This window comes from Solanum pennellii, chromosome 1, assembly GCF_001406875.1.
Source record: "Solanum pennellii chromosome 1, SPENNV200".
NCBI classification, from domain to species: Eukaryota; Viridiplantae; Streptophyta; class Magnoliopsida; order Solanales; family Solanaceae; genus Solanum; species Solanum pennellii.
This window is the reverse complement of record NC_028637.1, coordinates 8,222,145-8,294,233: the sequence shown is the minus strand read 5'-3', so window position 1 is coordinate 8,294,233 and position 72,089 is coordinate 8,222,145. Positions and strand designations below refer to the sequence as shown.

The 72,089-nt window shown below is 34.1% G+C and overlaps 1 pseudogene; it reads left to right on the top strand.

The window, feature by feature from the left end:
* The first annotated feature begins 16,082 nt into the window (after positions 1-16,082).
* LOC107009095 lies at positions 16,083-51,161 on the top strand (annotated as a pseudogene).
* Positions 51,162-72,089: the final 20,928 nt, after the last annotated feature.

Genomic DNA, 72,089 nt, shown 5'->3' with positions numbered 1-72,089 from the left:
CTTCATTTTTCTCCCTGATGCTCATGTGTTCATGAATTAGCCCAAAGGCTCCTCTTCATACCTTTTGAAGATTATAGTTCGTAAATTTTGTTCATGTCATGAGGTTACAAATCATGTATCATATATTTGCATTAATGAGAGATATATATGTCATATCATAATATTATAGTCAAGAAAATATACGATAGCATCATAAGATTTATATTTGGAGAATTTCTTTGTTCATCATTCAAGGGTTCAGAACATAGAACTTTCAAGAGTTCATCAAGAAAATATCAAGAAACTATGAAGAAGTTACAAAAAGAATTATTAAGAAATCATTAGACTTAGTTTTAAAGATTAAAACCATTTAGATTCTTTTATGGAGGATTTTGATGGAAAAGTATATGCACAATAGAAGCATATCAGAATCTTTACTGCTTACATGAATAAATAGATAACCAATACCGTTTTAGCTAGAACACAAAAATATACTGAAATTTAATTCGATAAATACCTTTGGAAGCATGAATAAATATCTTGAAGCGAATCCCCAAGTTAGACAGACCTTCAAGCGAATCTACAAGATAGCTACTGTCTTCTACAGTGATCCGAAGTTCACATTCAAACTCTCTCAATACTTGGGTGGACAAGTATGATAGAAAACTAATCATCTTTCTAGGGTTAGAAGAATCCCTGATTATAGAGCTTTCTTCCCAATCCAAAGAGGAGAACAAAATCCACATTATTTTTCTTCAACCGAAAATTTACACATTAGTTTTCTTATATAAGAAAACTCACGCTCATCTCCCATTTCCCCTTTAGAAATAGGATATCTGAGTTCTAGTTAAATATGGGCACTATAGGGACCCCATAATTAATTACCGAGGCTTCCTATGATGAAAATAATTCCAAATAATTAATTTGAATTATTCTTACCATGATAAATTATAACTCATTCCACTAGAAATTTGTAGTTGCACTCCTCTATTTATACTTCAAAATTCCCCATTAGAAACTTATGTAATTTCATATAGATTACATATAATAATCAATTAAATTATTGACGAATTGAATTTAATGATTAATTTCCTTTAGAGAACTGCTTAACTTATATCATGTGTTGGATTCATAAATCCACTTGCAAGGTTTGACACGATGAAAACTTATAAGTTTCTCAAAAAAGGCATATCAATCAATCTCTATAACGAGACATAGATTCCATCAACTAACTTATTACTTCACCAATATATATTATTATCATCCAACTTACCAAGCTTATTGATCTATCTCAGAATCTCACCTTTTAATAAATCAAAACGATAATTACTATATACAGATCATAATAGTTATATCAAGATTAAGAATATAAGTACATTTAATAGTTTAGAGAATATATTTTTGTCTGTCAGTCTAAAACAACTATAGGTACCGTTCAACATATACAAAATGCACTAGCACAAGAAGTTGAAACTATATCATTCTCATAATCAAGATGAATCATATATTTATATAAAAGAGAACTCTAGGTCTGTCTATGTGGCGCAACCACAAAGCAGGATTTTCTTTTAACTTATTTATTTCAAAATTTAGCCTTCCCTTTCATGAAAAATTGCGACTTTTACAAAAAGTTGTGACTGTTAATGAAAAGTTATGATTTTTACAAAGAGCTGCAACTTTTACGAAGAGTTGTAACTTTTACGAAGAGTGCGACTTTTATGAAGAGTTGTAACTTTAATGAAGAGTTGCGACTTTCATGAAGAGTTGCAACTCATATAAAAAAATTGCGACTTTTAATGAAGATTGTGACTTTTCCAAAGAGTCGTGACCTTCCCGATAATACACAACAAGAATAAATTCACACAACCCGTTGCTGTCTATAATTAGAGGGATTTTCTCTCATTTTAACACAACAAAAATTCTGAACTTCTTATTCTTATTCTTTTCCATAAATAAATATTTTTGCACTTTGCTGCTGTTAAATGACTCACTCACACCTTTTTTTTGTATCAGCACACTAGCGAATAAAATCGTTTTGCCTTGAGAGGATCTATTCCTTTATAATTTCCTTAAGGGGACAATGTTCATTCAATGGGCTCGACTTTTTCCTCTATGTTTAATTTTATTATTAAAGATCCTGGTATGTCTTTTACAATTATTAATTTATTTTTATTATATTAAATTTTATTTTTGAGTACATGTTTTATACTTTATTGTTTATGTTTATGCTTTTGATTATTATGTTAAAGTAAAAATATGTTAATCAAGTGTTAAATGTTATCATTAGACTATTGGTTTCATGTAGATTAGAATCCTTAAACATGTAAAATAAGTAACTTTGATATTTATAGAGTTTTCAATGGTTAAAGATACTGGTGTCACGACCAGAGTCTAGACCCCAGACGAGACCGGCCTTGTTGACCTCTCAGAGGTCGCAGACTAGCCTACTTACGTCATTTTTACTTCGTTTAGGTTAATTTTAGCGGAAAATTTGAAACTTTTTGTTTCTTAACTACATACTAATCATTCTATTAGATTCATAATTGTTCACCATCGTTCACCATAAACCATCTAACATTAAGATCATCAAATGAAAGAAATAGTTTAGTATACCATTAAATGTATACTTGCCAAAATGGCACCAATACAATGTCTGAACAAAAGCGGAAAGAAACGCAAGTGGAACATACTCCACTAGATCAATCCTATAACTAAGCTAGAATATAATGGGCAAGCATCCTCGAAAACGTGAGGGCCTACCAAGTCTGAATGAATGCTCCACGTCCGGATAGTTTCAGTGTCAACTCTAGCTCTAGCGTCCAAATGTGCCTGCACCTAAAATTATAGAGTTGTATAAGGTTAGTACATACTTGTACTAAGTATGGATATATGCAAGCACACACCAAGGACATGCATGAGTAAGAATAGCTCTTTCCTAACAACATGATTATGGAAAGTCAAGTCAGTGGACTTGCCAAATTAGGATTAGAAAAGTTAGTGAGCTTTCCAAATTTGGAGTAGGAAAGTGATTGAGCTTTCCGAAATTGGATTAGGAAAGTCATGCCATGAGAGTAACATGCATCATCATACTTATCATGTTGCACACAACACATAACATCTTGCACATAGCACATAACATATTGCATATAGCACATAGCATTTTGCATATCATTCGTTCATATGCCATGAGACCTTGGAATCATGGACTTGACAACAAGACTTCCCAAAAATGAGGACTTAGACTTCTTTAGCAAACACAGAGTCTACTTCATTCATTCATACTTACTTCATTTCATTTCATTCATAGGCTAGTATAAACACCAGCTATACCTAGTATGTAGTTTAAGACTTTCATCGGGTTCGTTGTGCAATGATCAAAAATGAACTAAAGTCATTACTTAAGTCTAGCTCACCTCTTGATTATCCTATTCTAACACCTTTGGTATCATTCATTTCATTATGTGCATTATTTGAGGCTGGCCTCATTCATTCATGGGGAACTTTAACTTTAACCGACATAGATCATGTGAGCATCATGAAATCCAGTGTCTCCCCCATACCAAAAAGAGGTGGAATCACTGGCCAAAGTGACCAAAAACATGCTAGCATACATGGGAATTGAACCCCGCCAGATCCCTATATTGGCAGTATAGGTTCGAAGACTAGGAGATATAAGGAGATCCATACCCGGCATGTCGGACAGTCTCATGTCATGAGAGTTACGTGAACCTCCGCCCATCCCGAAAGAAGGCATCACCGCTCATATCTAGTGTATCGGTGCTCAGTATAAAGTTCCATTACATTCAACTCATACGTCATGGAAGCTAGCTTCTAGTATGAGGACATCATAGCTCAATAGATGATTTCTCATCTCATCATTAGTATTAAGTGTGTTAATCTCAATACTTTCATTAGAGTGTTCATAGAGGCTGGTCTCTTCATTAACTTTACACTCTCATAGGTGAGTACATTTTGGTAACATTTACTTAGGCTCATTTGAGATTGCTCTCATCTTTTACATTAGCCTCATATCATGTTGTCACCATATTCATTAACATTAGCACATTTGCTCTTCATAATTACTCACCCCATTTTACGTGAATGTTTACATCATATGCCAATGCACTTGGCCATTTAGTGTGTTTCACACTCTAACTTAACCCTTCTAGGGTTTCATCATTTCATTGTTCATTTCATCATTTCTTTGTTCATTTCATCATATGCCAATGCACTTGGCCATTTAGGGTGTTTCACACTCTTACTTAACCATTCTAGGGTTTCATCATTTCATTGTTCATTTCATCATTACTTTGTTCATTTCATCATTTCATTGTTCCTTTCATCATTTCATTGTTCATTTCATCATATGTCAATGCACTAGGCCATTTAGTGTGTTTCACACTCTTACTTAACCATTCTAGGGTTTCATCATTTCATTGTTCATTTCATCATTTCTTTGTTCATTTCATCATATGCCAATGCACTTGGCCATTTAGGGGGTTTCACACTCTAACTTAACCCTTCTAGGGTTTCATCATTTCATTGTTCATTTCATCATTTCTTTGTTCATTTCATCATATGCCAATGCACTTGGCCATTTAGGGGGTTTCACACTCTAACTTAACCCTTCTAGGGTTTCATCATTTCATTGTTCATTTCATCATTTCTTTGTTCATTTCATCATATGCCAATGCACTTGGCCATTTAGGGGGTTTCACACTCTAACTTAACCCTTCTAGGGTTTCATCATTTCATTGTTCATTTCATCATTTCTTTGTTCATTTCATCATATGCCAATGCACTTGGCCATTTAGGGGGTTTCACACTCTAACTTAACCCTTCTAGGGTTTCATCATTTCATTGTTCATTTCATCATTTCTTTGTTCATTTCATCATATGCCAATGCACTTGGCCATTTAGGGGGTTTCACACTCTAACTTAACCCTTCTAGGGTTTCATCATTTCATTGTTCATTTCATCATTTCTTTGTTCATTTCATCATATGCCAATGCACTTGGCCATTTAGGGGGTTTCACACTCTAACTTAACCCTTCTAGGGTTTCATCATTTCATTGTTCATTTCATCATTTCTTTGTTCATTTCATCATATGCCAATGCACTTGGCCATTTAGGGGGTTTCACACTCTAACTTAACCCTTCTAGGGTTTCATCATTTCATTGTTCATTTCATCATTTCTTTGTTCATTTCATCATATGCCAATGCACTTGGCCATTTAGGGGGTTTCACACTCTAACTTAACCCTTCTAGGGTTTCATCATTTCATTGTTCATTTCATCATTTCTTTGTTCATTTCATCATATGCCAATGCACTTGGCCATTTAGGGGGTTTCACACTCTAACTTAACCCTTCTAGGGTTTCATCATTTCATTGTTCATTTCATCATTTCTTTGTTCATTTCATCATATGCCAATGCACTTGGCCATTTAGGGGGTTTCACACTCTAACTTAACCCTTCTAGGGTTTCATCATTTCATTGTTCATTTCATCATTTCTTTGTTCATTTCATCATATGCCAATGCACTTGGCCATTTAGGGGGTTTCACACTCTAACTTAACCCTTCTAGGGTTTCATCATTTCATTGTTCATTTCATCATTTCTTTGTTCATTTCATCATATGCCAATGCACTTGGCCATTTAGGGGGTTTCACACTCTAACTTAACCCTTCTAGGGTTTCATCATTTCATTGTTCATTTCATCATTTCTTTGTTCATTTCATCATATGCCAATGCACTTGGCCATTTAGGGGGTTTCACACTCTAACTTAACCCTTCTAGGGTTTCATCATTTCATTGTTCATTTCATCATTTCTTTGTTCATTTCATCATATGCCAATGCACTTGGCCATTTAGGGGGTTTCACACTCTAACTTAACCCTTCTAGGGTTTCATCATTTCATTGTTCATTTCATCATTTCTTTGTTCATTTCATCATATGCCAATGCACTTGGCCATTTAGGGGGTTTCACACTCTAACTTAACCCTTCTAGGGTTTCATCATTTCATTGTTCATTTCATCATTTCTTTGTTCATTTCATCATATGCCAATGCACTTGGCCATTTAGGGGGTTTCACACTCTAACTTAACCCTTCTAGGGTTTCATCATTTCATTGTTCATTTCATCATTTCTTTGTTCATTTCATCATATGCCAATGCACTTGGCCATTTAGGGTGTTTCACACTCTTACTTAACCATTCTAGGGTTTCATCATTTCATTGTTCATTTCATCATTACTTTGTTCATTTCATCATTTCATTGTTCCTTTCATCATTTCATTGTTCATTTCATCATATGTCAATGCACTAGGCCATTTAGTGTGTTTCACACTCTTACTTAACCCTTCTAGGGTTTCATCATTTCATTGCATACATCTTAGATTCACTTATTTTTAGACGTATGCTAGACTTATGGGTATGCATACAAGCCATAAGGCTTCATTCATAGTTCGTTTAAGTGATTCATTTCTTCCTAAGATTATATGTTACAAGACTTATATATCTTGTATGTATGCCAAGATCTCGATTTCGATTTAAGTAGGCATCATTATTCTTGAATATTTAATTCACGTATGACTTATGTATCAATACGGAATTTGGGAAAGGAAACCCGGTTTCAAATCCCTTGGACAACACTTACATTTTTTTTCATTTACTTTATTTGATCCATACGGCTTGGGGACCCAAGTTCGTGCCCCAGTGCCTTCATTTTATTTTTCCCTGCCTTAATTTTTTCGCTTAATAGAACTAAGAGGATGTGGGATCGAACCCCCACAACCTCATTTACTTTTTATTTTCATTAATTTTAAATTTCTCTCCTTTGACCTAGGGGTTGTGGGTTCAAACCCCCACAGCCCCTCTTTAATTTCTTTTAATTTTCTCCTTGAATCTGCCTAGGAGGTCGTGGGTTCGATTTCCACGCCTTACATCTCTTTTCTTTCATTTTCTTAACTCTCCTTCACTGCCTAGAGGTCGTGGGTTCGAATCTCACGCCTCACATTTCTCTTCTTTCATTTTCTTTACTCTCCTTCACTGCCTACAGGTCGTGGGTTCAATTCCCACGCCTCACATTTCTGTTTCTTTCATTCATAGTTTTGTTATAGTGAGGTCTTGGGTTCAATCCCAACTGACCTCACATATTTTAAACATTATTTTCAAACTCCCCTAAACTTCAACATTAGCCGAAATTAAACCACCAACATGCTGGAAATTTTAATCACATTTGCAGCCTACTTTCTTCAACATTTATACGTAATTTCATAGGGTAATTAGTAGATCATTTAATACGTTCTTAGGTGCATGTTTCATGGAATCATTTAGCCAAGAGATTATCACTCAAATCAGCCACATTTCAACTAATATGAACATCACAAATTACATAATCATTTGTACATGAAATACAACCACAACATCACATTTTATAGCCTTAACCCGAGGCACATGGATACGGTTCACATTGCACACACACGTACACATAATTTTGGAAAAACATAAACATAAGTCACATAATTCTGAACATACTATAAACACATAATCATCACAAAAACACGTTTCATCCCTAGTTTTATACCAGCAAACATAACCAACATATGATTCAATGGGAGCTAGTGACATGGACATGCAACGGGTAATAACCCTAGTTTTCGGACTGTATAATTTGAACCTTAAAGGGTCTCTAGGGAAAGGACCAAGAGAGAAGAGAACCCATACCTTTTTGATGTTAAACCCTCGACTTGCAGCCTAAAAACTTCACCCAAGATCACATCCATATCCCCTCAAAGTCAACACCAACTCGACGGACAAACTTCTTTTTGCCTACGTGATTGATTTCATTTGTTTTCTTATATAAATTAATTACATTAATTTACCAACTTAAATTAAAAATAATTTAATTCATTGCTTCCACCTAGGTTCGAACCCGGGTGGAGCAAGACTTTACTTCAAGAGCCAAATTTTCGGCCCTCTCTCTCCAAAATGCCCCTCCACCTTATTAATTAAATAATTAATTATATATTTAGGGTAATTACGATACTACCCTTATCCTGGAAAAAGATCATTTTACCCCTAGACCTTTCAGACCTAATATTTCCCCTTTTTAAATCCGCTAAAGACTCATTCAAATAAATATTCATATTCGAGATCCCTACATGGTTAGACCCAACCTTTTCTAGCTGCACTAACTCCCCAAGTTAGTTGGCTTGGATGTAGCAAGGGTTCAGAGGTCTGGTTCTACGCGCATCAATCCGTGTGAACCCGGTCTAATTGTACCTCTTTTAAGAACTTTGTTCAGTTTTGATTCATGAGGGTACGCTGAACAATTCAGCCCCATAATCAATTCAAATTCTTGTAAGCCAAAACATGCATGCTTATCGTTCACACAAAACCATATTCATGCAATTTTTTTGTCATTTGTTACACGTCGCAGCAACATGTAATTGATAATTTGTCCATTAAACTTATAATAATTCAGAATGTGCCTCAAATGTCCAAAGCAGGTACCCTTAAATTCATTATAAATTTTTTCTTGAATCTAAATTTTCTGAAACTCGCAATAAGTTGTAATCCTTGATCTTACAGAGATCTTTGTTGGATACGATCTTAATTCATCTAACCACGTCCCTAGGTCATAAAACTCACCTGAGATATCTCTTGAATAAATTGTCAAGGATAGAGGATCATCCTCATCTCGACTAGTGTCTCTATTACTCTCCTCGCTATCACTTTCTCCTTCACTACTCTCAACATTATCATTAGCAGCATCAACACTACTGACTTGATAGTTACCAATCTCCTCCATTGTTTCAGAAATTGAATCAAGCTCGGATTCTTCGACTAGAATTTTTTTCTTTTTACAAGTTTTCAGAACTTCTTCAGTCTTACGTTTCTTACTTCTTAGAGCAACATAAGAAGCAGATGGTTTAGTACTTCCACCTCTAGTTTAAGTCATTCTTTATAATCTAAAAATAAAACATATTTATCGACCACTAGTTTTTAACATAAGAAGAGTAAATATCCAATAAAACATGCAATATAAATAACAAATTCAACAGAAGCCAACAATAACATTGACAGAAAATGACACTAAAGTCGATCAAAGTTTAGTGAAAAAATCAAAATCAATAGGCGAGATAAACATAAGTTTTTTAAAAAAAAAACAACCAAATTGAGATCCCAATCAAATACGGTCAGATATACATATCCAAACGAAAACCTCATGAAATACGGCGAAAAATAAAGAAAAATAGTTTAGAACAAAGAGTCAATAAATCATTACACTACTATAACCAAATAAACACGGCTAAAAATTAACGAAGAATACCATTAAACAAGAATCGACTTACCAAAGATTAAAGCTTTGAATTTGGAGTGAGAAAAACAGATAACGGTTTGAGGAAGATTATAAGCGAGAAACGTGATTTGAGAAAGATGATAAGTGAGAAGCATTTGAAGGGTTTGTTTAAGTTAAAGTATATGTGGAAGAGTAGTGTATGATTATACTGGAAGAGGAGTGTATGGGGAAGATGAAATGAAAGTGGGATGAGACGTTGCACTTGGAGAAGAAGAAACGTAGTGAGAGGCGCCTCAATTGTAGTGAAGTAATTATATTTTATCAGAATATAATATTTTAAAAAATTATTGACATTATTATAGATTTTGTAGCGTTATATCATTTTCTCAAGTTTTAAAAACAACAAATCAGTCATTGACCCCACATTCACAAATATACCTCAAGTTTTAAAAATGCCAAAAAGACCCATGACCCCACACTTTTTTCTTTTTAAAAAGTTGAACCCTAAAAAATAATGCAAAAAGAAAATAAGTGGGTATAGAGTAAATTAAGTTTTAAATGTGTCCTCAATTCCAATTCTTCTCGAGAGACTTGCTCATTCAGAAGGTATACTAGAGTTAGTGGTGCTGGTTGGTCCTCATTCCAGTTTCTTCTGACATATGCTCTTCTAGAAGACATTTATTCTGTAAAGCTCATAGAGAACATATTAAAAGGATATTATATAGAGTTAACTCTATCACACGACTATCAATATGTAAGAAGAAGTGAAGTACTTTAAAACATTTCATAGCCTCTCTTTGTAGATGTGACTCTTTGAAAAACCTCTACTAAAATCTGTTTCTAGGATAGACCCCTAGCTAACTCTAATTTTCTGAAAAACGAAAATAAAAATAACTGAAATAAACATAAGAGGGTCGTCCTCGAAGGGTGAGGACTCACCAATATTTTTGTTGTGCTGACTGAAAATTATGCTAGCCACGAGCTGGATATTGAGCATATGAACCTACCTTATGAAATAATATGCTCGACGTGTTGAATTTGAAATGTTGTTCTGAATAACATGAATTATGCAATGAACAAGTGGTAAATATGTAACCGATACATTCTGAAAAAAGATAACTGTCAAAAACACACATAAACTATACATTTTTTTGAGTTTCATACCTAAACTATTGAGAATGTGAGTTTCATACCTAAACTATCAGTTTTAAGTTTAAAAAACAGACCACTTTCTTTTATATCACTCTCATCACGGTGTGTGTAATACACTCTCTCTTTTATTATTTTAAAAAATTGTCACATCACACTTCACATGGACAAAATATTCAAACTTTACAAAAAAATAAATAAATTATTAGTATTAGTTAAAATTAAAAATTAAAAAATTTGTATCCACAAAATAATATTTCTTTTATGAAATAAAGTGCAAAAAAATATTTCTCTTACCCCACTTTATCACTTTCTCTCACTGCTCCCACCCTCACCCCGAACATGTTTTTTTATCTTTTTTGTTTAAATTTCTTTTATAAAAGTATTTATTGTTTTTACTCATCTCTACCCGCCCTACTTAACCCACCGATTCCCAAAAAAAATTCTCATTTTGTGTACGATATATACATATCAAAAATATTTTTTATTTGCCGCCACAAGATTTTATTTATTTATTTATTTATGTTGTATTCGTACACTAGTAGAAAAAAATTCTAAAATTATATGTACATACATATTTAACACTAGATGAGAAAAATATGGAGAAAAAAATTAGGAGCAGAGGGTAAAATAGGACGCGGTCAAATTTTTACTTTTTTAAAAATAAAATAATATCAATTTTTTTTGGGATGGAGTTGGGAGGGGGGGTACATGGAGGAGGTGGTGGTGTGGGTAAAGATATAATTTAAATTATTTTTTTTTACAAAAAAATATATAATTTTTAGATTTTTTATGGATAGTAATATTTTAATCTTTTAATTTTTTTATTAATGTTAGTAGTTTATTATTTAATTTTTGTTAAGATGGAATATTTTATTTATGTTAAATGTCATGTATCAAGGTTTTTTTAAATAAAAGAGAGAGTGAATTACACTCACCACTAAGGTGTGTTTCTCAAACTAAAGAATAATAGTTTAGGTACGAAACTCACACTTTCAATAGTTTATGTATGAAACTAAAAAAAAGTGAATAGTTTATGTGTGTTTTTGGCACTTATCTCTCTGAAAACTACAATAGTAATAAGGTTTAAGTTATTTACAACGACTCAAAGTTGTCCCCATGATTCAGTTGAACATCTCAATTTAGGTTTGTACCTATTGAACACCTATCTTATTCAAAATATGTACCTATTAAGTATTTTTTGATTATATGACATCAAAGGTGTATTACACCCTTCAGAGGCGCGTGAAAAGTTGAAAATGACACTTGTATGCATTAAAGGTGTACCTATTAAGTACTTTCATTCTTAGATGGCACTAGTACAAGCCATTCACATATTGTCATGTCAACATTTTAAAAGTTGAGCAAAAATCTAAAAAAAAAATCAAAAGAAAATCATTACTTAAAAATTATAACCTGAAATAAAGTCTATAAATAATATTTTTGGAATTTGTCTTTACATTTCATTTGAAGAGTTGAATTTCATTTTTTATAATAAATAAATTTATGAATAATTTAACGTAAATATATTATAAACTAAAAGCATAGTGAAATTTATATAATACTAGAGTAACATTATAATATTATGCAAATAAAATTGTGTATTAAAACTTAGCTATTTAACAAAAATATTTAATAAGTGAATAATAAATTATTTATACTTTTAAAAATAAACTAAAGAAATAAACTTAAACAAATAGAAAAAAAACAGACGGAAACGAAATTAGAAAAAGGAAATCAAACAGAAAGAAAAACTACTTTGGATAAAGGTCTACAAAGATGAAGAACAATTTTACGCTTGAAGCCGTTGTAGCTCGCCAGAATCACGAGTTGGGGCCTGTGAGCCTAAAACCCATCAGCTTTACTGGCTTTTTAATTTGATTCTAATAAATTCTTGGGTCTATTTTGGACCCTTTGATTAAAAAAATAAAATACAATATAATATTAATTGTATGCAAATTTATTGTTACGATTCTCTTTTACTCTTTTAAGACGTTATTAAATTTATTATTATAACATTAATTCAAAGGTGTATTACACCCTTGAGAGGTGCGTGAAAAGTTGAAATGGCACAAGATGCATCAAAGGTGTACCTATTAAGTACTTTCATTCTTACATGACACTAGTACAAGTCATTCACATATTGATAAAAAGTTGAGAAAAAATCATGAAAAAAAAAATCTATAGCAAGTTTTCGAAATGTTTATAAATATACTAATTATATAAAATATCACATAAATATTACTTTAAAATTATTTTTAAAAAATGAGAAAAATAATTAAACGTAACTTTAAGTATTTCAAACTTTATAAAAATTAAAAATTTCAAATCGTTTGAAATCTAAGAAGCTCGAAAATTAATTATTATTGATGAGGATTAAAATTGGGTTACGATTATAGAACTATAATTGATCTTACTTGAACCATAATAAATATTTAAAAATTATTTTGATTTGTTGAACAAGGAGGATAATGACATATTGATGTTCTAAGCTTTCAAAATTTACAAGTTTATTTGATTTAAACTCTTTAATTTTGCGAGAAAGATACAAACATAACAAAAAGCATAAGTAGAATAAAAGATAGATTTAAATAAATTGTATATAATTATAAAAGCATGGGATACACATATCCAATAAAATTATAGGATCAGATTATTGAATGTAAACCGGAGGGGTTTAGTTTCAAAAAAGGAAGTCTTAGTGATTTAAATTACAACCGATACAAAAACTTAAATAGTATATAAACTAGATTAAGGCTCCAAATATGATATGTTTGGATTAAACACAACAAAGAACCTTCACAAAACTTTTAGCAATACTATTTTATTTTTTTGTTTACAAATTAAATGATTTATTTATGATGCGCGAAGCGCGGCTAAGTTCACTAGTTATTGATATGGAATTGAAAAAAGTAAATTATATGACTATTTGGACTCAGAAAAATTATGTGAAAAATACAATAAATTACTGTCTTTTCACATTTTAATTAATTTAAGATAACTTTTTATATGTTAAGTATCAAAAAAAAATTCTAAAAGTCAAGTTACAATATTAAAAATTTGGTTAACTTTCGTAATTTGATCTATATTGTATAATTGAGATTGAGAGAGTGTCATATATTATTTGAAAATTACATTGAAAGTACTATAAATTACAATAATTAACAACTTAAAATGTTTTTAAAAAAATAAAAAAATGTGGTTAACTTTCAAAATTTCACTGGCTTCACATAGATGGGGACAAAGATAGTAACATATATAATTTATAAATTACGTTAGGAGTATTATAATCACAATTTAAAGTATTTGAAAATATATTAAAAAGTTCATTAGCTTTCAAAATTTTACATATACTACATATTCGGAAAACGGTCAAAAATACCCTTAAACTATTCGAAATAGCTCAAATATACCCTTGAACTATATTTCGGCTCAAAAATATCCTTCTCCTCAAACTATAGGGTCAAAGATACCCTTCCCTTAGAACTTATGTATTTTGTGAAATAGTTCTAAGGAAATGGAGAAATGAGGAAAATGGGTTCTATGTTTTTCAGTGAAATCATTTCTAAATTCTACGGAAAACGGAGAAAATTAGAGATAAGTTTATTAGTCTACGTGGCATGAGTGGAACTCTATTGGCTCATGTGGCATGCCATGTGACATCCACATGGCATCTAAGTGACGTTTAACCGATTCTGTTAATGAGAAGGGTATTTTTGAGTTCCAATAGTTTGATGGTAAGGGTCTATTTGAGCCGAAATATACTTCAAGGTTATATTTGAGCTATTTCTCATAATTCAAGGATGTTTTTGACCCTTTTTCGTAAATTGAAATAAGGAAAATAACATATATTATTTAAAAATTATGTACTTAAAATATTTAACTTTTTACACGTGTTACATAGTTACATAGATCACTATGATTAATAACTAAAAATATATCAAGCATATAATAAAAAAATTAATTAACTCTCAAAAAACTTCACATGTACCACAAATATTATTTAAAAAGTATGTTACAAATTATAATAATAATTAACAATAATAATATTTAAAAATTTAATCGACTCTTCTAATTCTATGAGTATCATATAAATTAAAACAAATAAACTAATATATGTTGGGTCTGAGCTTGCCCGAGCTTTTGTAATTGTACCTAGTGTGTGTGTATATATATATTTATATTTTATTATTATTTGCTTTTTGTAAGTTTATAACCCACATTTGACGTCTGCAATATATTCAAATAACAAATTATATCTTTATGTTAGTACTAATTTTGCACTAGTTATTGTAAATAATTTGTGAATGCAACGAATAATATGAACCACTAATGTAAAAATCTCATATAAAATAATTTTATGAAATTAAATTGTGGATAATATAGGAAGCATCTTTATTTTTGCTTAAAGAATCTTTAAGACTTTAAATACTTCACTATCAATTTATTTTTGATTAGTGGTGTATATTATTTGTTGCATTCACAAACTATTTTTAGTAATGAGTACAAATTTATAATAACATTACTTAATATAATCTTAAGTAGAGATTCCAGAGATTGAGGATGGTGTATATCTTACTTCGTTATTTGTACATTGAGATGGAAGAGAGATTATAGATTCAACCAATACATATTAATAATAAAATATGTAAAGTAGTATACAATAGTAAAGAAAAACAAATCAGTACTCCCTCATTCCATATTTATTAAAATTTTGAGGTATTTTACACTCTTTGCGAAAAGAAGATAGGACATAAAGTAAAAAAATATATTAAAGATTTTATCTGAAATTTAAAAAGTGTCTCAACAATTTAATTATTTTAAAATAAAGAAAATATTAAATAATTGAGTATACTAGACAAATAAAGATGGACATCGAATATTTTGCAACGTGTCCTAAATGGATATATATATATATTTGAACACACACACATTTGAACTGGCTATAAATTAAATTGAGCAAAAGCAACTTACTATTCCTCATTCTTTTTTATTTGTCACTTTATTAAATAATGTTTCTTATTAAAATTTGACAAATAACTATTTAATATTGAGGATAAAACATGAAAAATGCTCGCTTTTTTTTTGATATATCAAAAATGATAAATAAAAATAAAAGTTTATTTTTAGGAAAAATGACAAGTAAAAATAAACAGAGAAAGTATTTTAATTTTGCCAAACTATAATCCAGGTCACGAGTATTATTTAATTTTTACCCAACAATTGGTGTTCATCATAATAAGAATAAAATAGACACAAAATAATAAGTTATTCACTAATTTGATAAACTGAATAAGTATTATTAAATATTTATAATAATATAAGATGTGGTTAATTTAAATTTATATAATATAAAATTTATTTAATATCATGTTAATGATCGTTAGATGGGTAAAGATAATCAATAATAATCTTCATTTTAATGAGTGTTGAATGGATTTTAAAAAATGAAAAAAAGTGGAAAATCACAATGGTAAATTGTCTTGTAATACTCACTCCATTATCAAGAAGAGTTTTTTTTTAATTTCAAAATTATATTTATTTTAATAATTGAAATGTTACCTGATAAAAAAGTCAACTTTTTTTTTCTTAAAATATATAATCAAGGATGAAATAATAATAAAATCTAATAAGTATGAAATTTAACCTTTACTCTACACGTGTATGCAGTGGCTTTTCCCTAGAAAACTTTTCACTTTCTTCTTCTCTCCCCAATTTCTGCCATTCCTTGCAAGCTTTTGATTACAAGTTATTACTTCACATTTGAGATTGTGGTGGGTTTAAATTTGAAATTTTTTGCGTGTTATGCTTCTTCCTTGCGCTTTTCCTTCGTTTTGGGTGTTGTGGTGCTGAAGCTGCTCAATCTACATTCCATGGCTGTACAGTTACCAGGTCACAATTTTCTACTGTTTTTTTTTACTTTATACTATATTTTCGGATTATCACTGTTAAAGTTTGTCATGCTCACTATGTGTTCAACAATTTGTTCGAAAAAATAGGAAGGATTAGTTCTCGGTGATAGAGTACCATTAGTAATCAGCATCGCTTAGTTGAGCTAGATTTTTGCTTTAAAATGATTATTATGTCGTCATTGGCCCCTAGCTACTATTTGCCGACTCTAGATAGAGCACAATCAATCTATCCACCTCAACACTTCTAACACTATCGATTTTAGATAGAGTAGGGTAACTCACAATCCCTTCGAAGAGTAGAAAAGCTCTTCTTAGGGCATTGTAGTTGTACACTCATATTACCATATGGATGGGGAGAGTTTAAAAGAGCCCGTTTCCACTAAAAACAGTGTAATACGTTGGAGGAAAGACGACTAGGCAACTATGCTACATTGGCACCCCAAACTAAAAGACAAAAAAAGTTTTTAGCTCATTTCATACCCTTCTAATTTAATCTAAATATTATACTATAATTTCAATGATGTCTGGCTTTCAACGGATACAGCTAACTTGTATTAATGATGTGGTCAGTGTTGGTAAATGTCGTATTTCTAAATAGAGACATGTACAACAACATTCACTTCAATTCTAACTATCCTTTCCCATATTACACTAACCATCAAAAACAATAAAATTTTCGTACTGAATTTCCCAAGGTTCTTACAACTAATACTACTAGCAGTTCAAAATGTAATAATGCACCCGAGAGTGGCACTGCCGGAGGGCCTGAAGCGAGAAATAATGCTCTATTTTAATTTACGTATTTTACTTTTCATTTTAGTCCAATTAAAATGGATGTCATTTTCTATATTTAATAACTCTCTTGTTCCAATATCCCATGGTAATGGGGAATTACGGAGTCTAGGAAAAAACACTTTTACGCTTTATTACAAGACTTGAAACTTACATACATAAAAAGAAAAAAAAAGCTAGCATTAACAGTTTTCAGTTACTCTTCTTGATTTCGAAGGAATTCTGAGGTTCCAATCTTTAGAAATTTAAAAAAAGAGAAACACATACAAGTTACGTCATGCGTTTGTTTGTATTAGACAGTCAATTTTTGAAAGTAATATTCAAATTTGTCAAACAATTAAGAAGTCTCAATGTTTTGCCGATATAGGCTAATTTTAATAAGTAATGCTCATACATTATTTATTGTTATGACCCTGGTAGTATTTGCAAAGGTTCAATTTTATAGGGTCCAATAAGTTGTTGATCTCCGCCAAAGGAACAAAAGCCTACTTATTTGGATTAGTCGAAAATCATTCCTTCAGTTTACAGGAAACACAACACTCAAAGGAAGAAAATGTGTTGGACTTTTTGGTCAAAAGAGTTCAACTTTGTTGGCTAATTAGGTATTATACTGAAAACCAGAGTGATGAAGAAGAGAATGTTAGCTTTCAACTACATTCAAAAGTTTTCATGAAACCCAGTGGTTTGTCTAATATGTAGAGACGGTTTAATATTTTCATCCAATTATTCATTCTTGGTGGGGGTTTCTAGAAGTGTTCGACACTGTAGATTAGTTCATACTTAACCAAATCTTATCATGTGACAAGAAATAAAATCTTTTATTGGAGTATCGACTGTTCTTTACCTTTGAAGATGCATATTTTCCATTTCAATTTGTTTGAATGGTTTTCTTTTTAGTTCATTTAAAAACAGATGTCTTCTTCCTTTTCTGGACCTTCTTAAGTTCAAATTATAAGATTAAGAGATATTTTGGTACATCCTATGTATCTTTAGTTTAAAATCACAAAATTCAAAAATTATACTATTTATTTTATTGAATTTCGTATCAAATCAAAACTAAACAAACAAATTGAATTGAAAAGAGTATCATTCTTGGGTCCCAAGTCCAGTAACCAAAGTCACAAGGTCCAGCAGTGCCTAGAGTGACTTCCCAAAAGTATTGAAGAAGTGACCATATATTATATTAGTTTTAGAAAGAACTAATTTAAAGGGTAGGGTGCACTTCCTAGAAGCAACCCATCCAACCAAAACTTGGCTCTGTGTGAAACGAAGTTATATCTTTGATTTCTTCCTCAGGATGGTGGTTGGATATAGAAAAGATTAGTTCACTATCAAACCCAAATTAGGTGCCCATAGAGCTATTGCAGTGTCTATGCAAAGCTAATGCTTTATTTACACGGACAAGTACAAGAAAGATCAGTAACTGGTCGGCTTTCATTGGGAAGTCATCTCATTACGCTCCTCCCGAAGCAAGTGCTCAACATTTAATAATTGACTGTTTCATATGCCCTAGAATTCTGTTAAGTTAATTTTTATTTAGCTGGTCAGTTAATTTATGTGTGAACTTTGCTTGCTAAATTTTCTTGTAACAACGCCAACTGCTATTTATTGCTATTTGTTGGAAATTTTGACGAACAATAGGGAAAAATATATTATTTGTTGAATTTTCTTGTAACAACGCCAGCTGCTATTGTTAAAGAATGACACAAGTCCTACATCGGTGGTTAATGAGATGGGTAGACTCCTTATAAGGCTTGGGCAATCCTCCTCCCTTTGAGCTAGCTTTTGGGGTGTGAGTTAGGCCTAAGATCTAATTTCACTTGGTATCAGCGAAAGGCCCGTCCCACCCGATGTTGGGACCCTCGAAATCAAAATTGCCCACGCACCATATGCTAAGCACTGGGTGTGAGGTGGAGGTGTTAAAGAATGACAAAAGTCATACATCGGTGGTTAATGAGATAAGTTGACTCTTTATAAGGCTTGGGCAATCCTCCTCCCTTTGAGCTATCTTTTGGGGTGTGACTTAGGCCTAAGACCTAATTTCAATTTCCACTGACGTTTCCGGTGACGTTTGGGACTGATTTTATCATTTTTTATTTTGTGGGTGTTGTGCGAAAACCAACACCACCACGAGGCTCGGAAACCTCCCGTGACCAAACTCCAGCTAGAACCATCGAAAAACAACACTGCACGCGCCCTCACGCACTGATCGAAGGTGGCAGATTCCTGCGAGATCAAGCTTAATCGTCGGCGCGTGAGGACTTTTCCGGCCATAGTCTTTGAGAATTTTTTCAACAGTTGGAGTCGTCCAACCATTCCAACCTAGCCCATATTGTTTTTGACCATTTTTATTTAGATTCGATCACCGGAATTGGGGTTCCGGTGATTTTCGGTCAGTTTTCGGCGCGTGAGTGATGCTCCGGTCTCCTTTTTTTTTAGAGTTTCTCTCTTCTGTTAGGGTCGTCCAGTGTTTTCGATAAGAACCGATACAGTTATCTCCATATCCGATCACTGGAATTAGGGTTTCAAAGGTTTTTTGCAGTTCCCAGAAAAATTATAGCAAAATCAGAGTTTTTCAAGCCACTGTGGGCAGATTCTGGCAGCTTCCAATATTTTCAGACTTCTGTAGCAGCTTCTGGCAGTTCCCAGCGTACATACCAATCCATGGAGAATAGACGGCGGAGAGAACGTTTTGGAAAATTTCGATCCAAGTGTAGTCATTGTCATAAACTTGGATACACTCGTGACATATGTTTTATTTTGCATGGTCGACCACCCAATTATGATCCTGTTGTTCTAATGAAAAATATATAGAGTTCCTTCCGTATCGTGCAAATAAACAAACATCTCCACAAGTAGTTTCGGTTGCAAAACCTAATGTTTCTGTTGCGGGTAATTCTTTTACTTGTATATCACAGTCTAACACTCTTGGATCATGGTCATAAACTCGGGGGCTTCTGATCATATCATTGGTAATAAATCACTTTTGTCTGATATAGTTTATTCACAATCTCTTCCAGCTATTACATTAGCCAATGGGATACAAACAAAACCAAAGGGGTTGGAAAAGCCAAACCCATATCTTTTGTTACTCTTGACTCTGTTCTTTATGTCCTTGGTTCTCCTTTTAATCTAGCATCGGTTAGTCGTTTGACGAAAGCCCTACACTGTAGCATAACTTTTTTTGATCATTTCTTTCTCATGCAGGACCGCAATACGGGACAGATGATTGGAACATGATATGAATCACAAGGCCTTTACTATCTTACCTCTTCTAATTCTTTAACAGCATGATCCGTTACAGATTTCCCAAATCTAATTCACAAACGTTTGGGACATCCAAGCCTATCCAAACTGCAAAAGATGGTGCCTAGTTTGTCTGGTTTATCCACATTAGATTGTGAGTCATGTCAACTTGGAAAACACAGCCGTGCTACATTTTCTCGTAGTACTGAGGGTCGTTCAGAGTCTATTTTTTCATTAGTTCATTCTGATATTTGGGGTCCTAGTAGAGTCAGTTCCCCCTTAGGATTTCGTTATTTTGTTAGTTTCATTGATGATTATTCGAGATGCACTGGGGTATTCTTAATGAAAGATCGTTCTGAGTTATTTTCTATTTTCAAAGGTTTCTTTGCTGAAATACAAAATCAGTTTGGTGTTTCTATTCGTACTTTCCGTAGTGATAATGCCTTAGAATACTTATCATCCCAATTTCAAGAATTTATGTCTCACCTTGGAATCATTCACCAAACATCTTGTCCATACACTCCTCAACAAAATGGTGTCGCAGAAAGAAAGAATAGGCATCTCATAGAGACTGTTCGCACTCTCCTCATTGAATCCCATGTTCCGCTGCGTTTTTGGGGCGATGCAGTCCTTTCCGCTTGTTATTTAATTAACAGAATGCCCTTTTCTTCTATTAAAAATCAGGTTCCATATTCCATACTGTTTCCTCAGTCACATCTCTATCTTATCCCCCCTCGTGTCTTTGGGAGCACATGCTTTGTTCATAATTTAGCCTCAGAAAAAGATAAATTAGCTCCTCGTGCCCTCAAATGTGTTTTTCTTGGTTACTCTAGAGTTCAAAAAGGGTATCGTTGTTATTCACATGATCTTCATCGATAACTTATGTCCGCTGATGTTACATTTTTTGAGTCTCAGCCTTACTATACATCTTCTGATCATATTGATGTGTCTATGGTCTTACGCATACCTCAAGTTTTACCTGTGCCAACCTTTGAGGAATCTACAGTTACGTCTACATATCCAGTTGCAGTGCCACCACTACTAACTTATCATCGCCGTCCACGTCCAACCCTAGTCCCAGATGATTCATGTCATGCGACAGACCCTGCTCCTACTGCGGACTTGCCTCTACCTAGCCCACCACTTGCACTTCAAAAAGGTATACGATCTACTCGAAATACTAACCCACATTATAACTTCTTAAGTTATCATCGTCTATCATCACCCCATTATGCCTTTGTGTCGTCTTTGTCCTCTGTTTCCGTTCCTAAGACTATAGGTGAAGCACTTTCTCATTCCGGATGGAGGCAGACTATGGTTGATGAGATGTCTGCTTTACATAAGAGTGGTACTTGGGAGCTTGTCTCCCTTCCTGCAGGTAAATCTACTGTTGGTTGTCGTTGGGATTATGCAGTCAAAATTGGTCCAGATGGTTAGGTTGATCGACTTAATAGTGACACTTTCGCTCCTGTGGCTAAAATAGCATCTGTTCGTCTTTTTCTATCTATGGCTGCCGTTTGTCATTGGCCTCTTTATCAGTTGGACATAAAGAATGTTTTTCTACATGGTGATCTTTAGGAAGAAGTCTATATGGAGCAACCACCTGGTTTTGTTGCTCAGGGGGAGTCTAGTAGCCTTGTATGTGGATTGCGTAGGTCACTCTATGGTCTGAAACAGTCTCCTCGAGCTTGGTTTGGGAAGTTCAACACAATAATTCAGGAGTTAGGCATGACTCGTAGTGGAGCTGATCACTCTGTGTTTTATCGACATTCTGAACCAGGTCAATTTATCTATTTGGTTGTTTATGTTGATGATATTGTTATCACCGATAATGATCAAGATGGTATCACCGATTTAAAGCAACATCTTTTTAAGCACTTTCATACTAAAGACCTTGGCAGATTGAAGTATTTTCTAGGTATTGAGGTTGCTCAGTCTAGATCAGGCATTGTTATCTCTCAACGCAAGTATGCCTTAGACATTCTTGAGGAGACAAGAATGATGGGATGTAAACCTATTGACACTCCGATGGATCCGAATGTTAAGCTTCTTCCGGGACAGGGGGAGCCACTTAGTAATCCTGACAGGTATAGACGACTTTTTGGAAAGTTGAATTATTTCACAGTGACTAGACAAGACATCTCTTTTCCCGTGAGTGTTGTAAGTCAGTTTATGATTTCCCCTTGTGATAGTCATTGGGAAGCAGTTGTTCGTATTCTTCGATATATATAGTCAGCCCCTACAAAGGACTACTCATTGAGGATCAAGGTCATGAGCATATCATTGGATATGCAGACGCTGATTGGGCAGGATCACCCTCTGACAGACGTTCGACATCCGGATATTGTGTTTTAGTTGGAGGTAATTTGGTGCGTGGAAGAGTAAGAAACAAAATGTGGTTGCTCGATCTAGTGCAGAATCAGAATATCGAGCAATGGCGACAACAACTTGTGAGTTAGTTTGGCTCAAACAGTTACTGGGAGAACTAAAATTTGGCAAAATTGATCAGATGGAACTTGTGTGTGATAATCAAGCGACTCTTCATATCGCATCAAATCCAGTGTTTCATGAAAGGACTAAGCATATTGAGATTGACTGTCACTTTGTCAGAGAAAAGATACTCTCAAGAGATATTGTTACAAAATTTGTGAAGTCAAATGATCAGCTTGCAGATATGTTCACTAAGTCTCTCACATGTCCTCGTATTAATTACATCTGTAACAAGCTAGGTGCATATAATTTGTATGCACCAGCTTGAGGGGGAGTGTTAGAATAGGAATAAGTATTTCTTACTTAGAATAGGAATAGGAATAGGAATTCTAGTTGGAAAAGGTTTCCAATGTAGTGTCTAAAATAGGGTCTTCATGTAACAATTTAGATGCGCAATTCAATAATATTTTCTCCATTATTTCTCACAGCTATGAACTGCTATTTGTTGTCTGGATTCATTTGATACATATTTGTGTTAAATCAAGGTTCACATTAGTCACGTGGTATAACCTTTGAAAGGGTTTGAATTATCAACTAGCACTAACATGAAACTTTTGTTTAATAACTCCTTTTTTACTGCCATATACATCTCAGATAAAGGTAACATTACACTCATATTATGCAGATACTGACTGTAGAGCTTTTTCTTCATCAACTTTGGTTGACCACGAGCAAAACCTGACCTATCCTTTTTATGCGTTTGAAAAAGGTAAGTTCGAAAGTTGTAGTGTTCTTTACTTTGTGTCACATAGGAGATTGACAAGCGAGATTTGTTTATACCCAACATACATGCAAATCCACTTTAGAATATGATTTATCTAGAATATATTACACCTAATTTTGACCCTTGTCAGTATTTTTGTTGATGATGCTAAACGATACAAAAGGGGATAAGGTGAGATACATGAATAATCTGTTCGACATAATTTGGAGGTTTACATGCAACTATTTATATGGTCAGGTAGATCTCTATCTATGAGCTTGATACCGATGTTTAGTCTAAAATCTGGTCCATATCTTTATATTCTTGAAGAATACCTATTGAAGACTGATTCAAAGTATTACCTGGTCAATTAAGTTTGTTAGTAGTGTCCTATATTCTAGGGCTAGTTGTTAGCACATATGCTGATCATGGTGTAGTACTTTCTAGTTGTGTTTTGGTTAGTAATTACTTGTTTAGTTAATGAAGTAGTGGTCACTTAATGACTTAGTAGTTTGTTATTTCAAGTCTATAAAAGCTGTATTTTCCTGTGATTTGTGATTTAAAATACAAAAAAATAGTTTCTTCTTAAAAGTTTTCCTGCTTATTTACTCCAACATCTTTGGCATCAGAGCCATGGCAAGCAATGACAATGCATTAAGTGTGGCACAACCACTCATTCCCGTCTTCAAGGGAGAAAGCTACGAATTCTGGAGTATTCGTATGAAAACAATACTCAAATCTCAAGTTCTTTGGGACTTGGTAGAACGAGGATTTTCAGATCCTGACGAAGAAAATAGACTGCGAGACAGTAAGAAAAAAGACGCTAAAGCACTGGTTTTTATTCAGCATACGCAGTTCATGATAGCCATTTTTCACGGATCGCAGCAACAACCACATCAAAGCAAGCTTGGTCCATTCTGCAGAAGGAGTTTCAAGGTGATTCAAAGGTCATTGTGGTGAGATTTGCAATCACTTCGGCGTGACTTTGAAACCTTGATGATGGAAAATGGAGAATCAATTGCTGATTTCTTGTCCAGAGCAGTGGCAATTGTCAACAAAATTCGATCATGTGGCGAGAAGGTTACTGATCAAACGATTGTGGAAAAGATACTGCGAAGCTTGACTCCAAAATTTGATCATGTAGTCGCTGCTATAGAAGAGTCTAAGGATCTATCAGTTTTTTCCTTTGATGAACTGATGGGATCTCTTCAAGCCCATGAGGCGAGACTCAATCAATCTATTGAAAAAAATGAAGATAAAGCATTCCAGTCGAGGAAGCAACAACCAAATATGGTGAGAACAATGGTCCAGCAAGCAGAGGTCGAGGAAGAGGAGGATTTCGTAGTGGTCGAGTTCGTGGGTATGGAAGAGGCAGAGGAAGGAATGGTGGGCATAGGCAGTCCAATGAGCAAAGTAACACAAAGAATGGCATTCAATGTCATCATTGTCTGCGCTATGGGCATATAAAGGCTAATTGCTGGTATAAAGACCAGAAAATAAACTTTTCAACAACAGAAAATGAGGAAGAGAATTATCTTTTATGGCTTGCATTGATATGATCACAAACCAAGTGATGTATGGTTTGTAGATAGTGGCTGTTCGAATCATATGACAGGCACCAAATCTTTGTTCCCGGAGCTAGATGAGAAGCAAAAGAAAAAGGTGCAGCTTGGCAACACAAAAGAGATGCAGGTTGAAGGAAAAGGCACCGTTGGTATTAACACTAGCCACGACAAAGTAAAAATGTTCGACAACGTTCAATTTGTACCTGACTTAGGATACAATTTGTTGAGTGTTGGACAACTAATGTCTGATGAACATTCTCTTTGGTTTGATGACGATGCTTGTGTCATTACAAACAAGAAATTAGGCAAAAAGGTTCGCATCACTATGACACCAAAGAAGCTGTTTCCGCTGGATGTTTCTAACATGGAAAGTTTTGCACTTGCTGCAAGTGCAAAGGATGAGTCGAAGTTGTGGCATTTGAGGTATGGTCACCTCAATATAAAAGGCCTGAAATTGCTAGTTTACAAAGTTATGGTTCTTGGACTACCAAAAATTGGTTCTATTGAATTGTGTGAAGAGTGCATTTATGTAAAACAAACTAGGAAGTCTTTTCTTGTTGGAAAAGCTTGGAGGGCTTCAAAGTGTCTTAAATTAATACATGCTGACTTATGTGGACCTATGCATACTTCATCTTTTGGTGGGAGTCGTTATTTTCTACTATTTACTGATGATTGTAGTCGCATGAGTTGGGTCTATTTTTTAGAAAGCAAATCAGAAACATTTCAAAAATTCAAGTACTTTAAAGCCCAGGTTGAGAAGCAAAGTGGTCTGTGCATAAAAACTTTTCGCACAGATAGAGGTGGCGGATTCTTGTCCAAGGTTTTTAATCTCTTCTGTGAGGAAAATGGCATTAACAGGGAACTGACAACACCTTATACTCCGGAGCAAAATGGTGTTGCTGAGCGAAAAAATTGCACTGTTGTGGAGATGGTAAGAAGCATGTTACAAGCAAAGGGAGTTCCGAATCAATTTTGGGCTGAAGCAGTAGCGACATCAGTCCATTTATTGAATCCGTCTCCAACAAAGGTTGTTATGTATCAAACTCCATTTGAAGCTTAGAAGGGTAGAAAACCAACCGTAATTTATTTAAGAATTTTTGGTTGTATTGCTTATGCTTTGGTAAATTCCCAATTTCGTCACAAGTTGGATGAAAAATCTGAAAATGTGTTTTTATTGGTTACTGCACACAATCTAAAGCATATAGATTGTATAACCCTCTTAGTAGAAAGATTTTAATTAGAAGGGATGTAGTATTTGATGAAATGGCTAGCTGGAATTGGAGTGGAAACAACAATAAGATGCAAGAGCAAATTCCTAGGCCCACTGGAAACACTTTTGATGCAATTCAGCAGCCAACTCCTACAGCTACAACAGCCTGTTCTAGTACCACTTCTCCAGATTCATTTTCTTCAACTTCAGGGAACATAAACTCTTCATCTACTACTCTTGAAGAGTCTTCAGATGAGCCAATTCCATTAAGAAGATCAACAAGGCTTAAAAGTCGAACCCGAAGTACGCCAATGACATGTATACAACTTGTCAATTTTCTTTTGCTATTTCAGATCCTACACATTATGGAGAAACAGCTGAAAAGGAAGAGTGGCGGAGAGCGATGTTAGAAGAAATGAAATCCATCGAAAAGAATGGCACATGAGAGATGGTGGAATTACCATAAGACAAAAATGCAATTGGTTTGAAATGGGTGTTCAAGACAAAGTTTGCAGCAGATGGGACCATGCAAAAGCATAAAGCTCGTTTTGTGGCAAAAGGATATGCGGAACAATATGGTATTGATTTTGAAGAAACATTTTCCCAGTTGCTTGATTTGAAACTGTTGACTTGTTCTAGCATTGGCTGCACAGTCACAATGGCTAGTTTATCAATTTGATGTCAAGTCGGCATTTCTTAATGGAGACCTGCAAGAGGAGGTCTATGTAGCACAACCTGAAGGTTTCATAAAGAAGGGCGATGAAACAAAGGTCTACAAACTAAAAAAGGCATTGTATGGTTTGAAGCAAGCCCCTCGAGCGTGGTATAACAAAATTGATGGTTATTTTCAGGAAAGGGATATAAGAGAAGTGAGAATGAACCAACATTGACGTAAAGAAGAAAGGTAATGATTTCATCATTGTTTGCCTTTATGTTGATGATATCATTTATTCTAGCTCTTCTGTTTCTCTTGTGGATGAATTTAAGTCTCAAATGATGAATGAGTTTGAGATGTCAGATATGGGATTATTACATTATTTTCTTGGCCTTGAAGTCCATCAAGCTGAAGCTGGAATATTTCTTTCACAAAGGAAATATGCCAAGGACCTTCTCACTAAGTTTGGTTTGCTTAATTGCAAGCCTGCTGCTACACCTATGAATGTTGGTATAAAACTGCAGCTTAAAGATGGAGCAGAGATGGACGATGCTAGAAGTTTCAGAAGTATGGTGGAGGTTTTATTTACCTAACCCATGCTCGCCCCGATATTACATCCCTGTTGGTGTTATATCCAGGTTTATGCAACAACCTTAAAAGGTTCATTTTGGAGCAGCAAAAAGAGTTCTGCGTTATGTCGCTGGAACTATGGACTATGGGATTTGGTATTCACAAGTTTCTAACTTCAGATTATGTGGGTTCACGGATAGTGACTATGCTGGTTCATTGGATGATAGACGAAGCATTTCAGCACATATTTAATATTTTTACTCTTGGGTCAGGAGTAATAAATTGGAGCTCAAAGAAGCAAGCTACAACAACCTTATCCACGTCTGAAGCTGAGTACATTGCAGCTACTTCAGCGGCTTGCCAAGCTATCTGGCTAAAAAGGATGTTAGCAGAACTTCAACATAAGCAAGAAAGTACAACAGAGATATACTGCGACGACAAAGCATCAATCTCCATGACAAAGAATCCAAATTTTCATAGTAGAACGAAGCACATTGATGTTCGATTCCATTTCATTTGTGATTTGGTTGCAAAGGAGGAGATTGTTGTTGAAGCATTGCAGCACTCATAAGCAATTGGCTAATATATTGACGAAGTCGTTGGCAGCAGACAAGTTTATCTACTTGAGGGCTTTGCTTGGTGTCTGGAACTTTGAATCAAGGGGGAATATTGAAGACTGATTCAAAGTATGACCTGGTCAATTAAGTTTGTTAGTAGTGTCCTATATTCTAGGGCTAGTTGTTAGCAAATATGCTGATCATGGTGCAGTACTTTGTAGTTGTGTTTTGGTTAGTAATTACTTGTTTAGTTAATGGAAGTAGTGGTCACTTAATGACTTAGTAGTTTGTTATTTCAAGTCTATAAGCTGTACTTTCCTGTGATTTGTGATTTAAAATACAGAAAAATAGAAAAGTCTTCAGCTTACAATTCTCTGTTTCTTCTTAAAAGTTTTCCTGCCTATTTGCTCCAACAATGCCTTCTGTTTTATTTGAGTATCACAGTCTGTGACCAAGCTAGATTTTTATTTTATCACAATGCCATTTTGCAGTAGTGGGTGGGGTGACAATAAACATACAAAAAGTTCACGCCCTTCCTTATCTCTAAAGATAGGGTGTCCTAACCATCCAACCGCTATTCCATCCCCGTTATCCATTGAAACTGCTCTGGATAATGGACACAATATATGTTGTCGATAGACATTCTCTTATTTCAGGCTCTTGGTACTGGATTTACACAATCTCCAAACTCACCTAGTTCAACAATATTTTGTATTTTTATTGCTCCATCTAAAATATTTTACTTTCATTCAGGTAGCATACCTCACATTTACCTTCTTGTGTACATAGTTGCGTTCAGTATGATGACATGTCATGGCTGTTTTACACTTATATCAGTTTTGTTGGTTGTTGTTTTTAATCCCAGTGGGCCATTTTCAAATGTGATTTCAATTGACATTTAGAAATCCTGTGGTACCTGCATTTTATATTTCTATTTCTTCATTCTATACATTAAATATCTAATTCTATTAACTTTGGTCATATATGCTTGCATGTGAATAGAGTAGCTGGTGAGTCATTTTCTCATAAAAAGTTTCTTTTCAAAATTTAGCATATATGTTAAAAGTTGAAAGTAATTTTAAAAAATTGGTATTTTCCATGAATGGTATTTAGATTATATTAATTAATTGAGTCCTCCTCCTACTCCTTCTCCTTTAGGATAGAACTCTTTCAGTATTCTCTCTACTCCATCTCCTCCTCCTCCTCCTTTTATTCCTTAATGATGAAGAAAGCATACATTTTATGCCTCCTCCTCCTCTTTATAATTTGGTGCTCACCTGCATTTGCATTTTTTTCTGCCCAAGAATCTAAACTGAGCGGTAACTTCATTAATTTTTTCATCTCTGTAGACTGTAATTATTTAGTTGTTGTAGTTGTAATTACGCTTACAGTGGTTGTAATTATATGGTTACAGTCTTAATTCTTTTGGAATTTGCTTTCAGGTGCTTCGAGTGTTCTGCATCTTGAAAAACTCATCCTGATGAATCGCACTACTACATCGGATGAGTTGGAGGCTAGAGACCGAGCAAGGCACGCTCGGATTTTGCGCAGTTCTACTACTGCTGGAGCTGTCGAGTTCTATCTTACTGGTTCCTTCGACCCCAAACTCGTCGGGTACATGCATATTTACGTACTGCCATCAATTTCAAATTATTTATTTAGTTATGTGTTTGATGAAAGTAAATATATAAATTATGTAAAGCATAATAAAAATGTAGTGCAATGAACTGAATTAACAAAATAAAATAAAATAAAATATATATCTGGCATGCATAGTGAGTGGGCTTTAGTTTACTATACAAGAATTAACTGTACATATTTGCTTATATAGGTACATAGATACACTATGAGTTATTGACCTGATCACAACCATACAAATAGAGTAGGACAACCCCTCACAAATCTATGGGTCCTCTCGGCCTCATTAAGAAGAATAGCCAAGGCATGTCTCATACTCTTTAAGTGTAAGGCTATCCTACCTCAAACTCGAAAACATCGAACCGGTTGTCTTCCCCCACACTTTAAGTACCGGCTCTCTTCCCCCACACTTTAAGGGATGAAACAGTCATAAAAAGAAACTAAGAAACACATCCGGGTTACTGCGGAGATCCAATCGGCAAAGATCACAAATAGACTCTCCACCACGCCCTAGTTGGCCTACATAACTGGAGTATAGCATAACAAACCCCAGAGACTCATCCAACTCAACACTCTCTAATAACTCTCTATATGTACTCAAAAACTCATGCGCATCCCTGCATCTTCCACCTTAAAATGGAGGTGGATCCATATTTTCTGAACTTCTCGTAACAGCATTGCTCATCCTCTGTCAACACAATTAAAAGGGCATCCTTAACCTAAACTCCTGGCGCAGGATCAACCTCAATCGTAGGACCCGCTGGCGGCTTCTCCATCGGACCTTAACTAAATGGAGTGTGTCCCTTATTTAGTGTCTGAGCCCCCACTCTAGTCTGAGAGCCCTCTGATGTGCCTGCCCGCCCCCACCCTGACTGAAACTCTCAAGTACCTCCAGCACCCTCAACAAAGTGTCCTAAAACAATGGTGCAGCAGCGTCCTTTGGGGGAACCTGGTCCTCTCTAACATCATTCTCTAGCTTGGGAGAGACAACTCTGCCATGGTCTCTCACTAGCGCCATACCAAAGAGCTGATCTCTTCCCCTAGCTCGGGCTCTACCCCTACCCCTATTTGGGTCTCAACAACTGGTTCGGGGGCTGCCTCCCCTCCTCTACCACCAACAGTAGATCTCATCCTTGCCATTTGGCAAAAAAACATGCGACAACTCAGTACTACAGAAACAAATGTTTCTATACCAATCCTCAAGACTCTTCTAGACTTGTCTTGTACACACATGAGACCAATGAACCTAGGCTCTAATACAATTTGTCACGATCCAAAACCAACTGTGATGGAACATGTCTTATCCCACCAAGACAAATCAACCTAAAACCCAACAGAAGAAGTAAATGCATAAATAAATAGAATAAAGGACTACTTTGTCAAGAACATTACGGATAAATATAGCATCACTCAATATCGTATCATCATCCACAAATTACAAGGAGCAAGATGAAGTGCAATGCAATGTAGTGCAATGTCATAAAGAGGAATATATGTCTTTCCTAATGATATACACCTGTTTGTACTTCAGCAAGGGACCCATAAGAAACATATCAGTCCATGCACTTACAACAGAACGTGTATCCCAACCCCTCATTACAAAATCTATCGTAGAACGTCCGGCTCAACCCTTTATTATAGAATTGGCCACAGAGTGTGTGGCCCCTCCCCTATTTCTCATCATTTCAACAAGGCATTATCATAACAGTAATATAGCATCAATGCAATTATAAAAATGTGCAAATGCTCGATGAGATGAGAAAATCCTCACATCAACAATCCAACACAGATAATCTTGGCACAATATCAAGAATGAGTCAATGCAACATATTCTTTTTTTACCCCACATTGTCATCAATAGAACTTATTCATCATTTATCAAAGAACAGAGCATATGAAATCCTTCACCAATACCCATTACTCACAATCAAACAATGGTATATAAGGTTCAATTTAATTAATGAAGGGTCAAGAGGTCCACTTGACTCCATAATAGCGTTCAATCAACTCAATACTTGATTCTTCCCTCTCAGAGGGGTCTCCAAATCAATACAATTTACACAGATATGGCATTATAATAAGAATTTAAGACCAAAGCTTCGACATAATTTGCATAACCATTCTTCTAACTCCTGGTCTTTTTTAACAAAATGGTTATTGGGCCTTGATCCCAAATGAAAGTCTCTAATAGCCTATAGGCCCTTACGGAGTCAACTTGATTCACAACACACTATTAATTATATTTACTTTCTGTCAGTTTTTCAAGATAGATATGCATATATACACATAATTATTTTCGAGGTTGACAGGTGCACGTGCTCCCCCACAAATACACGTGGTCCGCCTCTGAACTAAGAGGCATGTTGTCTTATAACTGACCTGATATTTCAGAAGAGAGTTTTCATGATCGTTTAGAGTTTTGCCCTCTTTCTTTTAATACACCTGCTTATTCTTGTGAGTTTCCGTAGTGAAAGTTTCTAAATTACATGTGCTTTTTCTTATCAACTTTATCATCCTTGTTATTAGTTTTCAAAGCAATATTTTTATTCTTAGAGGCAATGATATGATGATTATGTTTTCTTATGATGCTTATTGACCACCATATTGCGCTTACCTTTTAAGCTTTCCTGTTATTTTAGCATGTACTATACAAAAATAAAATTGGGATCTCCTCCGGGAGAATACAATATGCTGATTGATACTGGAAGTGATATATCATGGGTTTCGTGTAGCTCCTGCAGCAACTGTCCCCGAACAAGTGAACTCGGGGTAACACTTCTTGTCCATCATACTCTTGATACTTTTTTTAGAAGTCACCATCTAAATTATATTTATGATGAATTAAGATACCTGATTATTAATTAAGGTAATGCTAAAATTAACTTCAAATAATTGGCTACTTAACTTATAGGATTCTAGGTAATAGGATTTAGATTATCCTAAAGAAAAGGAGCTAACCATCCCATGAGATCTGTTAAAATGGTTTACTAGTCATATTTAGATCAATTAAACTTGTTATTAATTATAAAAAAGTAATATTTAACATTTGAGAAAATAATTCATATCTTGATGGCGTGGGTCCAAATTTTAGACTCAAAGTCCAAGATTTATTTCGAACGAATCTGATTGAAGTACTCAATTTTATAAGGAAGTTACTCAAATCTTGCAAGTTTTTAGTATTCGAAAGAAAATAAACTAAAACAAGTAAACAAACAATCACACATAGGAAAATAAACGATGAATTAACCATAACATTAGCAAAAAAATAGAGGTCACTCTTTCTTCTGCCATCTTTTTTACTGTTTCACTCAGATGTATTATTTGGGGGGGGGGGGATAGCGAGTGATGCATGTTTGAGGTCTAGCAGTTATATCGAATCACAAGGCGAAACTTCTTGTGCAAACGGGAGTCTTTCGTGGAGACTCTATTTTGTTGTCAAAATGTACATATTAGGAAATAGAAATATGAAGATAACATTTAAACTATGATTTGCGTTCCTAATTATAAGCATGCTCATATATTTTAGAGAAGTCTTATTCATGCAGCCCCTTGCACTACTGATTCATTCTAAACTTTTCCAAATCATTTAGTCAAAATTTTTTAGTAAAGAACAAAAATCTACACAATATTATTAAAGTATTAGATTCAAATGATGTGTGAATTGGGACATGAGAACTGGAAAACTAAGTGAAGGAAAAATGAAAGTCATTTTCCCTTCATTGGTAGAAAATAATGAAAAGTTTAGTCCTTATATTAAGAGACAATTCATTTAGCTCTTAAAGGGTTATGTAGAGGGTGCCCCCTCATACCGTTGTCTTTGTCACTCGGTTGGCTCGGCTTCGACTTAGGCTAATTCATTTATCAATCTCATTTGGACTCGGATATTTTCTTTCTTTTCATCTTAATAGTATTTCTGATTTATTATTTTGAATACATGAGATAACAAGTTGACTAAGAGATATATATATATATATATATATATATATATATATATACCTTTCTTTAAAGCTCCTAATCAAACTCAAAGTCACAGAGACTCAAAATTTGTTATTAAAAAAAGTATGCTGAAGAAGTTCAGAAAATTCAATAGAGAAAATGAGTGCAAACATCACTATTTAAGCTAAAATTTGGTGTGAAAGCACGTTTTAAGAAAAGGTTTGGTGTCTATTGGATGGAAGTGTTTGTTCGGAAGGGAAGGAACAATTTCTTTCTGAAATTTTGTTTGTAACAATTTTGCGAATTCAAAATAATTTTGCATGGATATAAATTAATTAGTAAAAATGAAAAATGAAGTTCGTCCATAAGATTTATTAATCAATCATTTGTCGAAGTCGAAGTAGAGCAACAACGACAAGTCGATGACATCACAAGGGGACAGTCTCTTCTCAACTCTTAAAGAGGTAGAAGCAGTATTTCTACATGTAAACACAATAGTTCTTCTCTTCATTACCAACAAGGGAGAAATGAACTTTATTCAAATTTCATTTTTCCTCTATTTCTCAATTCACATTACACCTTATATTTAAAGCTTAATCTCTAAGAGCCTGTTTGGATGTGCTTAAAAGTTGGTCAAACTGACTCAAAAGTCAGTTTTTGACTTATTAGAGTGTTTGACAATTATCAAAGTGACTTAGTTTAAGTCAAAAATGACTTATTTTAAGCCAAAAGCTAAAAGCTAGGTGAGGGGCGCTTTTTTTTTTCCAACTTATATGTTGACCAAGTAATATACCTTTTTGCCCTTAATTCTTTTATTATTATTATATTATTATTATTATTATTATTATTATTATTGTTATTATTATTATTATTTATTTTATTATTATTATTATTTATTATTATTATTAATAATAATAATTATAATAATATTATTATTTTTAATATTTTTTTTATTTTTTTATTATTATTTTTATTATTATTATTATTATTATTGTTATTATCATTATCGTTATTATTATTATAATTACTATTATTATCATTATTATTTTTTTATTTTTATATTTATTATTATTATTATTATTTTATTGTTATTATTATTTATTATTATTATTATTATTATTATTATTATTATAATTATAATTACAATTATAAAAAAATTGTGATGATAAAGAAATATGTGAATGATAGGAAATATTATTACTTATGGATTTAAAATATAAATTAGTTTTGTTTTTATTTTGTAAGTATAAAACCTTAAATTAATCAACTTTTTATCATGTTAATAGTTTTAAGGGTATTTCAGATATTTTGATTAAAAAAAGTGTTTACCAGCACTTATTTGCCAAACACATCAACAACTTTTTTTTCAATTGAAACACTTTTATCCAAACACATACCTACTTATTTTAAAAATAAGTTTCAGCACTTTCAAGTACTTTTTAAAAGTTGCTTTTTTTAAGCCCATCCAAACGGGCTCTAAGAAATCAAAACTCAGCAATCCCCCAAAAGGATGGGAAATGTATGTATTATAAAGATGTATGCATGAAAAAGTTTTATGCCATAAGTAAAAGGATTTAATTTATGAAAATTTATGCATGAAAAAGTTGCATGTCACATGTAAGGATTAATTGCATCTGAATAAGTAAGTTTTTCTTGTGAAAATGTTTCAGATCTACTTAGTGAATTAGTAAATTAGATATCTTTTAACTATCGTGAATTAGTTTATACCTAGACCACATAATTCACACAACTAATCCCTTAACCATCTTTGGCTATAACTATTTTATTCGTTTAACCATAAAATATGTCTGATTCATAAGTTTCACGACCTGAATTATTGAGTCATGATGATACCTACTATAATCCACGTGTAGGTAAGCTAACTTGTAACCCAGAATAACAAGTAGTGGATATAATGGTAGAAATAAGGCAGAACAATAATTTGATAATAGAAATAGAACAAAACAGCGGATGCAAGCAATACAATGTTCAACCAAAAAATTAACTTAACACTCAGAATATAACAAACTGCCCTCGAAACCTCAAAAATTCGACCAAGACCTCTTCAAGGCCTAAAATAATTCTCTAAATCCAATGTTCTTATCAGAAATCTGATTCGAACATTCGAATTTCGAACGTTGACCAAAGTCAACACAAGGGCTAAATTCACTTAGATTTCCAACTCAAGGCCTCAAATCCACGAAACAACTCCGAATTCAGAAATGACAACACTTCCCGACCAAATTCCACATTCCACGGTCGATGAAACTAAAGGAATTCCATTCTGAGACTCGAAACTCTGGTTGGTACGAAAAACCAATTAACAACTATAAACCTATCAAAACTCAAAACTTTCAAAAATCATGACTTTTCAATAAAATTTCAGAACCAACTTCGCAAACTGATCAAACATGAATCATCGAAAAATGAAAATTTTATGAATCATTGAAAAATGATATTCCGGCTCATTATAATGGAGCCACGAATGAGAGAGTTGAAATAAGAAGAATTGTAGTAGTGTAAGTGAAGTGATTGTGGATACTACTTTTCACCAAAAGGTGAAACTAATACAGGAAAAACAAGGGGAAATTGGGAGAAAAATGATACTTCGTCCAAATTAATGTAGCATCTTTCGAATTTTGAGATTTAAAAATATCATAAGTATTTTATTTATATTTTAAAATATTTGAATTGTCAATTATTGTGACTTATATTGATTTTTACACCGTTTCCAAAAATGTATATTTTATTTTTTAGAACTTAAAAGATTCATGCCAAATTTCATAGTGAAAACTTAAGTAGTTTGATTCTCACGAAGGAAAAAGTGTCATGTAAATTAAGAGAGAGAAGAGTATTGTTTTGAAATTTGATCAGAATCATGTGAGAGAGATATGTTGAATTAAAAGTTTATTTTGAAAACACCCCTGAACTTTGTGTAAATTATTAGTTTCAGTACTATTGACATCTTTAAAATCACCACTTCACTTTACTAACTAATCTTAGATATACCCTCGATATACAACATGTCACGCCATGAGCCTACACCTTGGGCTTGATCGACACTCAGAACTATGGTTGGGTCCCAAGCGAACCATTAGCCCGACTGATTACTAAGCAAAAAACTATACATACATGTGGAATCCTTATAAGATGGACATTCAAAATCATTTAAAGACATTTCAAAAGTCTAAAATAAATCTGTATGTAAATAATAATAAAATGGTTAAATCATCTGAATACTAAAGTCGGAACTGACTCACTAATTTATCTATCTATGAAGTCTCTACTAACTGAAGATAAGCGTCGTTACAAAACTCAAAACTACCTGACTATTCAACGGAAAATGATTATAAAATCAAATAAACTGATCTAACTAAATTGGAGCCCTCCGAAAGTGAGGTGGTCTCACCGACTGTTGATGGAAAGAGATCTTACCAAACAAATGATGTCGAGAGTACATACAAACTATATCATAAAATTATGTAGCGTCAAATGGCGTCAGTACATTGAATTTACAATATGTAATATTGTAATAAAGCTGAATGAAGCAAATAACTGAAGTAAATAAACAAACTGGAACGAAACTGAAAGTAACCTGACAGAATGTGGAGCGTTCATGAAGTAAAATCATTTAAGTTTTCTAATCTAAGATGCAACAATTGATAATACTGAACTAAAATATATAAATAGATATACTTTACTTTATTAGGGAGTTTCTTTAGCCGACAAATTGAAAGTAACCTAACATAAAGTGAGCCTCGTAATGATACGTCTTACCTACATTTCCAGAGCCATTCTAAACCTTGTCGGAGTATAGAACAAAACATCAACTTATGGATCCATCTAATAGAACTTCTTAGAGGCAGTATGGAGTTACCCGAATGACGGTATGATCCTTCCCTTTGTTAGCTACGTAGTTTATGGAGTTTGAGTTATCTTAACTGTTACCCAAAATTGAGGCTTAATACTACTCTCAAAATTTAACTTTATATGCTCATTTACAAAAAAAATAATTTATAGGGTGAGTTAATACTTAAAAAAACCCTCTTCGAGGGGCACTTGGACTTCACTTTATTAGACTGATATGCTTCTTAAAAACTTTTATGCTTTTTTGATGAAAAAATATAATTTCAAAACTCTTTTAAAATAATGCACTTGAAGTTAAAAATATATCTTATTGAAACTCTTCTAAAATCAAGCACTTTAAACTAAAGATAACAATACTTTCTTGAAATACTTCTTGAAAATAAAGCACTTGACGTAAAATATACTTTCTCTAAACTCTTCTTAATCATGCACTTTAAATTAAAGATAATAACACTTTCTTGAAAGACTTCTTTAAAATTTTGAACATACTTAATTCTTGAAAATAATGAATATGAAATACCACGACAAGATTTTTAAAACTTTGATTAGAAAGGGTCCATGTGGTAGTATAAGAATTAACCAACAATCAAGAATCATCAACAAATATGAAGTACAATAATTGTGATAAAAAATCCAGAATCAAAGATAAAAAACAGCGATAATTCAAAAATCATGATCCTTGGGGGTGGGGTTTAGAAACCTTAACTTTGATCGTGCTAACTAAAATTGTAGATGTTGGGTGTGAGCAAGAACTAAGTTCTTCACTGTGATAGCTCTACACACCTTAAAATCACGCTGAATCTTGCGGAAGAACCTTAACTTGAAGAATAACGTCAAGAAAATTTTACTTGAAATTCTTGAATAAATTTCTTTGAAATCCTATAACCAAGAATTAACATTTCTATTTATGATTCACTAATGTATGTAGGATTTAAATTGGGAAGAATGAAATCATTGGAGATGGACTTACCTTGAAATAGAATCTTGAAAACGATTGGAAAGAATTTTGTTTGAAAGTTCTATGCTTTGATTTTCCTTAGGATTTTGTCTTTTAAGTTTGAGAGAGAGAGGAGTAGGAAGAATAAAAAGATGAAAATCTGATATTTAAGGCCATTTAAGAGTTAAGAAATTCGTTAGGATATTCCTAGAGGTAAAACGACAAAAAATACTATTATTAATATCTTCCTGTTGGCCTAAACGTCACTACACTCCATCAGGTTTGTAAATTGATGATAACTCTTTACTTCGAATTCTGTTTGATACAAATTTGGTGGAATTGGAAAGAAGACTCAAATATATTTAGTTTGATAAGTTATGGGCCACCTAACTTTTAGTATTCTAAGAGATATGATCACTTGAAGTTGACCTTTGTAAAATCTTACATCGAAACTCAATTGGTATGGAAACTTAGAATTCAACTTTGTCTTGGTGGATTCTTATGACCTTAAAATATCTCCAAATCAATTAAAATACTAGAGAATTGACCTTAACACCTATGCACAATTAAAAATCACTCGATATGACCTTATACACATATGGAAAACAATTTGATCTTAGTTTACAAATTTCAGGGTATTACAATATATCCCACTTGAAATCATTCATCCTCGAATGATGCACTAAAAGAGAAATGAGCTACTTCTACTATCTTTGTGACTTTTGAAATTCCCAACAACAAAGATAGAAGTGGTTTGTATTGAGAGGTGGAAACTTAACTAGAGTACGCTTCTCACGAACGTTCACGTAAGATTTCCAGATTACGGGTCATGACATGAAGTTTCTAGAAATCACAATAGAAATAAGGCTCACATCAAATGTTCTTATCAAAATTTCTCATAACCTTCTTGAGAAAGAAATATGGGCACAAGTTGTGTCTCATATTCGAACATAAAGAACTCACAAATCTTAAGACTCTGAGCCATCTGGCCGGGGTCCATTAAACATGAGTGATATAGATTAAGACATTGTTCATACTCTACCTCAAACTATTTGACATGAAATAGGGATTTCTTGGGCATGGAAAAAGAATAGAACTACTATGCCTTAAGTGATATGACTAATAGCTTTTAAGCTCTGCAAAATTTTCACTGCGCTCCTCCTTGTGAACACTACACTTCTACCTATAGCTCCTCCAATGGTACATATGTCTGCTCCTATGAAGGTTTGAAGGTCAGAGTCTAACTGCATGCTCTTAATGTGTTCAAGCCTAACTTGGAGTCACAAGGTGCACCACATAAGGTGATCATATTAATCTAAACCATTGGATTCACGATCTATAGCTCTGTAGGGATTTTCATCTCAAGAATACGACTTTTTCTTACAAATTCACTCAACAAACCTCGATTTCTAATTAAGTCATTTACATGTATATCAGCACCCTATTCAAGCCTAGTATTATAAACACTCCATGAACTTCTAAGTAACCAATTCTTCTAAGAAATATCCATCTTCCTATCATCTCAACCAACTAGAAATTCATGTATTACTTATAAGGGAACACACAAAATATTTTGATCTAGCTACTACATATAACCAATCGTCATTTCAATCTTTTTCACACGTGGAATAAACATACTGTGATCTTCACCATAAAGAGTGTCTACCCTCTCATCTAAACCAACATTCAATTTCTATCAACAACTCTATCAAAACTGAAGTAGGACTACTGGAAAGCCTTTGAGAGAAAAGATCATAAGCACGAATAATTCAAGAAGTTTGATCTAAGAATATGCATTGCGTAGCATTAATTCACTAGAAATTGAAGGTATATCATTAGTTCATGGGACTAAGCATATTCAGAAACATGAGTGCATACATTATGAGTTGTATATCGTAAGACTGACATTCACCATTTCATAGAGTAAGATTGAGGTCGTTCATGAGTTGAATCCGGGCCTCTTATTCTAGGAAATGAGCATAGATGTTAATCTTTCTAAAGTAAAATGAATGAGAATGGATCAAGGGAATATCGTTGATATGCCAGATACGAGAAGAGTTTCATAACAATAAAAATCTGAGGAATACTCTAAGAGTATGAATGAACTGCTACTCTTTCTAAATACATCACCTATCATCTCTCCCTGAGGTCTAAAGCAGACATTCTATGTTTGTTGACTTATTTCATATAATTTTCTAAACTTGATTTTACTCAAGGATACAGACAAATAACACATAGCAAATTATGAGCTTAGAGCTTCACACGACTATATACTATACTATCTTGGATGCACATCTCTCACCCTAAGGCTTAGAGTCCTCATATTCCTAAATATCTTTCCATCACTTACTACCTCACAAAGGGAGAACATATACTTTCTAGTTGCCTCGCCACTCTTATTACAGGTCTATTAACGTAAAATCCTTCACACATTTAACTTTCATCCACCACCTAGACCTGATCTATATTACCAAGATAGCATACTTCAAGTCACCTAATCAATAACTCTCTATGTGCTAGTAACATGAAATCTACACAAATTGAATACACTTTAGTCAACACATGAGGGCCTATCAGTCTTCTATTAACTTACTGGAACATGACTGCAACTACATACTTTATTCCATCACTATCACCACACTTTAAGATTATTAGATTTCCAACTCAAAACTTATAATTCGGGGCAATTCTACTACTAATGGCTCATAAAGATCACACTATCTTTTGAGTGACAACACTACCCAAGCGCTCTAGAACATACTTTGCCCTTAAAGGTATCATCTATATAAAGGTTCAAGAAGGGGTTTGATAGTATATCATATTATTTGCTAAACACACAATTTAGGTGAACACGAATAAGAGTGCATCTTTTTGAATCAATTGGAGTGAAGTGCACTAATGGGATCTTCTCGAGTAGTTGTGCAGTCTCTTAACATTCTATTAGCTCCATCTGAGGGGCCATATTGGTAGGAATAAGAACTTTACTATGCCAGGTAACTAGAAGATGAGGGATAGTCGGAGAAGTTAGAACAATGCACGAATCTTCACAAGTTTCTTAAGAGANCATCTTTCTATCATCTCAACCAACTGGAAATTCATGTATTACTAATAAGGAAACACACAAAATATTTTTTGATCTAGCTACTACATATACCAATCGTCATTTCAATCTTTTTCACACGTGGAATAAACACACTGTGATCTTCACCATAAAGAGTGTATACTCTCTCATCTAAACCAACATTCAACTTCTATCAACAACTCTATCAAAACTGAAGTAGGACTACTGGAAGTTCTTTGAGAGAAAAGATCATAAGCACAAATCATTCAAGAAGTTTGATCTAAGAATATGCATTGCGTAGCATTATTTAACTAGAAATTTAAGGTATATCATTAGTTCATGGGACTAAACATGAATGCACACATTATGAGTTGTATATCGTAAAACTGACATTCACAACTTCATAGAGTAAGATTGAGGTCATTCATGAGTTGAATCCAGGCCTCTTATTCTAAGAAATGAGCATAGATGTTAATATTTCTAAAGTAAATGAGAATGGCTCAAGGGAATAACGTTGATATGCGAGATATGAGAATAGTTTCATAACAATTAAAATCTGAGGAATACTCTAGAGTATGAATGAACTGCTATCACATCATACTCTTTCTAAATACATCACCTATAATCTCTCCCTGAGGTCTAACAGACATTCTATGTTTGTTGACTTATTTCATATAAAAATATGTTCATTTGTACATGTATAAAATGACATGTTATAATGAATGATTGGATAAACTGTAAAAACATATAAAAATTGAAAAAAACATTTGGTTGAAACACGTTTGAGCGTGTACCTGGAATTAAGTTAAGAGGGAGAATGAGAGAATTCAAAATTCAATTTTGATATGGATGAGAGATTTTAGGAGAAAAATAAGTTGAGTAAAAGAGAAGAGATAAATTATATTTTATATAAAAGGTATACAAATCACATTCTTGATATGAGTTTGTTTGGTGGGTTCCGAAATTAAGAGCAAATTTCATTAAAATATAGCTGCAACTCATAATTATGTGAAACTATAGCTTTATTAAATAATGCAGTCTTAATGTTTGCTAATTTACATAATTATTCCTTCAATATTTGGGTCATTTTGGCCGAGAATAGGTTTCATTTGGTTGAAACTAACTGAGCTGTAAGTGTTGGACCTTTTTCTTTTCTCTCTTGTGATATTTGGCTTCTTATTTGACTAGAATATCGTTTAGTCAGATTATATTATAATAATAATAATAATAATAATAATAATAATAATAATAATAATAATAATAAAGTCCATATTGTACTACCAATAGGAAAATAACAAATCATCTGTTATTAGAAATTCAAATAGTCAAAATTGAGTGTCAACAATTATGACATAGAAACTTGTTCTTTTAGTGTTTTTTTTTAACATAATTATATTGTTGTAGGTTTAGATGAACTTCTAACACAATTATATTATTACAGGTAGAGATGAACTTTTATGACGCGGACAATTCATCAACTTCGTCTGTCATCTCATGTTCAGCCTCCGTATGCACTTCAGATGAGTGCAGCGAAACAAATCAATGTGCTTACTCCTTGCATTACGCAGATAATAGTGGCACATCAGGCTATTTTGTATCAGATTTGTTTTACTTTGACAAAATTATGAGGACCTCGTTGATTTCCAAGTCTTCAACATCCATTATTTTCGGGTGAGTATTCTTTTATATGATTATTCACATATTCTAGAGTATTATAATTCGGAAAGAAAGTATACAGTCAAACTCCAATAAGAATACAAGAATACAATTGTTATCCTTTAAGAAGAGGGAAGACGGAGTCTATCAACATTCAATCTCTCCAAAAAAAACTTAGACTAATTATACAACTGGCTAACAAATAAATTTGATCAAGTAGAAAAGTGTGTATTATATGAAAATTTTATTTAAGAATTATTTCCCCCAAAAAATATATGAATTTTCATGCAACTACCTAAAATCTATAAATTTTAACAAAAACTGTTTATTAGGAAAATTCATAAATATATTTTATGCCATTTTTTGAGCAAAAATATTATATGACAAAATAGCTGTGAAAATTAATTTGTATGTAACATTTTCATAGGTGAATTCTTTGAAAATTAAAATTGATCTTTTATTATTTTGCAGTGAAATTCCTAAATTAAGCTATTTGCGAATTTAGCTAGAAATAGTTACCTAAGAAAATTCAGGTGAGAAATTACTTTGGATCTTAATTATAAAAATTTAGCTACGAATTTATTGTATAGGAGTTTACCCCGAATTTTATATCAGGGAATCTATTGAGTATTTTATTATTGCGGAACAAATTGTAGATTTTTTTTGTAAGGATATACTTGGGGTTTTTCCATTAGCTGATGATTTTCTTACATGAAAGTAACATAAAAAAAATTGTCGCAAATTTAGTTTGGGGTATTTTCTTATTATTTACTTGAAAATATTATGAATAGAATCATTATATTTAAGATGTTCAAAATATTTATCAAATTATTTGAAGTTCAATATAATTAAAGTTTGATCCCATAAAAAAGTCACGGATATGATATCTTTTTGGGTTGAATATTAGAAATCATAAAGTATGGCATTACTAGTTACAATCTAATAGCAAAGTAGTTATTATTATTCCAATTAAATTTAAAGTAATATCATTAACAATGTACTAAATTGCTTATTACTTAATAATTAATCAAAAACGTAAGTAAAGAAAATATCAATTATATTGATTAATTCTTATATAAAACAATTACATTAATAATTTAGACCTTTAATGTCTGATTCATAATAATTTAGAGCTGAAGTTGTGTAACTATATTTGTGTGAGTAAATTCTGTCAAAATAATAATTTATACCATGAGATAACCATTATCTATAGTAATAGCATAATAGGTAACCAATTTAATATTTAAAGTTACGAATACCATAATAAGAGGCTTATGACTTAAATATATCCTTAGGTGATTTGATAGTGTAAAATCAAAACAGGTGCAGTACCTCTCAATTAGGAGACCTGATCTTGACAGATGGAGCAGTTGATGGAATTCTCGGATTCGGTCAACAGAGACTATCAATAATATCACAACTTTCATCACATGGAATTTCTCCGAAGTCATTTTCACACTGTTTGAAAGGAGAGGGAAGCGGTGGAGGGATATTAGTGCTGGGTGAGATTTTGCATCCGAGTATGGTGTATACTCCCCTTGCTCCATCAAAGTATGTACTGCAATTTTCCAAGAGCGTTATTTTTTTCAACGTTTTATAAATTATTGTTGTTTTTTTCAAAATAATTCCTCTGTCATGACATTTAGTTTGTTTCTTTTCCCAATTCTTGCAGGGGTCATTACTATGTGTATTTGCAGAGCATTTCTGTACGTGGAAGAATTTTACCTATTCATCCAGAAGCTTTTGCAAACTCTGGTGATCGAGGAACTATAATTGATTCCGGTACAAGTTTAGTTTATCTTGTCGCAGAAGCTTATGAATCAGTTGTCAATGCTGTAAGTATTCTTCTCATCAATCGTTCTCAACCACATATATATTTTCTTGATGTCTTATTAATTAAGCTATCTAGTTCAGGTTTTGAATATAAATTATTTTGACATTTTACTTGATGATCAAGCAATTACAATTATTATATATATATAATAGTCAAGAAAATATAATAATTAAGATTCTAGATCCATAAAAAAATTTATCTTTGTCATGCCCCGAGTCTAGATCCTAGGTGGGACTGACACTTGATGCCTGACTCGAGCGTATCTTTTTTTTGGTAACTAATCATTATATTAATCATCAAGTGGCTTCAATTACATAACCATAGCCAAACAACACACCCTGTTGATTATCTCAAAAGTAATACAAAGACGACTAAATTAAAGTCCAAGCATACTAAGTTTGACTACCAAACCATCAGAAGACTAAACTACGAAAAAAGGTGGCTATATCTGACAGGACTTCTAACATTACAAGCATATGCAATTTCTCTGGAAATTCCTCCCAATCTCTATCTTTTTTTAAAGATTCTCAAGTTTCTCTCTATCCACACAGCATGTATCACTTCAGCAAAGACTATTCTGAATAAAATAGCTTTTGAGACTTTCCTTTAGCATGAGCTATAGTCCATTCAATATGTTGATCCCAGCTTCTCCAAATTTGTCCATTCCTTTCTAGCTGATTAGAGATTCTAGTCCAGATTTGAATCGTAAAACGGCAACTGACAAACAAATGTTCCTTTGTTTCGGCCCTTTCACTACACAAAACACAAATAGGTTCCACTACCATACCCCATTTATGTAACCTGTCAGCTGTTAGCAATCTTCCATGAAGATTTAGCCACATAGCAAACACAGCTTTCAGCCTTGCTTTGTGATGAAACATAAGACATTTCCATGCCATCCTCGATGTCCAAGCTTGATCTCAGGGTGGACCTGCGTAAGTGTTCCCCTGCCAGCAAGTATCATCTTCACCATCCAACATGCCTGAGTTGAAATATTCATTGCTCATGGCCTTTTATATAATATGCATGAATCCACCTGATCCATAGTTTATCCCGCTTATGAGAGAGGTCCCGACGTTTTTTTGGCAATAGCATCTTTGTTCCATACTGCTAGATTAATTAGATTGAGCCCTCCAGATGCCTTAGGTAGACATACCTTTTTCGTAATCTCATTTGAACCAGACCACACATTACTTCTATAATAGCCTTCAATCAACTTAAGAATCTTAGTAGGGATGATGTATAGTTGAGCCCAAAATGCTTGAATACCAAACAAAACAGTTTGGACCAATTGAACTCTCCCTACATAAGAGAGTTTTTTCGCAGTCCAAGATGAAATTTTGGCTATAATTTTATCAATGAGGGACTTCCATTGCATTATAGTAACCTTCTTAGTTGATAATGGTATTCCGAGATACTTGAAAGGCAAATCACCTAGACCGATCCCTAAATGATTAAGGATATTTTCTTGCGTAACTTGAGGGACCCCACCGAAGGATATAACACTTTTTTCCAAATTTGTTTGCAAACCAGAGACTTTGGAAAAGTCATGAAAACATCTATACAAAGCTTTAGTAGATGTTAGATCCCCCTTGCAAATAATAGAAGGTCATCAGAAAAACTCAAGTGAGTAATTCCTAGCGTATCAATAACATGATATTAGACATGAGTGTAAACATAGTTTAAAAACATTTGAAGAGTCTTTGCATATATCTAAGTCATAATATTAAAAAAAAGACACAGTGGTCTAAACTAAACCATAACTAACTGTCTATTTATGAAACCTCTAAATATAACTAAGTAATGTCTACCACGACAAGACCCCTGTTATACCTTAAACACATAATCATAAATACTAGAAAATTGAATACTAAGCCCCATGAAAATAAAGGGACCAATAGCAGAACATATGAAACGTAGGGAGCGGCTTGATCACATGCATGCACACCTAAGTCTGCATCAATAAAAGAATGTTCAGCCCTCAACAGAATGTGAAATAGTAATGTATGTAAAATGACATAATAAAACATTACATATATACCAAGATCAATAGAAGCAACAACCATAGTTATGATCGTAACATAGGAAGGGTTAAGAGATGAGTTCATTTAATAAGATTGCCTTAGGGATATGTATTTCTAATATTTTAGTTTATTATAGGAGTATAATAGCATAACCAACAAAAACCACCATGTAAGCGGTATAACCAACAAAAACCACCATGTAAGCGGTATAACCAACAAAACCACCATGTAAGCGGTATAACCAACAAAAACCACCATGTAAGTGGTATAACCAACAAAAACCACCATGTGAGCTCATCTAGTTTAATCTCGGCCCGGTCAGCTAAGTCATCTCATACCTTACTGAACATGAGACATAGCCCTTACGGGAGGTAAAAAAGAATTGAGTCATCTGAACCAACTGCATCATCCTTAAACTACGTCAGCAAACGTAATTTTAGGCATTCATCGTTTAGATTTATGCCTTCTCGATTAACCATTTATCTCCCTTATGCTCATGTATTCATGGATTAGCTTGAAGACTCATATTCATACCTTTTGAGGATTAGTTCATAAATATTGTTTATGTCATGAGGTTACAGCTCATGTATCATATCTTTGCATTCATGAGAAATATATATCACATCATAATATTATAGTCAAGAAAACATAAGATAGCATCATAAGATTTATATTTGAAGAATTTCTTTGTTTATCATCAAGGGTTCATAACATAGAATTTTCAAGAATTCATCAAGAAAATATCAAGAAACTATTAAGAAGTTAAAAAAAAATTGTTAAGAAATCATTAGACTTAGTTTTCTAGGTAAAAACCGTTACTTTTATGATTTCATACCTGAAATCTTATATAAACTCAAGGGAATAGGATTCTTTTATGGAGGATTCTTGGGGTTCTACTAAAAATAAAGAATGATTAAAAGATATAGTCCTAACTTATTCATGTAAGATATTCTATATAAAAAAAACCTAAATAGAGGGGGTTTAGGGGGTTAGGAACCCTGCAATATGCTGTAACAGAGGTTTCAGCAACCCCCATAATTAAGTTGTGGCGGTTTTTCACTAACCCTGTGACAAGTAGCGGAGGTTATTTTGCGGCGGTTTGAACCCCCACAAATTGATTTTTAGAAGTTAGAACAATGCTCTAAAGCTAATTAAGCCAATAATTGTTCAAAACAACCATAAATTTACAAGTAATGATATTGCTGTCAGCAATTAAACAAGTTACATTATAAAAAATAATATCCAACATTTTACATTATAAAAAGTAATATTCAACTAGTTACCTTATAAAAAGTAATATCCAACAAGTTACATTATTAAAAGTAATATCCTAATGCAGTGGGGTTGTCTCCAAGTGCCCTTGTTTCACCCTTGTTTTTCTCTGTGATAAAGTAACCATAATTATGGTTGTTATCATCTCCTACTCCTCCAGAAAATACTCCATGACCGTAAATCTCCCCTGGCTCTTCTTCACCATAGACATCTAAGTTTGTGGTGATAAGTTCATTATCCTTTATCTCTTTTTTTTTTTCGCCACAAATCTTAGCAAAAATGTAAGCCCTTATGAAGCAGTTAAATAGAAACGGTACCCCAATCTTAGCCCCCAAGTACTCCATGCCTGCAATTATACAATCTGGCTTGTCATTCGCTTATCGTTGACGTAAGGTATAGTTGAAATTGCTCATCATTCGCTTATCGTTCATCACAAAAGTGGTCAAGTACTCTGGCAACAATTCTGTCCAGCTGGTTACTGTTTCAGCATTCATATTCCTTCACTGATAACCATCCTTTATAATCTGCAAATATGTTTACATTGCTTTCTCTCATTAGTATTGGCGTGCTTCTCCATGCTGTTACTAGAGATAGACTAGAAAATAAAATGTTTCAAGGGAATTTGGACACTGGATTAATTTGTGTGGGTGTATTGCCAAAGACCAAATTTATTCCTATATCGACTTTGGATGCATGTTAGAGCTTTTTCTGTTGTGCATGTTGGATTTGAAGTTCCTAGAACCATTCAAAAGTTTGCAAAGCCTGTGGGCTTTCAAAATTCTCCTGTGTTTTTTCCTTGATGGAAAATCTGTCAACTACTCCAGTATGTGGCACTTACTGACAAAATCATTGCAGCTTTACGTGGTCTACAAGCCACCAGCTCCACCTCGATAACAAGGGTGCCCTATATATATTAAGATGTTTCAAACTCAACAATTAGATTACCACAAAGAACACTGTCCCGCCCAGCTCAAACCATTGTTGTTTTTTCTCCCCTTTCTTAATAGAGCACATAAGAATGTTGGGATCAGGAGGATAACAAATTCTCCTCTTCAGTTAAAACCTCATAACTGAGACAAATCCAAGATTTGAACTTAATGGCTTCAACGTTAAGTTCTTAGAACTAAGCTTATCATACTCCCAAAGTTATGATTGGAGTTTAATATATGTTCAACTTAGTGGTTTTGCATAAATATATCTATGTACAGTGTCAATCGCACCGAGGGTACTATCAGAGATTTCATGACAAGAGACGCTTGCAGCACGTAAAAAAGATCTACAGAGTTAACTTACTCGGGAGAAGTATGGATGCAGATGTAGGTACAAATCTCAAAATCAAAAATTACAAAAAGTTAGCAATAAGCATTTGTGTTAGGATGAAGAAATCATCAATATTTTACGGCCAAATCATACCTTGGATGACAGATAATCCGAGTAGAGATCAATCATTTTATTGAGAGCTAGCTACGGTAAATTTTTTAACTTGGGAGGTGAACCACGACTTAGGAGTGTTATTAAATGTTTTTGACATGTGCTATCGCATAAACAACGTCTCAGGCACGCATCAAGGCAGTAACCACTACCTTTGGTGCTCTATCGAGCAACAAGGCAATGTCCAGTAATTTGATGGACTATTTTCCTCAAAACTTTTCAAATTCTAGGAGATCAAACAAAGTTGATTTCAACTATTCTTCTAATTATGTATTGAACTCTATCTATCTAAATGTACAAAGAAGGCAAACTAATTTACCATTTCTCTTAACTTGAACATATAATTTGCAGATAACTGTAGTTGTTTCACCTTCAGCTAAGCCAATCACATCAGCAATGTACCCATGCTATCTCATTTTCTCAAGGTTCAGTACTTTGTTTTCTATCGGTGAATATTTAATAAAAGTTATAAATTGAATACCTAATTAAGTCTCTTTGATGACTTGAGCAGTTTTGCAGAGAACATAACTGAGGTGTTTCCAACAATTTCTCTAAACTTCGCTGGTGATGCATCCATGAATTTAACACCAACAGACTATCTCGAGGATATGGGTTTTGTTGTAAGTATTTGTTTCGATCTTCATTTGTAATTTAAAATCTTCAACAATAAATTCATATGTTTTATTTATGAAACACAAAGATACGTTACAGTATTATATGTGTTTAACAGGATGGTGCTGCTAAGTGGTGCATCCGCTTTATAAGAAGTGTTTAAGCCTGACAATTCTAGGAGGTCAGTTTTTGAAACTTTAGTGTTGATATATTACATTTTAATATCCTGATCTTAGAATGCTGAAAATAAGGTCTTATGTAATTGCATCATAATTTAATTGTCATTCATACATTTCTCTCTCTTGTTACACAGATGTTGCGCTTAAAGATAGGATCATTGTATATGATTTGGCTCGACAAAGAATTGGTTGGGCAAATTATAATTGTAAGTAGCATTTTCATGATTTGATTTGTGATTTTGTTAAATAGATTTGATGTTATTGATGACTTACATTTTTATTTCATGTAGGTTCATTACCTGTGAACTTATCTATAACCTCTGGCACATATGATGTTACTCAGGCTAGCACCATCTATCATATGCTAGAGATAATTTTATTCTTCCTCTACCTATTTTGGACCAATGATTAATTTCATGTTTGTGTAGCTTTACTTTAGATTTCTCTTGTATTGTTGACTCCATCATATAACCAAAAATAATAATAATACTATTAAATAATAGGAGGAACATGTAAGAGGAAAAATAATGTAAAAAGAAAAGTTCACCTTGATATGGACTTATGTATTTTGAACTTAAGTAAATTTATTCATAAAATTTAGTAAATATCAATTCGAAAACAGATTTACTTTTTAATTTTAGGAAAATCAATTTTTGAAAGATATTAAAACCTTTTACATGAAAATCAAAATTTGGATAAGAGATAAAGTTAATTGCTAGGTTGAGACACTTCTTAAAATCCACAGAACACGGTTTCAATGGATTTTAAAACATTTTTGGTTAATTTCTTAAATTCTTAATTTTACATAATATTATTATCTTATGAAACAAAACATTTGTCGCTTATCCGCGAATTTCATTTCAATATAATTTGACTTGGTTACTTAAGTTAACTAGATATTTCAACCACCACAATAATTCCAAGTAACTTAGCGTCTAATTGTTTTATCTTGTTTTAATTGGAAATTTATGCATCTTAGTACTCTTCTAAAAAGGTTGTTGGGATGATAATAAGTAACAATAATGTTCTTTGCTGGTTAATGATAACTTAAAATTCTTAACAACGAAATAATCTCACGCTGTGACGAATGAATAAAAATATTAATATTCAGTATAATAAATCCATATATATTCCTTTTGTTGTTCAGTTCAAATATACGCATTCCCTAATATTTTGGCACACAATTTCCCTTAATTTTAACGAGAGACGTGAAAAGATCAAAATCAAATTATTCACTCATATCTTCGAGTTTAATTATTTCTAGAAGAAATAACGGGTTGGAAGCTTAATAGAGAAACATGTTTACGTTAAAACTATTATTTCTCTTCTAGCATGATCGTAAAGATCTAAGCTTTTTATAGTTGTTCTATTGACATTATTTGACTTGCAACCTTGTCCTACTTTGTTGGCTACCTCCAAATGATATAACGTCTACGAGTGGCATATTATGTTATTAGTGGACTAGAAAAATATGTTATGATTAAATTTTGATCAATTATGATTACTTGTTATTTTCTTGATATTTTGCATCTAACTTCTAGAAGCTTGTTTTGGCCTCAACAAACACATACACTAGCATACATATTCATTGTTATATTGTGCATACTCTTTTAAATCTATGGTTCGGTCGGTCACAACCATTTACAAGAGTATAAAGAATCTATACTCGAGCATTTCACTAGGCCTTGGATAAGACAGGTGAGAAATCACTCAAGGCTGGGAAGATCGTGCCTATGATCATGGTAGACCAAGTCTACGAGCAGAGTAGTCCGTGTAGGTTAGGTAGGTTGTACCTATAGGGTGGCACATGTGTATTGTACCAAAGAGCTTTAGATTTGCATTCAGTAGAACAAAAAATAAATTTTAGAGGCAATAAACAAACACATTAAGAAAGGGTGCTAAAGTCTTACCGTCATTAGTTAAGTGTCATTAGATCTAATGTCGCTAAATCCTTTAGGACACATACAAAGAGTGTCAATTGCCGCTAAAAATATATATTTAGCGGAAATTGCTAATTAGTTGCCGCTAAAGTTCATTTTTTTTATGTAGTGATTGATTTGTGGAAGACGTACATTCAGATAACAAATTGTCATTGGGCTCCAGGTAAGAGGGCTAATATGGGTATTTAGCGATTGTTACTCTCGTTAGGACCTAAAGTGATTGTTACTCTCAGGGGACAATGCATTCAAACCTACAAGTCTCGAGTGGCACCCAAACAAACATGTCAAGTAGCACAACCGACCATCAAGCTTAATGGTTGGCCATGTTTTTTTTGTTAAATTTTATAAAATAATTTGTATTATCAAAATAAATAAATATATTTTAAATCAAAGTTGTGTTTGACAATGAATACAAATTGGAGTTTTTTTTTTTTTAAATTTGGGTGAGTTATTTTGGATAAAAAAAGAAGTGAACAACTTTTTGTTGTTCTTAAAATTCTTGAATTCAACTTAATGTTGAATTTCAAAGTTTTTGTGGCAAAATGTAATTTTTGGAGTTAACTCTAAAAAAAAGTGAACTTTTTATAGAGAAATGCTCCTAAAAAGAAATAGGAATATGAGATTATTTATCACAATAAAGGTATATGACATAAAGAAGGAAACAATAAACTATTTGAATTGACTAATGCCTTGTTGCAAGTCATATAGAAATAAAACGGAAGGAAACAATAAACTTTCTTATTTGGGTAATGCCATGTTGCAAGTTACATTGAAACATAAATTAAATTCCAAATATATTATTTCTTCCGATTTCACGCTATGAAATTTTAATTCTTCAATTTATGTTTTCACTAGTTTCTGTAATTCGACCTTTGGGAGGCCGATACCAACATTCACACCATTCACCATCACAATAATAGGGAGATATATCGCCACAAAGACGTTTACAGTCCGCGTTTGTCTTGCAACAACACCTGGGATTGTCTTTTGCTTCAACCTTTGACGAGACACCTATCAAATTAAATGTTGCAATCTATAATTAATAGAAAAACAAATTTCATAAGAAGCTTTTCAAAGTTAACTTAGAAAAAAGCCCACACTTTGAAAGCCATGTCTTAATTATTGTTTTTGTATGCTCCGTAAGTCACTTGATTATGATGTTTTGTTTTCTTTATGTCCTATTTATAGAATATTTAGTTGATTATATATTGTGAATCTTGTAATATAACTATTTTGTTTTTATCCTATGTTTCTTCTACCAAAAAAATTTAATTAAGTCAAACTAACCTTACGTGAAAGAGAAAAAATATTACTATGTAGTATTTCCTTTGACTAATATGATGGAATCACAAAATATATTTAAACATAAAAAAAATATTTTCAACGTAATAAATTACTCATCTAGAGAATAAAATATCGCACAATCAAATAGAGGCTAAAGAATTTGAAGTTTATCAGTTGTGAATATTTTTCTTAAAATAATATGTTATTTGGTCTCGAACTAATAATTTTCATGTTGGTTCAACTTAAAAAAAAAAATGTGTTATTTATTAAACATCCCACTTAAAAAAGGTTATGTTTTGTCAAGTACAGATATTTAATGTAAAATACAATTATCATTCTAATAAGAGACTATTAATCAAAAGAAAGGTATATGACATGAAGAAGGAAGCAATAAGAATTCCTATTAAGTTAATGCCTCGTAGTAAGTCACTTAAGAATAGGAGTTGAATTTTATATATTTTGAACGGAAGAAACAACATGTCCCAACTTTTACTATTTCTTTTTATTTCATGCCATGAATTTTTTCTCAATTTATCTTTAACTAGTTTATAAAATTTAACTTTGAGGAGGTTGTTGACCACATTCATACCATGCGTCATAACAATAATAGGGTGGGATATCACCACAAAGGTATTTAGAAATGAGTCTTAATTATGAAATAACATATGGATGTATAGAAAGTACGTTCACAATTAATTGGTGCCAGTTTCTTATTATTGATATAACAATATGCACACAATAAATTGGCCAAGTATTTACGCGTAGCAACCCTCTAGGTCATTTATATGAAATGACTTCATCTCATCGCTAGGCTTACGAGTATTCCTATAGCGACCCAATTCGTTTATGACCATCTTAACCCTAGGCCACTAAAGCCATTGCATGGGGCCTCATATATTTTGGGGGTCCATTTTTTAAAAAAAATCAATTACTGTGGGGTACTAATGAGTGTTATGATTTGTGGTTAGGAAATTGCATATAAGATAAAGATAAACCTGAATTTCATATAAACAATTTGATGTAAATATGATAGCGAAGTCACCAAGTCCCTTGTAGAATCTTTTAGTGTTTATTTCTTTATATATGTAGGGTAGATCAACCTATTTTTTCACTTCACAAAATAGATTCGAACTAATTAAAGCATATGAAAATATTTTCGATATCTTATTTAGTGGTAAATTATTGAGATCAAGAGATGATGAGAATTTAGAAATATTGTCTTAACCTAGAACTTTATTTAACATGTAATAGTTCTTCTGATATTGATGGTTTATATTTATTTTTGTATTAAAAGTGTTAAGAGAAACAATACAAGTAGAAGATAATGATCTTACGAAATTACTCAACCAAATTAAAAGATTTGATTATTTTCCAAATACATATATTGCTTAATGTTAACAGTTCTTTAACCATTACATAAGCCAAAAGAAGTTTTTCGAAATTTAAATTGATTAAATCTTCTTTAGGATAAAAAAAAGTCTCAAGAGAGATTGAATGAATTAGCTATATTACCATTTGAAAAATAATTATTAAAACAAATGGATAATAAAACAATACCTAATGACTTCACATCAAATATAGGTAGAAAAGTAGATTTTTAATTAAAAGTATATAATGAAAAAAATATTAGGGTCCCTCTCTTCAGTTTTACTTTATGTCCAAAGTTGTTAAGTTAGCCTTGCATCCCAATCACAAGGTCGTTAATTTGATTTTTCCACAAATTTATATGTTTTAGAGCTTTTGAAACATGAAAAATTGACATCAATCAAAAGTTTCTGTTAGCTCCACAACATTGAGTTTGGTCTAGAATGATCTTTTGTATGGATCCTGAGACTTCTATGCAAATTTTAAGACTCATTGTTCATTTTTGAAAAAATGAAGCTTGGGTGGGACTCACTTTTTTTTCGAGAATACCTTGGTATGAAGTTTTAAAAATTTCAAATTTGGTTTGATAACATATTTCATTTGTGCGCATAGGATTCTGAATAAATCTTGAGCACCCGTTGGATTTTCTAGAAATGGACAAACTAACTGATGTGCCTCAGCTGGTGTAACCTAGTAACGAGTTCATGCTCGGGGGTGGGGTGGGGGGTGGGGGGGCACTTTGACACATTCACAAAGGACTTATTTGTATGGTTTACAATTGCGTGGCCTTGACACAATTATGAGGGTGTATCTCATTTTACCTCATTTGTATTCTCTCGTTGTCGCGATCTGATAAGACGCTAACCCGCGTTGATCCCCTTTGAACATTGTGATCATGAAGTTTTACGTCCACGGTTGCAAGGAATCCAGACCCTTTACCCGAAGATTACAATGAATTAAGTGGTCTCATTTCTTAAAATAAGACCATATGCTATTTATTCTTATTCTCAAGATTAGTGATATGTCCCTCAATTGAGCTCCATTTTTGGTGATTCAAACTCGTGAACGTAAAAAAACATCGTGGCTACATGGTTTGGTTTTTGGAGAGTGTTAGGGTGTAATGACCCTCTCAGTCATCTCTTTGTGAAGGCATTTTCGTTTGTTATTCAGAACTTTTCCATATTGACCCTAAGTCTTTTACGACTTATTGGGTCTGATAGTTTTGTCACCTTATCGTTCGTGTAGTTTTGATGAATTTTTAATATTTTGGAGCTTTTAAACCTTAAAAAGATAGTTTCGATTAAAATTGTTGGAAGAAAACCTTGGACTTTCCTTACTTAAAAAACCCAACTTCGGATAGACATATCTTCCTCATATAATATCGAAAATGCGTAAACTCGATAGAGTTAGAAAGAACTCTCCAAGGGCTATCCAACCATATCAAGAACTAACTGATTCATCTTGAGCTAGAAGTTATGGTCGTTTGAAAATGACTAAAACTCACTTTCTTAACTTAGTCAATTTTTTCCATATTATTCCCTTTCTTTTCAAAAATGAATATTTTTAGTTTTTTAGCTTATTCCTTCAAATTGTGAGATGTTACAATATCTCGCATTTGGGATCATTCATCCTTGAATGAGATTTCTTTCACTAAGCTAAGGATAGTAACATCAAGTTCAATACTCAACAAGAAAAAGCAATTAACACATGCGTACTCATAGTTTATAAAGTACTGGGAAGGGAATTAGTACCTTGATTTGCATTCTCTCCGGATTCAAAGATATGGGGATATCTCTTCTTCATATCCTCTTTGGATTTCCAAGTCGCTTCTTCAAAAAATTGGTTCCTCCAAAGGACCTTAACTGATGCAACCTCCTTTATTCTCAACATGCAAACTTGGCGATCTAACATATGAACCGGAATCTCTTCATAGGATAAGCTATTCTTAATCCCAACATTTTTAGTTTGTACAATCAATGAAGGATTGCCCATACATTTTTTCAACATAGAGATATGAAATACCGGATGAACTATTGCCAACTCTTGTGGTAGCTCTTAATCGGAATCTACATTTCCAATCCTTCTGGCTATGTGATAAGGTCCAATATACCGGGGGATAAGTTTCCTCTTCTTACCAAACCTCATCCACTTCAAACTCCAACAGTCTTCTCCTAGCATCTTGTAGGATTTTGACGACTTTGTGCCATTTTAAATCTCTCTTGAATTACCTTCACCTTCTTCATATCTTGGTGAACTAGATCTAGTCCTATTAACCCTACTTCACCAACCTCGAACCATCCAATAGGATATTACATATTTACCCATAAGGAGCTTTATATGGAGCCATTTGGATGCTCGAATTGTAACTGTTGTTGAAAGCAAACTCGATGAGAGGTAGGTGATCATTCTGATTCCCTTTGAAATCAATCATGCAAGCCCTGAACATATCTTCTAAGGTATGGATAATACTCCCCGCTTACCCATCTGTTTGAGGATGAAAAACATTGGTTCAGTTCACCTTTGAACGTAAATCTTTATGGAAAGATTTCTAGAACTGTGCAGTAATTTGTGTACCTATATCTTAAATGATCAAAACTGGGACTCCATAAAGTCTCACCACTTGCTGAATGTATAACTTTGCATAATCTTCTGTTGAATGAGTGGTCTTTACAGGCAAGAAGTGGGTTGATTTTGTTATTCTATCGACAATCACCCAACTTGAATCATGCTGCCTGCGAGACCTTGGTAACCCTGTGATGAAGTCCATATTAATCATTTCTCACTTCCATTCCGGAATTTCTATGTTCTAAGGCTTACCCTCCAGGCCTTTCATGTTTTACTTTCACTTTCGGGCAATTGGGGCACTTGGCAACAAACTCAGCAATGCCCTTCTTCATAGCTTCTTGCCAATATACCTCTCTAAAATTGTGCTACATCTTTGTGGAACCCGGATGAATGGAAAATCTGGAGCTATAAGCTTTCTCCATGATCCTCTCTTGTAGTCTATTGTAACAACCCAAAAAATGAATAAGATAAGAAATGTTTAATGTATCAAGAATGCCTATGATTAGATCAGGGTTCACACGGATTGATGCGCATAGAACCAGACCTCATAACCCTTACTACAACCAAGACAACTAACTTGGGGAGTTAGTTGATCTTGGAAAGGTTGTGTCCAACCATATAGGTCTCTCGAATACGAAGATTTACTTGAATGAGTCTTTACCAGACTTAAAAAGAAAAAAATCTTAGGTTTGAAGGGTCTAGGGGTAAAATGGTCTTTTCCTGGCTAACGGTAGTATCGTAATTACCCTAAATATATAATTAATTAATTAATTAATAAAGTGGAGGGGAAATTTGGGGAGAGAGGGCCAAAATTGATCCCTTGAGAGGAAGTCTTGCTTGACCCAGGTTCGAACCTAGGTAGGAGCAATGATTTAATGTAATTTTTTTAATTGGTGAATTAATTTAATAAATTAATAATTAATGTCTGATTTAAGAAAAAGGAAAAATCAGATTTTTGTTAATTATTTATTTATTAATTGAGGTTGTTTTATTTGACTAAGTCTTGCCAACTATCCTAGTTTTAAGAGATACTATCTCACACAAACTCTCTCTCTCTCTCTCTCATGCCTAAATATCTCTATCTCTCTCGTTCATTCTGTTTTTCCTGGTTGCAAAAATAGAAGATAAAATCATTAGAAAGCAATCAAAAGTTCTCTACACTCAAAGAACTTACAAAAGAAATATATACAAGCAAGCAAGCTAACTTAAGAAACAAAAACTTTGCATCATCTTCTCGACTGGATTTTGTTGAAGGTTTAGGGGAGGATTTGGGCAGCACTTTGATGTTATGGAAATCTACAACAAGGTATGATTTCTCTTCCTCTTGGTCCTTTTCCCAAGAGACCCTTAAGTCTCAGATATATCTACTCTGAAAACTAGGGTTGTTCCCCCTTTTCATGTTCCATGTCACTAGCTCCCAATGATCTTAGGTTGGTATGTTTGCTGGTAGAATTTAAAGACACTGTTGTGTGGTGATGATCTCGTTTCGATGATGTGTTCATGATCATGTGCTTATGTTTTTGTCTTTCAAAAATATGCATGTAAAGATGAACGTATGTAAGTAAGGTTGTTACTATGACTTTGGAGTCTCCGTTTTAGCATGCTAATAACATAGAATCACTTGTGTTTTATGTGCAATTAGATGTTTCTAAGACGTGATATTCACATGGTTGAAATGCTATAAACTCTAGCTAAAACAAATCACCAAATCATTCCTCTAACTTTTCCTAATAACCCGAACGAATGACTAAGAAACAAATGCTAAAATTACCAGTAAAATGATGCAAAAATCATGGAATAAACTTCCAGTTACTTGAAATTGGCTATAGATAGTTTCTGGAAATTTTGAAGATCAAAAAGGTAAAAAAAAAATAGGTGAGGTCTGCAGGGATTGAACCCATGACCACACTAAGGCATACCGTAACAAATAAATTAAAAGGGGTGTTCCAGGCGAGGCTCAAACTGGGGGTGGGGTCTGGCGAAATTCGCAAGAAGAAGAAAATAATAAAATGTTGTTGTTGGGTTCCGATCCCACGACACGGAAGACCCCAACTTAATAAAAAAAATATATATGAGATCGTGTGGAATCGATCCCACGCCCCTCACCGATTGCGGAAGAAAATTAATAACAAAAGAAAAGGGGGCTGTGGGGGATCGATCCCACTACCCCTTGGTCAGTAGCGAAATTGAGAGTAAAGGAGAGGGTAACAATTTAAAAGAAATATATGGGGTCGTGGGAAATTGATCTCACTCCGTCAGCAAGCTGCCTAGACTAAAAGTGAAGCAAAGAAAAAAAATAAAATAAATACTTATGGTAGCATTGGAGATCGAACCTGAATCCCCAAGACAAAGGACACAAAAATCAAAATTAAGGAAAATAGCTAACGGTTGTTCAAGTGATTCAAAACCGGATTATTTTGCCCAAATTCCATATTGATACATAAGTCATACGTGAATAAATGTTCAAAAATAATGTTGCCTAAATAGATCAAAATCGAGATCTTGGCACACTTAAAAGATGCATAAGTCTTGTACTACACTATCTTAGGAAGATATGAATCACTTAAACAAACTACGAATGAAGCCTCATGACTTGTATGTATAGACCCATAAGTCTAGCATACGTTTAAAAATAAGTGAACCTAAGATGTACGTAATGAAATGATGTAATCCTAGAAGGGTTAAGCAAGAGTGTAAAACACACTAAATGGCCAAGTGAATTGGCATACGATGAAATGAATATTATTTAATGAAATGATGAAACCCAAGAAGGGTTAAGTAAGTGTGAAACACACAAACAAGTGCATTGGCATATGATGAAATGAACATTCACGTAAAGAAATAAAGGATGAGTAATTATGAAGAGCAAATCTGCTAATGTTAATGAATGTGGTGAAAACATGATACAAGGCTAATGTAAAATGTTAGAGCAATCTTAAATGAGCCTAAGTAAATGTTACCAAAACGTACTCACCTATGAGAGTGTAAAGTTAATGAAGAGACCTGTCTGTATGAACACTCTAATGAAAGTATTGAGATTAACACACTTAATACTAATGATGAGATGAAGAATTTTCTATTGAGCTATGATGTCCTTACACTAGAAGCCAACTTCCATGATGTATGAGTTGAATGTAATGAAACTTTATACTCAGCACTAATAGACTAGCTATGAGTGGTGATACCTTCTTTCGGGAAACGAGGAGGTTCACGTAACTCTAATGAGATGAGACTGTCCAGCATGCCGGGTATGGGTCTCCTTATATCTCCTAGTCTTCGAACCTATACTGCCAATATAGGGATCTAGCGGGGATCAATTCCCATGTTCGCTAGCATGTTTTTGGGTCACTTCGGCCGGTGATTCTACCTCTTTTAGATGTGGGGAAGACACTGGATTTCATGATGTTCAAATGATCGATGTAGGTTAAAGTTAAAGTTCCTAATGAATGAATGAGGCCAGCCTCAATGATGTACACAATGAAATGAATGATACCAAGGGTGTTAGGATAGGATAATCAAGAGGTGAGCTAGACTTAAGTAATGATACTAGGTTATTCTTGATCATTGCACATCGAACCCGATGAGAGTCCTAAACTACATCCTAGGTATAGCTGGTGTTTACACTAGATTATGAATGACTGAAATGAAGTACGTATTTATGAATGAAGCAGACTTTGTTTGTTAATGAAGACTCCATAGTGAGGTCCCATATGTTGAGCCTTCATTTTGGAAAGTCTTAATTTCAAGTCCATGATTCCAACGTCTCATGGAATATGAATGAATGATATAAAAGATGTTATGTGCTATATGCTGTGTGATATGTGTTATGTGTAAAATGTTATGTGTTGTGTGCAATATGTTAAGTATGATGATGCATGTTACTCTCATGGCATAGCTTTCCTAATCCAAATTTGGAAAGCTCATAAACATTCCTAATCTCAATTTGTCAAGTCCACTGACTTGACCTGCTACAATTATGTTGCTAGGAAAGGGCTATTATTACTCATGCATGTCCTTGGTGTGTGCTTTCATATAACCATACTTAGTGCAAGTGTGTACTAACCCTATACAACTCTAAAATTTTAGGTGCAGGCACAAGTGGACGCTAGAGCTACTGGTTGACGCTGAAGCTATTCGGACGTCGAGCATTCATCCGGACTTGGTAGGCCCTGATGCTTTCGAGGATACTTGCCCATTTGTATTCTAGCTTAGTGTTCGTATTGAGTTAGTGGAGTATGTTCCACTAGCGTTTCTATCCCGTATTATTTCAGACGTTGTATTGGTGCCATTTTGGCAAGTATTTAGTTATTGATATATTAAACTATTTCTTTCATTTGATGATATTAATGTTACATGGTTGATGGTGAATAAATTATGATTATATTAGAAATGATTAGTAAGAATTTTAAGTAACAAAAATTTCAAATTTTTTCGGTAAAATTAACCTAGATGAAGTAACGATGACGTATGTAGGCTTGTCTGCGACCTCTGAGAGGTCAACGACGCCGGTTTCGTCTGGGGTCTAGATTACGGTCGTGACACCCATCCACCCTAGACACATAAAATCTAACTTGATACTTCATCACACTATCTCCCGCTTGTTCAAACGCTAATCCCCTCTGCTTATAAACATTTGCCTTCAATTCAAGCAAAATGGTATCTTCGTCTTGCTTTTCTTACACTTCTGACTTTAATGATGACTCAGCCCCATTTGTCACCAATATTCATCCTTCTCTGGAATCCATGAGGTAGACTCCTAGGCATTCAAGTCTATGCACTTCTTTTGCCAGTTCCTTCATCTCTTCCTCAAGATGGGCGGTACTACCCATAGACAAACTGCTTAAGGCACCAACAACAACATTAGCCTTACATGGATGGTATAGACTGCTCAAACGTATAGCATTCCCTCACGCCTGGCGCCAATGAGGTTTTTATTTGAGAGAAAAAAGAAGACTATGCCTTCGCCATATGAATACTAAGTAATAATAGCATGACACTTCGAATTATCTTTAAGAAGTTCTAACCACTTCATTTGTTTGAGTCTAAGCTCTATCTGAATGAACACATATTGTAGGCTTTTGTGAACAGTGAAAATATCCACATGAACACAATACAAATAGTGACGCCATATATTCAACAACACCAACTCTAAGTCATGAGTTGGATAATTCTTCTTATGAACCTTTAACTATCTAGAGGAATAAGCTATAACCTTGCCATTCTGCATTAACACACAATCCAAACAAACTCTAAATAAATAACAATACACCACAAAACCTTGAGAACCTTCTGGAAAGGTCAAGACTGGGGCAGTAGTCAACCTCTTGTTTAACTCCTGAAAGTTTTTCTCATAAGCTTCAGACCATTTAAACTTAACAATTTTCTAAGACAACTTGGTCAAAGGAAACAAGATAGATGAAAACCCCTCAACAAACCTTCTATAGTAGCAAACTTAACCCAAGAAAATCCTTATGTCAGTTGGAGACGTACGTCTAGGCCAACACTAATCTGTTTCTATTTTTTGGGTATCAACTCTAAACCCATTACTAGAAACTATGTTGCCCAAGAATGCAGAGACTTAAGACAAAATTCACATTTTGAGAACTTAGCATATAACTCCTTATCTTTGAAAGTATGAAGGACTATTCTGAGTTAACTAGCATGATCTTCTTCATTCCTTGAATAGATTAGTATGTCATCAATGAATACGACATCAAACATATTTAAATACGGTTTGAAGACTCTATTCATAAGACCCATGAATTTTGTCGGTGCACTGTTCAACCCAAACGACATGATTAAAAACTCATAATTCCCATATATGGTTTTAAAAGCTTTCTTTGGAATGTAGCATTCTCTAACTTTCAATAGCTGATAGCCTAATCTAAGGTCAATCTTGGAAAAGAAGAAGCACCCTAAAGTTGATCGATATATTATCTATACTTGGATAAGGATACATATTATTGATAGTAGACTTATTCAATTGACGGTGATCGTTACCCATCCTAAGGGAACCATCCTTCTTTCTAACAAATAAGATCGGCGCGCCCTAAGGTGAGACACTTAGTCAAATAAAACCCTTATCTAAAAAATCTTTTAACTATTCTTTAAACTCTTTTAATTATGTTGGTGTCATTCTATATGAAGGATGTATACCAAAGTCTCTCTCTCAGGGTGCTCCGGGAAAATCATCTAGAAAGACTTCTGGGAACTCTTCCACTACTGGAACTGACTGAATAGGAGGTAGCTCAAAACTAGATTCATTAAATCGGACTAAGTGATAGACACCCCCCTTAGAAACTTATTTTCTCACCTTAAGGTACGAAGTGGATAGACCCTTAGGCAATGTCGAATTGATTTTCCACTTTAAGACTGAATTATTTGGAAACTAAAACTTGACTACTCGAGTTCTACAATCAACTGCGGCATAACAGACATGAAACTAATCCATACCAAGAATGACATTGAAGTCTACCATGTCTAACTCAACTAAATCAGCCATGCTACTCTTGTAATTGACGAAAATAGGACAATCACAATATACTCTTTCTGCTAGAATGGTTTCACCAACAAGTATTTGCAGACACTAAAAGGTTCACTAAGTTGCTCAGGAACAATATCAATGTTCACGAGAACATATGGAGTTACAAAAGATAAACTCGCTCCTACATCTAGCAATGCATAAAAAGTAAAGTCAAAGACTTAAATCATACCAGTCACAACATTTGGCGAGTTCTCATGCTCTTGGCGATTATTGAGAGCAAACAAGAGGTTTGTTCCTCCACCAGTGTAACACCCCGTATCCAAAACAGACAAAAAATCAGCTTTTAAGAAGAATTGCTGGTGCAATTGACGCTTACAATCAATGGACCGTAGCCTGACCACGACTCGTCCTACACATCCGTCGATTGAGTCAAAAACCCCAAAAAGTCAGCCCAGAAAAATTCATATAGTGTTAAACAACGGACGAATCTATAGTTCGTAGGTCAGACCACGGTCCGTAGTCTGTGTCCATCAATCAACACTCCATTTACCCACATTCTGATATGAACCACGATTGACCAGCACAGACCGTCGTTTGATCTACGGTCTGTAGGTCTGATGGTAGGTGGAAATTTAACAGACAATTAAGGGGGGAATGTAGATGGGTTAACTTCAATTGATGATAACTTTTATCACAAAATGAATTAGGTGTCCCATAACATACCAACAGATAGATAATTGAATTAGAATTCATAGCCACCGACCTTGGTAAAGTTAGACCTCCGAATAAAAATTTATGTCCTACTTAGTAAAGGCTTGTCGAACAGACCCAACTTAGGGACCCAAACGATGGACAATCGATTGAACGACGACCCGTTATTCCAAGTCGTCGTTTGGTCTGACAGAAATTAACTCAGGGGTCTTTTGGGATTTTCCCACTTCGTTTAAACCCTAAGAAACATCGTTTTGACCCTAAATAATAAGATTTTAGTCAGTTTAAGCGTAAAAACATAACTAAAACTTACCTAGATCAAAATTATAAATCAAAACTTAGAAAATCAGAAGCAAGAAAGGAGAAAAAGTTCAAGAATCCCCGTTCAAGAATGCAACAAGGTTCCAGGAGTTCCAACCATGAAATCTAAGTGTTTCTCCAAAAATTTCATCGTCAGGTTTGTGGGATTTCACTAGTGGGTTCCTTTCACCCATTGTGTTCCTAGTTTTCAGTCAGATTCTTGATTCCCATATCATGATCAGACCAAGGGTTTCTAGAGCTACGATAGAACTTCTTGAATTTATTAGATAGATATTCCAAATCAGATTATCATGTTATTTCTCAGATTATTACATGAATTTTAGAATCCTAGCAATGTATTTCTTATGTTCTTTAAGACACATGCTAGGTCAGATATTTTAGATATTCAGTTATACATGCCACAATTATTAATACATTATTATCAGGTGAATGTTGCTTTCCCAGTTTGCATGTTCAGTTTTGAGCTATCCTGTATTTACAAAAATTCAGACATAATCAGTTAACTATATAATTCAATGGGAGTAGCATAATATCGAGTTGTACTAGGGTTCAGCGTACCCAATTAGTCCCAGAACTACTATCCAAGTAAGTTGTAAGTCCCCTCTGTGGGCAATCAGTTTAGTGATCACACCAGCATGTCTTTATACCTCTAGCATGGTATATTGGTTCTTCTTGATGGGGCGTATACATCGGACTCCACATTTAGCTCATGTGGTTTTATGATCAGTTATTAGTATCTCCCATAATTCAGTCAGACTCTCTTGCATTTACGATTTACCAGTATACTCATTATTCAATTTCAGCATGTTATAAATTGGTCATTGCATTCAGTTCGCTAAGAAATTTAGTATTTCATATTCAAATTATTATATTTTCTTTTGTGCTTGTTTAGTTATATTTTATTTCAGCTTTATTCTATCCTAGATGCTTAGTACCCTTCAAGTACTGATGCATACGTGCACTACATCTTCTCGTGATGTAGGTTCAGATTCTCAACATCCAGATCAAGCATAGATCAATTCTTGATCTCCAATTTAGCTGATTTAGTGGTGAGTCCTCATCTCCGAGGACAATTAGTCATTTAGTTTCAATTTTTGCTAGACTTAGCTGGGGCTTGTCCCAATTTGTCTAGTTAGGTAGAGGCTTATTTCAGAAATAGTTAGTATCAGCTTAGTATTGGGTTAGTATTTCCTTTGTATTAAACTCATCTTTTTCAAATATCTCAGGTATAAATTATGGGTATTCCCCATCTTTTTAGATTAAATTATGATTTAGCTTCCACATCAATTTATATTCTTTAGTATGCTCTTGATCATGTAAGTAGGGTTAGCAAAGGATCACCTGTGGTCCTAGGTTCCGTGTCCGCGTCTCGGGGGTATCTCGGGGCGTGACAAACTTTGTATCAGAGCACTAATTTTAAGTGTCCTAGGATGTCTTAAAGGCCACATTAACTAGTGTCCTTTTCATGGATATGAAGTGCACCACATCTAATGAGAGGGAGGCTATGAAGTGTTTTAAGAAAACTTCACTTTTTTGTTACTCTTATAATGCATAAGGTATGATCTTATTCCATTCTAACTTGATGTTCTACGTTTAAGATCATGCCTCATCGTAGAGCTAACTCTAGGAATGTGAATTCGAGGAATGCAAATGCAGCTCCTGCAGTCCCAGATCAAGAAGTCTCCAATGCTGAGTTTAGGAATGCCATACAGATATTGGCTCAGAGTAGGACCCACCATAATAATCGGGTTCATGCTCCCGTGAATGAAAATGGTGGATCAGCAGCAGCACGGGTCCGTGACTTTGTTAGGATGAATTGTCCTGAGTTCTTAATATCATAGACTAATGAGGACCTCAGAATTTCTTATATGTGATCAAGAAGATATTTGAGGTAATGCAAGTAACTGGGATGATCCGGTTGAGTTGGCATCATACCAGTTGAAGGATGTTGCTCATATTTGGTACACTATGTGGAAGGAAATAGGGGTACAAATTCAACTCCTATTATTTGGGATTGCTTTAGTGAGACCTTTCTGGACAGGTTTTTCCCAATAAAGTTGAGAGAAGCAAAGTCTTATTAATGCATGAACTTAATAAGCCTTGTACTAGCAGGGAAACCTGACAGTACAAGAGTATGGTCTCAAGTTTAACCAACTCTCTAGGTATGCTCCTCAAAGGGTTGCTGAGTCCACGGCTCAAATGACTATGTTTTTGTATACAGTGTCAGATTTGGTGAAAACTGAGTGCAGAAATGCTATGTTACTTGGAGATATGAACAACTCATGTTCAACAGGTTGAGGGTCATAAGCTTAGGGACATGCTAAGGAGAAAAAGAAGGCTAGGACTGGGAACTATGAATATTCTCAGCATAATCGGGTGATGGAAGTCGATTGCAGAGTCAACAAAAGTTTTCAGCTCCAGCCCGTTCGTTTGCTAGTGTTCCATCCTTCAAGAACAGGTATGACCAGAAGGTTAGAGCACCATGCTCTAAGTCTTAGGGAAGTGTTTCAGGTACCAAGACTTACGCAACTTGCCCTAAGTGAGGTAAGAATTATCGGGGCGAGTGTCTTGCAGGAAAAGAAGGATGTTTGGGTGCGGTCAGTCTGATCACAGGTTGAGGGATTGTCCTTCTAGACAGGGTCAAGGAGGTGGTAATGGTAGAGATCAGTATACAACTTCATGAGCGCCAGCAAGTCACCTAACTCATCAGGGTAACTCATTTGGTACAGGTGGCGGTCAGCGCCAGAACAGGATGTATGTTCTTTAGGCTATCCAGGATCAGGAAGGTTCTCTTGATGTAGTTACTAGTATGTTACGAGTCTTTGATCTTGATATTTATGCATTGTTAGATCCAGGGCTACTATTTCCTTTGTCACTCCTTACATAGCAGTCCAATTCAGTGTTAGTCCAGAAATTCTCTCAGAACCTTTCTCAGTCTTTACTCTATGGTGACCCAGTTATAGCTAGATGGGTATACAGAAATTGCCCTATAACAGTATCTCAGGAAGTCACCTCAGCAGATCTTGAAGAGTTAGAAATGGTAGACATTTATGTCATTCTATGTATGGATTGGTAACAATCATGTTATGCCTCAGTTGATTGTAGAACTAGGATTTTTCATTTTAGTTTCCAAACGAACCAATGTTAGAGTGGAAGGGTAGTAGCTTAGCACCCATGGGTCGATTTATTTCTTCCGTAAGTACAGAAGTATGATCCCTAAGGGTTATCTCTATAATCTAGTTCAGATTAAGGATTCTAGCTCTGAAACCCTAACTCTTGAGTCAGTTCCAGTAGTCACTGAGTTTCCAGAAGATCTTTTCGGAGTTCCTCTCGAAAGGGAAATTGACTTTGGAATTGATCTCTTTCTAGATACCTAGCCTATTTCTATTCCTCCTTATATAATGGCTCCAACAGATCTTAATGAATTGAAGGAACAGGTGAAAGACCTTCTAGATAAGGGTTTCATCAGACCTAGTATTTCTCTATGGGTTGCACCAGTGTTGTTCGTAAGGAAGAAATATGGTTACCTCAGAATATGCATTGACTATATATAGTTGAACAACGTCACAATCAAGAATAAGTATATCATTCTCAGGATTGATGACTTGTTGGACTAACTTCAGGGTGCTAGCCATTTCTCAAAGTTAGACCTCAGATCGGGTTATCATCAGCTCAGAGTCAGAGATAGAAAAATTCCTAAAATAGCCTTCAGAACTCGGTATGGTCATTATGAATTTATAGTTATGTCATTTGGCTGACCAATTCTCCTGAAACTTTTATGGATTTGATGAACAGAGTGTTCAAACAGTACTTGGACTTGTTCGTTATCATCTTTATTGATGATATCATCATTTACTCTAGGAATGAGGAAGAATATGCAAGTCATTTGAGAGTTGTTCTGCATACTCTCAAAGATCGCCAGTTATTCGCCTAAGTTTAGCAAATGTGTGTTCTAGTTGCAATCCATTGCTTTCCTTGGTCACATTGTACCTAGTGAAGGGATCCGTGTGGATTCACAAAAGATATGAGCAGTGAAACAATGGCCCAGACTTACCTCTGTTACAGATATCAGAAGTTTCTTAGGTCTAGCAAGTTATCATAGAAGGTTCGTGGAAGGATTTTCATCCATAGCCTCACCATTTACTAGGTTGACTCAGAATATGGTCAAGTTTTAATGTCAGATGATTGTGAGAAAATCTTTGTAGAATTAAAAACTAGATTGACTACAACTCTTTTCCTGACTCCACTAGAGGGTTCAGATGGATATGTGACCTATTGAGATTCATCAAGAGTTGGCCTTGGTTGTGTGTTGATTCAGCGAGATAAGGTGCTTATGCTTCTAGACAACTTAAGGTGCATGAGAAGAACTATCCAACTCATGACCTCGAGCTTGCAGTAGTGGTGTTTACACTCAAGATCTGGAGACACTACTTGTATGGTGTTTATGTAGATGTGTTCACTGACCATAAGAGCCTTTAGTATGCGTTCACCCAGAAAGAGTTGGATCTTAGTCAGAGGAGACGGCTTGAGTTTCTTGAGGATTATGATTTGAGTGTGAATTACCATCCTGGTAAGGCGAATGTAGTAGAAGATGCTCTTTGTAGGTTATCTATAGGTAGTGTAGCCCATGTTGATGTTCACAGGCTCTCTCGCTTGGGAGTTCGCCTTAAGAGCATATCAGACAGTGATGTAACAGTTCAAAATGGGCAAAGTCTTCTTTGGTAGTGGAGGTTAAGGAAAAGCAAGACAGTGATCTAATTTTTCTTGAATTTAAGGGTGCAGTCCATAATCACACTATGGAGGTTTTGTCCCTAGGGGGAGATGGTGTTCTTCGCTATTAGGGTAGATTGTGTGTTCCTGATGTGGGCGAGTTGAGACAACATTTACTTGCAAAATCCCATAACTCAAGGTATTCTATTCATCCATGTGCCACTAAGATGTACCGTGATCTGCGGGAAGTCTATTGGTGGAACAGAATGAAGAGAGATATAGTAGATTTTGTGAGTAAGTGCCCTAATTGCCAGCAAGTGAAGGTAGAACATTAGAAACCAGGGGGTATGACCCAAGAGGTAGACATTCCTACTTGGAAGTGGGAAGTGATCAATATGGACTTCATTACAGGTTTACTGCATACCCTAGAAAATATGACTACATTTGGGTGATAGTTGATAAGATCACTAAGTCTTCTCACTTTTTGGCGGTCAAAACTACATATTCGGCAGAAGACAACGCCAAGCTTTACATTAACGAAATGTGATATTGAATGGGATTCCTTTGTCTATCATATCAAATAGGGGACCTCAATTTACCTCTAATTTCTGGAAATTATTTCAGAAAGGTCTTGGTACTCAAGTTAACCTTAGCACAACATTTCATCTGCAGATGGATGGATAGGCAGAGCGTACTATTCAGATCCTAGAGGATATGTTGAGAGCTTTTGTGATCAATTTCAAAGGTATTTGGGATGATGCCCTCCCTCTTATTGAGTTTGCCTACAACAATAACTACTATTCCAGCATTCAGTCAGGTTAGAAGATTGAGAAACAAAGAAGTCGCTTCAGTCAAGGTTTTGTGGAGGAATCAGTCTGTAGAGGAAGCTACTTGGGAAGAATAAGCAACCATGAAAGCCAAGTATACTTACCTCTTTTCTTCCGATTCCAGTCCAGCTTGAGGTAATTGTTCCTCGTAGTTTTTCAGTCATTCATGCGTGAATTAAGTCTTAGAATCATGTTCCCTCAATTTTTACTTGAATTTTTAGCGTATTTGTATGTACTCGTAACTCAATTCAGTTAGAAACTCAGTGTTTATTAGTAGGGTTTGTAGCTCTATCCCTCTATTTCAGCTTTTTTAGCATTTATTCGAGGACGAATATTCCCAAGGGGGAGATAATAAAACACCCCTTATCCAAAACAGACCAAAAATCAGCTTTTCAGAAAAACTGCAGGTGGAATCGATGGTTACCATCGATGGACCGTATCCTGGACCACGACCCATCCTGCACATCCGTCAATTGAGTCAGAAACACCCAAAAACTCAGCCTAGAAAAATTTGACTAAGTGTCGAACGACGGACAGACCTACGGTTCATAGGTCAGACTACGGTCCATAGTCTGTATCGGTCGATCATCACCCCATTTACCCACTCTCATATATGAACCAGGATTGACCAGCACAGAATGTCGTTCAATCTACGATCTGTAGGTAGAAATTTAACAGACAGTTAGGGGGGAAATGCAGATGGGTCAACTTCAATTGATTATACCTCTTATCAAAAAATGAATTAGGTGTCCCATGACATACTAACAGATATACAATTGAATTAGTTTTCCATAGACACCGACCTAGCTAAAATCAGACCTCCAAGTAAAAAGTTATGCTCGTTTTAGTAAAGGTCTGTCGAACACACCCAAACTACGGAACTAAACAACGGACAGTTGATTGAACGACATCCTGTCAGTCCAGGTCATTGTTTGGTCCGACAACAATTCTCTCAGGGGTCTTTTGGTCTTTTCTCACTTCGTTTAAACCCTAAGATACGTCATTTTGACCCTAAATAATAAGATTTTAGTTAGCTTAAGCCTATAAACATAACTAAAACTTACCTAGATCAAAATCATAATTCAAAACTTAGAAAATCAGAAGAAAGAAAGGAGAAAAAGGTCAGAACCCTAGTTCAAGAACGTACCAAGGTTCCATGTCAAATATTTTTTATATTCGCCACAATTATTAATGCATCATTATCAGATGAAATGTTGCATTCCCAGTTTGCCTTTTCAGTTTTAGGCTATCCAATATTTACAGAAATTCAGACATAATAAGTTAACTACATAAATCAAC